The sequence below is a fragment of the Cynocephalus volans genome, chromosome 9 (genome assembly GCF_027409185.1).
Source record: "Cynocephalus volans isolate mCynVol1 chromosome 9, mCynVol1.pri, whole genome shotgun sequence".
In the NCBI taxonomy this organism is placed as follows: Eukaryota; Metazoa; Chordata; class Mammalia; order Dermoptera; family Cynocephalidae; genus Cynocephalus; species Cynocephalus volans.
The window spans coordinates 21,701,230-21,773,318 of NC_084468.1; the positions used below are offsets into that span (position 1 = coordinate 21,701,230).

Genomic DNA, 72,089 nt, shown 5'->3' on the forward strand with positions numbered 1-72,089 from the left:
CTACCTATAGACTTATTTACCTGCACCGATAAATTCCATATATTGTTTGAGCTGGTTTGAGTTCTCTGTTATTTGCCACATAACAATTCCTAACTCATTTCTTTCCTAACCTTGTTCCCACAACTGAGAAGATGCTCTGTGCTTTCAAAACCAGGAAAGAGGGCTGATGGGTAAGTCATAGCATCATTTCCTTCCTAAAACCAAAGTGCAGTTGTAAGGAGATGAAGAGCCAAGTCCTCCTCATGACCCAGGGGCCCTCCTAGTAGAGGGGACCCGAGTGGGGAACTCACTCAAGTCTCTCTCAACATATCAGCTCCATGTTCCAAATTGAAAGCCACATTCAATGAAGTGGTGTCAATTCTAGAAAACTGAATTTATAATGAGAATCTTGCTGTGGAAGCAAATGGTCTTAAAAGGTTTCTTTGGTGCTCAAGGAATTCTCACAAGCAACAAATGGAAAATAAAGAGTTATCTTATATATTTTGTATATAATATAAAATAATTGTTTTCAAAAAATAATTCGTAGAAAATAACTAAGGTCGAAGTTAAACAGGAGTAAATTTCTCTTGACCTTCACATCGTTTCACAAGATTTTGTGGATTCCAGAGGACATCCAGGCTCCCGGGAGATTCTGAGACATCTGAGAACATCTGGCACTTCCCTCAAGCCTACCTCTCCAGCATCCCGTCTCTGACCCACCAGCCTGGGTCAGTGAGTTGGGTGTCCTCAGTTTTGCTCTTGGGGGTGAGTGGGGTGGTGGGAAAAGATACATTTCCATTCCTCATATGGCCGCAAGAGGGAGCTCCCAATGGTCGGCTGTACCTGAAAGGAAACTGCAGTCCTGTCCATGAAGACTGACACAGAAAACTCGATTTAAAAGGAGTCTTCTGATAAACCTCAGCATCTTCTTGCTAACACGCTAAAATCAATTATAGAAGTGCTCAATCACTGAACACTTTTAGTCTATTCAATGTATCCTCTCAGGATCTGAGAAGCATTGTCCTATTAAATCTCAGTCATTTGATTTTGGGCATCTGCTTATCTTGGGAACTGCTCCTACATTTTACAAGGTGAATTTCAGAGCAACAATATTAAAGATTTAGAACGAGGGTAAAGTTAACACTGAGCCTTTGGGCCTCAGAACTGACAATGGAGCCAGAATCACTATTTACCATTCTAAAGCTCTGATCCTCATTTCATAATTGTTTCTGAAGAATGCCACCGTCACCCCCCTTCCCTGCATTTGTCTGAGTCTTTTCAATTCATATTTGAATGAATTCTCTCTCTCTCTTTTTTATTATTATTATCATTTGCCAGGGACTTTGGATCATTATAAGATTGCGGGTAATGACAGACCATAATTAAGCTTAAAACAGATTTTTCTTTTAGGAAAGAGAAGAATCCACTCTAGCTGAGACTCCAGATTGCCTGAGCTGTAATTTGTGGTGCTGTCACAAAGGGGTCCTTTTTCTGCATGGAGCGCCACGATGAGAAAGGAGCCGAAGTTGAGGGCTGTGTGCCTCTCCCCACACACTCCGTGGAGCGAGCAGAATGGACGCTTAAACAGCTAAGTATAGCTTAAAGCTGATTACAGGCCAGATCCTGCTATTGTGCATCATCAGCTGTCATTGTTGAGGCTGCAGTTGCGTTGGGATGTTTCTCCTTGTCACCTGCTCTAAGCTCGTTTCTAGGACAGGAGTGAAACTATGGTGAGCTTCAGGCCCAGGGGTGGAGGAATTCTTCTTCTGGTGTGGTGCCCAACAAAGAGCTTGGCAGGTCTTTGGAAATGGAATATGGGCTGGCTTCAGCCATGATGCCTTTAGCTGGTCTTGCTATGGCTTCCAGATTTATGGATAATCTCTAACAAAGAGGGTGGAAGCTACGGCTCTGTCCTCACTAGCTAGTGAACTAAGCAAGCAGCTTAAATTCCCTGACCTTAGGTTTTTCATCTGTACAATGGCTATATACTCTCCTAGTTCCAATGCAGGCTTGAGGACCAATAAAATGAGATATGTGAGGACCCTGTAAATGCATGTATTCACACACATACACACATTCATATACATACACACACATACACATGTGATATACATAGTAGATCTAGAAACTATCATATATATTATTATAGAGTGTGTGTGTGTGTGTGTGTGTGTGTGTGTGTGTGTGTGTAGTTTCTTGGTAGTAGGATTGGGGTCAGATTATGGAGGATTTATATGCTAATGGGTGAAATCTGGACTTGACTGCCTAATAATAATACTAACAATGAACTTGCAATAGTGCTTACTAAGAGCCAGGCACTGTTCTGAGCTCTTTACAGGTATTAAAGGAGCGGTTCTCGACAGGTGCACCCTTGACATTTGGGCAGGACAACTCTTCATCTCCTTGGGACTGTCTCAAGCATTGTGTGATTGTCAAAGGTTTTGCAGGAACTTCAGCATCCCTGCTGAAGTCATATGACATTCCAACTCACTCTTTTTAAAATACTTAGCTAAAGACCAGTTTCGTAAGTATAGATGTGGTTTGTTCAATACCAACACTGCTGGCCAGAGGTGGCTATGGAGTGCTTGAAATGCAGTTAGTCTGAATTGAGGCATGCTGTAAGTCTGAAATAATACACATTGGATTTTGAAGATTTAGTATGAGAAATGTCTAATTGATATTTTAAAATATTGATTACATGATGAAATGACAATACCTTGGATATATTGTGTTATATCTGTCTCATCTGTTTCTTTCTACTTTTTAAAATGTGGCTGCTGGAGAATGTGAAAGTACACCTGGAGCTTGTGTTTGTGGTTTGTGTTATACAAGGGGTCTTCAAAAAGTTCATGTAAAGATTAGTATTATGTTTTAATTCTATTTTTCCACAAACCTTTTGAAGCACCATCAATCTTTATTGGACAGTGGGCTCTTATGTAGTGTTTTTGAGCCAAAATAGTGTCAGAACTGCTGTGGTGAATACCACTAGGCCAGCCCGACCAATATCTGTATTCTGTTTCTTCTGTACTAACAAAATCCTGATTGTGTTTGGGATGGTCTTGTGTTAAAATGCTCTTATCCTTAGATTCCCATGTAATCCAGTTTTTGCCAAAAAGTATAAATGGAAGTCAACTGGATAGGGTGTCTGGGAAAGCTGTGGTTAACATGAGAAAAAAAGAACTTGGCTGACATGTGTCTTTTGCCCTTTGCTCCCCTCTCCTGCTCCTGCCTGGAATGCAGATACAATGCCTGGAGCTGGAGCAGCCTCTTTGGAACTATGAGGTTGACAGTAACATTACAAGAATGGTGTAAGGAGAAGGAGACTAGTTCCTTGAGTGGCTTCACCAGCCTACCAATGCCTACCAGGGACTCTTCATTACTTGAGCAGAATAGACACCTTTTTTTTCTTGGGCCACTGCAGCTGGGTTTCTTTTACATGGGTTGAATGTGAGCCTAAGTGATCATTATCATTTCATATTGGACTTAATGCAGTGGATGTTTTTGCATTTTCAGTCTGCCCCAAGCATTTGATGTGTTTGGGAAAATGCTGATGTTAAGAGTGGGGAGACTTTGATTCAGAGGAACTGAAGAAGGAGGATCTATGTGTTTAGCACAACTGCTTTTTATTTTTTATCATTTTTAAAAATTTTTAACTTCTCAGTACACATTGTAGTTGATTTTTGTGACCCTTTACCCCGTTCCTCTTTCCCCCCTTCCTCTGTCCCCTCCCCCCCACATCATATCTGGTCACTTGTCTTAACAAGTTCAAAGAATAGTTTAACACAACTGCTTTTTAATAAACTCCTTTTCCACTTAGTCAGCATCAGCATCAGTTACCTGCAACCTAGAGCCCTGGTGGATGCAGCTGGGACTTGGTTAAGGTCCTGTTCCTCCAAAATCTGTTATTAAAATCTGATTCCCCACAGGAAGACACTGAGCCCTTAACTCCACAGCAGGAAATGACCAGTCTGAGAAGAGGCACTTCCTTCCGTTGGACTTCTGTGACAGGCAAAACTGATGACACCTCTTATCTCCACCCACCTCTATCTCCAGAGGCCACTGCAGTGCTGGGCTTACAGTGCACTGATGATCATTGTTTGAGTTGAAGTTGCTGATGAGGAAGTGCACCAGTTCGTTTTCTGTTGCTTATAATAGAATACCTGAAACTGGGTAACTTATAAAGAAACAGAATTTATTTCTTACAGTTTTGGAGGCTGGGAAGTCCAGAGTTGAGGTGGGCATCTGGTGAGGGACTTCTTGGTGGGAAGCCTCTTCAGAATCTCGGGGTAACCAGGGCTTAACGTGGCTAAAATGGCAAGAGTGCTTTAATGAGCTCACTTGCTCTCCTTATGAAGCCCCCTCTACTCCCTGATAACCCATTTACTCATTATTCCATGAAGGATCCATTAATTGGATCATTAATTACTCACGATCCAATCACCTCCTAAAGGCCCCACCTTTCAACACTGCCATGCTGGGAATCAAGCTCCCACATGAGCTTTGGGGGGACAACCATTGAGATCATATTGGGAAGCTAAGGCAAATACCAAACCTGGACAGGGAAACATAACGAGTGAAGAGTTGCTCAAACCTCAATCTTCTGCCTCTAGGTGAAGTGTACTTTCCAGCATGGCCCTCTGCTGTCAGCCCAGGATAGTTTACACAGAGTTCGTCGACCTGGATTCAAATCATGGCACCAATGCTCATTGCTGTGTGATCTTGGCAGATCTGAGCTTTGGTTTCCTCCTCTACAGCACAGGCTTCAAGAGCATGTGAACTGCACAGCCACACGGGCTTCTCTGCACTTAGAAAGGCCCCCTACTTAGTTTCATGCTTTGCTGTTGCCATCTTTAAATTCTTAATAATTTTTTAACCAGTGGCCCTGCATTTCCATTTTGCACTGAGGCCCCCAAATTATGCAGCCAGTCCTGCTCCTCTATAAAACGTGACTATTGTTTACTTCAAAGATTTGTGATGAGAATTAAAGTGGGAAAACATCTCTATGTGCTTAGCCAAGTGCCTGGAAATAGTATGTTCTCAGTAAATGATCACTGTTACCTATCAGCGCAGGTTAATCTCCTCAAAGTATCTTCCCCAGCAGGCTACGCTCCTACCCACTTGCTAACCTCCATATCCTCAGGGCCCAGGTGGGGACAAATTTGACACCCACAGCAGCATCAAGGCAGTGAGAGACCTTGAGCAACCAAGAATCCCCAGAGGTGGAAATTCTTTCCAAATGTAAAGGCACATTGAACTTCCCTATGACTTTGACGCTGCAGATGGAATTTCCTAGAGAACTCTACGATGTGATTAGCCAGAAATGCCACAGGCTTGTTGCAGAAGCTTTGAGCTGCTTCTCTCTTCTAAAGTGCTTACACCTGCCTGCACTGGAAAGAAAGCACTGAGGTGCTTTGGGGATCAGAAAGACTCCTCCTGAATGCTCCTTAAAATCCTCTGGGCCCCACCTCGTATTCCAGCCACTACTGCAGTGACCAGTTCCAGGCAGACTTTGATGAGCTTTGCACAGGTGCAACTAGACACGTTTTCTGGGATCCATAGGGGCACCCTCAGAGGCTGCCCAACCCTGAAGTGAAGGAGAGTAAATGCCTGGGAGGCCACCATTGGCCAATGAGGGACAAAAGCTGATGGGTAGATGCCTCCCTTTCCATCCCCTTGCCAGACAACTTTGAAACACATTGCCTATGGCCACTTAGAAGGTCCTAGTGGGATGAATGGAGCAGCAGCCCCCATAGCACAGGCCAACTTGTTTCCTCCTCCTGATCCCTACTCCAGCCCCCATGGACCCCACTCCTCAAGAGTAAACCCCTTGCAATGAAGCCCTGCTCTCTGGGGAGCCCAGGCTAAGACAATCCCCTTGACTCTCCTAAAATTCATTAATTCATAATATAATATAACCAACCGACACACATTTTTTTAAAAAGTCAATATAATACTATAATTGTATTTTAATGGAGAAGTAAAAGGGAAGTAATCTATTTAAAAAAAAAAAAAAAAAAGCTTTCAATTTGTACTTGTCCCAGCAAAAGTCTACTAGAAAATGCAGGGAGCTGTCTAGATATTGGCACCTTTATCTGGAATCACCAGGAGTATGACTTAGTGGTAAGAACCCTAAACAGAGGGTCAGGGGGCCCGATCGAGTAACCAGCTGTGCCATTAACCTCCTGTGCCATCGAGTCCTTCTGTCTGGGCATTTGTTTACTCAAGGATGAAGTGTGGCACTGAACTGTACGCTCTCTAAGGACTATTCCAGATCTATTTCTATATGGTTTTCTGATCTTCTGACCTTTCCTAGACACTTATTTTTCTGTTCTGACCTCCCCCTAGCTGTTAGATCAACAATTGAAACAATATTATTATTTCATTTATTTAATTTAATGAATGAATAAATTAAATATTATATTTAATATATATTTAGTATTATGGAGGATTCATACCTACCAGGCACTGACAAAAAAACCCAAAGTCCGCACTATTGGAGTTTACATTTGGGGAGGTAGTGGTGGTTAGGAGCAGACAATAAACAAACGAGTAAATATATAGTATGCCAGGTAAGTGATAAGAGGTAGGGGGTTAGGGAATGGGAAGGCAGGAGGCAGGGAAGGTTGCTAAATCAATAAACTCCCTATGATGCTCATCCCCGAGAGTGGCCAATAAGAGGAGCAGCTGCCTTTGAACTGCCTCCCATTTAAAACGTCTGCTGTTCCAGTTCCAAGGACTGCCTAATGAATGACCCTAAAATGCAGTGACTTAAAACAATTGTTTTTTTTTTTTTTTTTTTTCTTTTTTCGTGACCAGCACTCAGCCAGTGAGCGCACTGGCCATTCCTATATGGGATCCGAACCCGCGGCGGGAGAGTCGCCACGCTCCCAGCGCAGCACTCTACCAAGTGCGCCACGGGCTGTTACTTTATTATCTCTCATTGTTTCTGTTGGCCAGGAATTTGGGAAGTGCTCGGCCAGCCGGTTGGTTTTGACTTAGAGTCTTTCACCTATTGTAGTCAGGTGGTGACTGGAGCTGCAGGAGTGGGAGGCTGGAGTCTTGGGGTTTCTCCATGGGGTCTCCCTGTATGGACTGGTTTGGCTTCCCCACAGCATGGAGACCTCAGGGTGGTCAGACTGTTTACATGGTGGCAAAGAGCTCCGGGTGAGTCCCAGCAAACCAGACAGAAGTTGTAACTCCTTTTGTGGTGGGCACTCCCTGGGGAGGCCCCCATGATTCCTGCCCCCAGTGTCTACAGTCTGTGTAATCACCTCCCCATGAGGATAGTGAGAACTGTGACTTGATTGTAACCCATCAACTATGGCAAAGGGGATGGGAAGTCCCTCCCACGGTTATGTTATATGGCAAAGGTGTAAGAATATTTCAGATATAATTAAGGTCCCTAAGCAATTGACTTTCAGTTAATCAAAAGGGAGATGATCTTGAATGGGACTGTTCTAATCGTGTGACCCCCTAAAAGAAAGCCTGGGCCTTCCCTGAAGTGAGAGAATCCAAGAGCAGAGACTCTCTCTCCCCATTGCTTGCTGATTTGGGCTGAATTGTGCCCCCTGCCTCATTCAAATATGGAAGCCCTAACACCCAGTACCTCAGAATGTGACTGTATTGGGAGACAGGACCTTTAAAGAGGTGATTGAGTTAAAAAGAGACCATGAGGGTGAGCCGTAATCCGACCTTATTGGTGTTGCTATAAAAAGAGGAGGAAGAGGCAGCAGGGATGTGCACACAGAGGACAGGCCACGTGACGACACAGAGAGAAGACAGCCATCTGCAAGCCAAGGAGAGAGGCCTCAGAAGAAACCAAACCTGCCAAAACCTTGCTCTCAGATGTGCAGCCTCCAGAACTGTGAGAAAATAAATGTGCTGTGTAAGCCACCCATTCTGTGGTATTTTGTTATGGCAGCTCTAGCAAACAAATATACTCGTCTTTAAAAAGTCAGCTGCCGTGAATTCTACAGCCACAAGGAAGTGAATTTTGCCAAAAGCCCGAGGGAGCTTGGAAGTGGATTCTTCTCTAGCTAAGCCTTCAAATAAGAACACAGCCTAGCCAGCACCTTGACTCCATCCGTGGGAGACCCTGAGTGGGGGGTCCAGCTAAGCTGTGCCTGGACTTCTGGCCCACACAAGGTGTGAGAGAATAAGTGTTGTGATAAGTGTCTGTGGTCATTTGTCGTGCCACATAGAATCCTAGTACATCTTTAATGATCCAGCCTTGGAAGCCACAGCATCACTTCTGCTGCATTATATTGGTTATAAGTGAGCCATGGGCCCACCCAGATTCAAGCACTGGGGTGGGAGGTATTGCTGTGGCCAAATTTGGGAAATATAGCCTGTGACACCTGCACTATTGAATTTTAATTGTGGCTCATATTTGAAACTGCAGCTGGCTTTCTGTGTCTATATCATCTTTATTTACACTGCATGTTTCCTCCAACTGGTCTTCACATAGACTCCTTCCGAGGCCTGTTGGAGCCCCTTTGAAGGATGTCTGCCTGTCCCTTTGAGGAGCCCCCAGAGTACGCCATATTATCAAACAGGCTTTTCCAAACACACCTTCCACATTTGATGACTATTCATTCAGGCGTTTTCACATAATGCCTTAATAGATAGAAACATTTACTTATTTGTATAGATTGTCTTTCATCCCACCTTTGTTCCTGGTGGCTGGTTCCGTTGGTGCAGACTGGGAGCATGAGTGAGATGCACTGATTGGAAGTGTGTGCCTCGGCACCCTGCAAAGTTGGCCCTGAAATAGGCGCATTCAGACAGTTCTCAGGGGTACCTGCTCTGAGAAGTCCCCAGTCTGAACCTGCACCATTGCTGGGGGCCCAGAGCCCTGACCCAGGCTGGAAAACCAGAAGTACCCTTGGCCCTCCATCAGCCATGACACCGTCTGCTGTGCCCCTAGCTAGGAAGGACCTTGGAGGACATTTAGGCCAACTAGATATCTGGTGTTCGGTTCCCTTCTACAACACCCCCACCTAGTGGATCTTCCAGAGTGTTTCTCCAGTGGGGATAATAATAATTCCCTGTTGCCCCAGGGAAGGAAAGGGCAGGTTCTATCCAGAAGAAAGAGTCTCTAAGCTTGAGTCTCTAAGCTGCCTTCCATGACCTCTTTAGCAAGACAGTAGACTTGACAGCCAGGCACTGTCAACAGAGAAGGATTTTCTAAATTCCTTTAGTTTCATTACCATATTGTACCTTGGCTGACTAGATCATAGAGCTTTACCACAAGAGAGGAGCAGGAAGCCATGGTGTGATGCAGAGGAAATGGGGTGTCCATTTCTTCTAGTCCAGGAGACTGTGGGAGGAAGAGGAGAGAGGCCAGGGAGGCAGAGAGGGACCAGCCGAGGCCCTGGAAGTGAAGGGTGTGCTTCAGAGGTCAAGGGGAGGGCCAAGAACTCCGTGGAGCCAGTAACATGCTTCCCTGTGAGTCCCGAGTGGAAGCTCCAAATGTCTAAGAAAAGCAAACCAAGTGGTCTCTTTCAGCATGGCAGATGCAGCACTTCTGGTCACCCGGGATCTCAACGTGTATGTGCCATGCCGAGGAGACCTGCCAGAGTGGCTTGCTGGGGGACAGAGAGGACACAGCAGGTAAGTTCCTAAGCCTGGGGCAAGTGACCAAGATTCCATGATGGATCCTGACCAACAACAGTGATATTTGACATGTATCAAACCCTTACTGAATATGAGGCATTGCTTTTCATTTATTATCTCGTAGTTAAACTTTGAATTAGTCTTTTTAGGTAGGTACTATTATGATCCCCATTTTTCAGATGAGGAAACTAAGGCACCTGACCAAGGTCACTCAGCAAGATAAGATAAGATCAACCAGACCTCAATGGTTACCAAGGTCAGAGACCAAAGCAGGGCAGGGCAGAGGACAGAATGTATCCAGAAGATTCTATATGCATGTGAGGACCTTTCTCTACCCAGCCTCACTGCCACAAGGACCCTGAAACTTCTTCTGAAGGAGAAACTGAAGAAGATGGAAATCTGAGAAACTGAGCAATCAACTCATAACTCATGATTTAACAAGACTATTTAAACTGTTGGATTAGACTGAGTTTACTAGATTGGCCTATGTATGGTTTACTCACTACCCGGTGCGGTGGGGTCCTTAAAATATATTAGGTCAATTAGAGGAAAATATAGAAAGTTAATTCTTTGCACTTTTGAGTGGAGTGCAACTAAATTTATGACTTGACTTCATTTCTTAGCCTGGCCTATCTAAGGCACTATTTGGTCTGAACTTGAAAGTCAGGCAGTTCTGGGTTTGGATCCAGCTGAGCTACTCACTTGCTGTTTTACTCTGAACAACTTACTTAGCCCTTGAGGGCTTCATTTTCTTCACATGAAAAATGATAACAAGTGTATATTGTTTAGAGCAGAGGCCAGCAAACATTTTTTATGAAAGGCTAGAGAGTAAATATTTTAGACTTTGAAGGTCATAGAATGTCTGTTGCAACTCCTCAACTCTGCTGTTGAAGCATAAAAGCAGCCACTGACAATACATAAATGCATGAGTGTGGCCGTGTTCCAATAACACTTTATTTACAAAAGTCGACAGAGAGACAGATTTGTTCTGAAAGCCTTAGTTTGCCAAACTCTGGGCTGAGTATAGGCTACACAATATCAAAGAGATGCCCAAATGCTCTCCCTTAGATTAGACAGAAGTTTATTTCTCTCCCTGTTAACAGTCTGGAGATGAGCCATCTAAGTTGGTGGGGCAGCTCTGCTCCATGTAATCACTCAGGATCCAGGTTTTTTCCATCCTTTGTTCTTCCATGCCTGAGGAACATTCAAGGAATAGCAAGGACAAGGTTGGAGTGGCTGGAGTCATGTGAGCAAGGGGACTAGGTTAGGAGATGAGGTCAGAGAGGCTGTGCATGTGTGTGTGTGTGCGTGCGTGCATGTGCAAATGGGTGTGTGCATGTGTGTAAGAGTGCATGTGTAAGTGTGTCAGAGAAACTGAGAGAATGACAGAGAGAGTAGTTTAGGTTCTGTAGGCCTTTGTAGGGGCTTTGCTTTTGCTCTGTCAATGATGAGAAGCCCTGACTTTTCCCTGAGCCACCTGATCTGACTTACATTTTTACACCCACTCAGTGGAGCACAGCGGGAGGCAGGAAGGCAGCAGGGGAACCAGTGAGGTGGCCACTGCAATAATCAAGGCGAGGACAGTGGTGAATTGGACCAGGGTGGAAATGATCAGATTCTGGACATATATTTAAATGCAACTGTGCTTTTATTTTTTTCTGCTGTAAAAATTCATGACTTTGTTCAGCTTATCAAAAATCAATCCACCAAATAATTATGAATCAGTGTGTAGGCCAGTCACATTTGAGATATGACCAAAGGCCACTGGAAACCACTTAATTTCTTAATATCATTGTGGCAAATAGTTCCGCATGAGCAGGAACTGTGTCTCTTATTAAACACTGAGTACCTGGTGCCAAGCACAGTGCCCAACACACAGCGGGCCTTTAAAAAATACTTGCTGAAGGGATGGAGGGAAGGAGGGAGGGAGGGAGGGAGGGAGGAAGGAAGGAAGGAAGGAATTTCCCTAATAAAACACAAAAATGCAATGAGCACAGAGTCTGCCATAAACTAAACCTTTGTGTTACTTTCACAAGGATGCACCGCTTTCACTTTAGAGTCTTACTATGTAGAGGACAAGAGTATTAAGGCGAGAAGGAGGTGCTGGCACAGGCTGTCACATCCCCGGTTCCAGTGGCCAAAGCCTCCCAGGCTTCCTCCTTGTGCTTCGGTAAATCACAAAGTCATGGGCTTTTACAATCTTGATGACTTGGAATTGAGATGGTTAAAGCTGCAGATTCCAAGGAGATGCCATGTTCATCACCTTCTACTTTAAAGACAAAGCACAGCAGGAAGGTGCCAGGTCCACCAACCCTTGGCCAAGACACATCATCTCTGGGCCTCAGCTTCCTGCCTAATACACAAGGGGGTGAAGCTGGAGGCTGCGAAGGATTCCAGGCCCTCATGAACCATGCATCCTGGGCACCAGAGGGAGTGGCTCGCTGGTGGCACAGGAGAGGGACTCACATCAGTGACCACTGGTGGGTAGCAGGTGCAAGACAACATGGCAGGGAAAGAAAAAGCTGGCCCTTGGGAACCCTCAGTCAGGGACGACCCATCCAGCTTTTCATGTTACCTGCACAGCAAAGCAGACCCCTCACCACTACCATATACATATGCTTTTCTTTGAAAGGGATTACAGAAAAAAAACATGGACTTTGGAGTCACACACATCTGACCAGCACTTGGCACCTACAAAGCTATAGCTTTTTGTGTATTTATGGATTAAAAGGGGAGTGTAGCCCAGTGGACAAAAATAAACCCTCTGACTCTAGATTTTCCTGGGTCCAAATCCGGGCTCCTCTACCTTCTGCTGTGTGATTCCAGACAAGTTCCTTAACCTCTCTGTGCTTCTGTTGATTCATCTGTAAAATGGGGATAATGATTGGACCTGCCTCACAAAATTTGTGAGGACTTGAGATAACAGTTATGAAGCTTTTAGGATAGATAGCATCTGGCACTGGACAAGGGCCTTGTAAGGGTTACATATGGTTATTATTTTCTGTGTCACCTTGGGCAAGTGACATGAGCTATCTGTCTCAGCTGCTTCATCTGTAAAAGAGAAAATAATATTGATCCTGCCCACTGGTTATGAGGATTAGATGCAAAATGTTATAGAAGGTGAGAACTATACAAATAAACAAATTAAATGATAATGGGATCACTCTCCCTGGCTGCACTTCGAGCATCTTGGAGTCAGTGCAGATCTGTGGTTGAAAGTGTAGATTCTACTGTATGAGGGCTGCCAGACTTAGCCAATAATACAGGATGATCTGTTACATTTGAATTTCAGAAAAACAACAATTAGTGGGTTTTTTAGCATAAGTATGTCCCATGAAATATTTGGAAAATCCTTATACTAAAAAAAAAAAAAAAAAATTCATTATTTATCTGAAATTCAAATTTCACTTGGCATCCTGCATTTTATCTGGTAAATCCTATTCTGGAGGTGAATTCGTTGTGTTTGTGTTACAGGTCTCATTTGCTGGGCAAATCTGTGCAAGTTACCTAACTGCTCTGTGTTACATTTTCCTAGCTTTGCCACTCTTTAGCTGTGGGACCCAGGGGAGCCCTCAGCTTCTTTGTGCCTCCATTTCCCCATCTGTAAAATGGGGATATGAGAGTGCCTGCTTCCCAGAACAGTTGTGAGAATAAATGAGGGATGGCATGTAACACCCTTTGCCTCATGCCACACACGCAACGAATGCCAACCATTTGTTCAATCAGCATCCTTTCAGCAAATATTAAATGAGGCCCCCTTTGGGGCCAGGAGTGCTGGGGGAACAGTGGTGACCCAAACAGACACGGCCTCTGGAATGAGTTTCCTCCTGCCATGACCTTCCACCCCACCCACGACTTTAATGGTTAGAGAAAGTGTAAATCGATTTCACATCTTTAATTTCCTAACAGCTCAGCAATCATTTGTTTGAACTCACATATCATTATTATTATTTATTTTTTCACAAAAGTCCCCTTTTTCCTTCCTCCAGGCCATGACTATAAATCATTGTCTATGATTCCATGCTTAGAGCCAGGGCTAGAACCTACTCATTGGAGGGTTTTACTGGGTTATTTATTGCGACAGAATATGCAAATGCATTGGCCATGATCATAGGGGGGAAAGCCACCTCAGCAGTATGTGCAGGACGTAAATGCTGGGAGGGGGGAAGTGTCATTTTTAGTAAGTAGAGCAGATACTCCACTTTGCTGAAAATATGAAATACCAGAAAATTCTCCCGACTGTCTATGTTATTGAAAGAAATGTAAAGTTGACCTGCTTTTTCTTCAGGACCCCAGAATGATATTATATTTCATTGTAGTTGGTGCAATTCAATGTGAAAAGCTGATAAAATAGCAAATAAAAACTAGGAAGGGGTTGTGCAGGGGCAGAGCTTGACCAGACTACATGAACTCTTCCCATCTGCACAGCAGAAGATCCGCTCTCAACGCTGCCAGATTTCTTTCTTCTGGTCTGTTTCATACCAAAAAGATATTTTCCAAGTGGTTAAAAATCTTTTCCTCTGGTCTCTGTGCACAACGTGTGGACAGAGTTAGGAAACAGGGAGCCCGACCCCCCAAGATCCGCTCAAGGATGAAGCATCGCCTTGCCTTGGGTGGTTGACGTCAGAGGGGAGAGGCTTTTCTCCTGCTCCCGATGTGTCCTTCCATGTGGAGAGAGCCACAGGAGCAGTGTACTCTGGGCCTCACTCTCCAGCCCTGTCGAGGAGGGATGTCCTAGTATGGTGGGTGAGTTAGGACTGAGGAACTGGACACGCTAACGCCGGTCTTGCCCCCACCCTTCTGGTCTACTTGCTGAGTACAAACATTTCCTCTGCTCCCCCATGCTGGAAATCTGTGACCAGGTTGGTCAAAATGTCTTTTTTGGGCATCAGTGTTAGGAAACCCACTTGCCTGCAGACAAGAAATCACAGTCTTCAAGGTGCTCTTCTGGCATTTTCCCTATTTCTCAAAAGGTGCAATATTCAGACAGAAAATGGGGGCTTGGGGGCTTGTGACAGGGTTCTATCAAACCCCAGGGGTTTACAAAGATGTCTCTGAGGTATCCTGCATGTTCTTCAGAGCAACTTCATCTTCCTCAGGGTCAGTGCGACCCACAAAACACAGGCTGAAAGACCTTACTGTCACTAAGACGTCTTCTCGGGAGTGGTTAAGGAAGTCAAGGCCATTACGTTCCTCTTCCACATTCAATTCCCAGTAAAGACTCTGCCTATTGCCTTCAAGAAATCTCTCCTGATTTTTTAGCTAAATTGAACATTTTCTCCTTTTGATCTCAATACAGCTGTTTACTCATGAGGCATATATCAACCTGGGCATGAATTGTTTGTGGAAATGGCACCCGTGTACAGTGGGGGCTGGGGGTGGTTGTGGGTGTGGTGTGGTGTATGTGTTGGTTCCCAAACTTTCTCAAATTAATGGATTCATTTGGTAGCAACCTCATTCCTTATTAGCCAATAAAAATGGGGGCGTATTAGTCACACATTACTGCAAAACAAATTACTCGAAAACTCAGCAGCTTAAAACAATAAACGCTTATTATTTCACAGAGTTTCTGTGAATCAGGAATGCAGGAGTGGCTTAGAGGCACCGGGTTTCTCCTGAGGTTGCAGTCAAGGCTCTGGCCAGATCTTCAGTCATCGGAAGGCTTGACTGCAGCTGACAGGTCCACTTCCAAGATGGTTTGCTCACATGGGGCTGGCTGTGGCGGGCGACCTCAGTTCCTCCTGTGTGGGTATCTCAACAGGCTGCTAGAGTATTTCACAACATGGTGGCTGACCTCCCTCAGAGTGAGCAATCCAAGACCTATCTCAGAAGTCACACAGCAACACTTTTGCCACATTCTACTCCTTAGAAGTGAGTCACTAAGCACAGCTCACACTCCAGGGAAGGGAAACCAGGCACACCTCTCGAAAGCAGAGGCATCAAAGAAGTTGCAATCGTATTTTAAAATCACCACACATAACATGGTGCAGGAAGAGAGAAGCAGAGGCAGAAGAATATTAAATACTGAATTTATAATAGCAAGAATAAAATATATTAAAATGTTTAAATATTTGGAGCTTCTTTCCCTTTATTGTTTGCTCAGGAAAACGGATGTGGAGAAATGGGGAAGAGGACCAGGCAACAGAGGCAGTGGTGAGATAAAGGAGAGTTTTGCTGAGGACTGGAGAGAAAGGATGGGGGCTGCTGCTGGCATGAGTTTGGAGAGCAAGAGGTTTGGAGAGACGATTTCAGAAGCAGTGCGCGGACAGTTATGAATAGGCTTTCCTCTTCTTCCGGGGACACTTGCGGATAGAGTCTTTATTAAGATCAGAATTACTTGTATTTATTATCTGGTTTTTGGGCTGTTTCATTAAGTGCTACAGTGTGGTGAGAGTGGATCACATGGCTCCTATTGTTTATTTGGGTTACATTCACATTCCCTGAGAATTTCCACCACAAATGTAAAATAGCAAGAAGTGCTATTTTTAAAGCTTCTTAAATGCTTTTGTATCTTAAGACTTTTGTATTGTCAGTCCCTTGCACAGTGCTGTTCACACAGTAGGTACTCAAATAATAGCTGAAAAGACATAAGTGAAAAGATTATTGAGATTTTCACATGATTTATGAGCCAGGATGCTGCAACCCAAATGGACAGAAAAATGATGTAAACTTGAAATTAAAATATTTTGGAGTTGCAATGTGTCCAGAATTCTTAGATGGGTCAGGAGAAACAAACACAGGAGGCTAGAAGTGAATCACACAGGGGTGAGCAGAGAGTTGAGGCTGGGCCCAAGACAAGTGTCAAGAGAGCTACTTTCTCCCGAGGCCCCAGCCCTACTCTTATTTGCTCTTCAGCTCACAGTCCCCTTGAAAGCAAACAGGGAGATGGCAGAACCGACTGGGCTGGCGACACAACCTGGAATCCCTCAGTCCCACAATTGGAGATGCTGAGAACAGCTCTGTGTCATTCCTGGGAGTGATGGATGGTGCAGGGTGGAGCACAGAGAGCTAGACTTGTTATTCTCTGCCCTAATAATGGAAAAAGAAGAGAACTTAGCTGTTCTTCCTCTCTTGGCTTTTCATGGACTTCCTGGAATAGACACCTGGAGGTGTGTGCAGGAGCTTTGGGGCTCTGTATTAGTCTGTTTCTGTTGCTGATAAGAGAATACCTGAAACTGGGTAATGTATAAGGAAAAAAAGTTTATTTCTCACAATTTGGAGTCTGGGAAGTCCAAGGTCCAGGGAACTCATCTGGTGAGGGCCTTGTTTCTGGTGGTGACTCAACAACTCAGGGTATCACATGGCAATAATGGCTGAGCAAGAAAGAGCTAAGCTTCTCACTCGCTTTCCTGATAAAGCCATCAGAACCATGCCCATGATCACCCATTAAACCATCAACAGATTAATCCATTCACATTGGGCACAGTCCTCCCAATCTAATCACCTCTCAAAGGTTCCACCTTTCAATTCCCATAATAGGATTTCCCATCCTCTTAACACTATTGTAATGGAGATTAAGTTTCCAATACATGAACTTTTGGGGGACACGTCTGACCCATACCAGACTCACATACAGATTCTAGCATGTACTGGGGACTCTGGGGTAACATTTCCATTACTGTTGTATTAGTTCATTTTCTGTCACTTAGAATAACAGAAACTGGGTAATTTATAATAAAACAGCTTACTTCTTACACTTTGGGAGGCTGGGAAGTCCACAGTTCGGGGGTGCCTCTGTTGAAGGCCTTCTTCTGAGTGGGGATTCCTTACAGAGCCCTGTGGCAATGCAGAGTGTCACATGGCAAGAATGGCAAGAGCTCCCTAACATGCTCATTTGCTCTCCTTTTAAAGCTGTAAGTGCCACTCCCATGACAACCCACTAAACCACGAACCCATTGCTCCATGAATAGATTAATCCATTCATGAGAGCATAGTCCTCACGATCCAGTCACTTCTTCAAGGCCCCACCTTTCAACACTGCCATAGCCTGATTTCCCACCGTCTTAACACTGTTACAATGGAGGTCAAGCTTCAGTGAGTTTTGGGGAACATTCAATCCACAGCAATTGTCAGCCACTCTTCCTACGTGGCCTTGGTTCACTGTCTGGCTGAAGGCAGAAGAAGCAGAAGCAGTTCATGTTTAGCAAGAGGCTGCCTACAGCAGTGGCCAGGAGGTGTGGTTTGTCCAAGGCCTTCAGTCTCAGCTCTGCTACCCAATTGTTGGAAAAAGTCACGTGTGCCAATTAACCCCCGGTTAATAAAGGTCTGTCCTGTCTGGGAGGTAGGCACAGAAGCCAATTGCAATGGCAGGTGATCAATGAAGGTGACACATGACTTATACCTCCAATTCTCCACAGATGGTTAATCCCCAATGAGCTCTCTGAGAAGTGGAGAAAAGAAGTGTGCTCGCCCTAGATGGGACTGGTCAACTTACACAGAGCACTTTAGTGCCAACATGAAATGCACTGAGATATTAGGATTGGTCTCTGTCTTAATGAGCTCCTGACTTGCAGGTTTGGAGAAATTTAGTTCTTTTTTACACTTCTCCACAAACAAAAAACAATGACATAATGGTAAAACAATAATGACCCCTCTATCCTGGTCAAAAGTGTGCTTCCCCTGGCCTGCCATGACCTTTTCTTCTATGAACTTATTCATAGGAGAATAAATAGTATTTATTTATTCTCCTCGTATTCCACCCAAATGAACTGGATACGTGTAAATGGTGGTTTGCAGTTAGTATTTATCCTGATCAGCTGGGCATCCATTCTGTCTGGTTGGTACCTGTGGTGGATGCACCTTAAGGTGAACCCCTCTGCACTCCCATGATTCATGTTATTGTATAATTCCCTCCCCTTGAGTGAGGGCAGAATCTGTGACCTGCTTCAAACCAATGGAATAAAGCAAAAGGGATTGGGTATCACTTCTGAAACTCCTGATGACTTTGAAGAAGCCAACAGTTATGTCATCAGAGGACCTATGGACAAGGCCACATGGCAAGGAACTGTGGGCAACCTCTAGAAGCTTAAAGAGGCCCTCAACCAACAGTCAGCAAGAAAGCAGGGACCTTAGTCAAATAATCTTGAGAAAACCAATTCTGCCAACAACCTGGGCGAGCTTACAGGCAGATCTTCCCCTGGGTGCACCTTCAAGTAAGAATGCAGTCTGGCCAACACCTTGATGGCAGCCTTGTCAGACCACCCACACTATGCCTGGGCTCCTCACCCATGGGAACTGTGAGCTAATGAACAGGTTTTGTTTTAGGCCACCACATTTGTGATAAGTTGTTACTTAGCAATAGAAAACCAATACAGTGCCATGCCATACAGTTGTTAAATATTTGGTTATCATCCCGTGATGGTTAATTCTAGGTGTCAATTTGGTTAAAGAATAGTGCAAAACCCGTACATTTCTTTTTAGGTGTGTCCATAAGGATGTTTCCAGAAGAGATTAGCATGTGGGCCTGGGTGGACTGCATGGGAAGGATCTGCCCTCAGTATGTGTAGGCACCATCCAATCCTCTGGGGGACAGGAGAGAACAAAATCAGAGGAAAAGGGCAAATTGCTCTCTCTATCCACTGGAGCTGGGATATGCTCTGCTCTTGTCCGTGGACATAAGAATTCAAGACCCTTCAGCTTTTGGGTTCCAGGACTTACACCAAAGGCACCATCTGCTTCCCTGGTTATGAGGCCTTTGGACTTGGACTGAGCCACACTATCGGCCTCCAGTTTGCAGATGGCTTATAGTGGGACTCCTTAGCCTTCACAATCACGTAAACCAATTCCCCTAATAAGTTCCCTCTCCTATATTTATATACATATCCTATGGGTTCTGCCTCTCTGGGGAACCCTGACTGATACACAACCCTAACTGTTTCATTCATTGTACAGTCACACACTGTTTTATGAAGCAGAATCTTATCTAGATCTTGTATCGTTGACTATAGCTTCATGTAGTTATGACTTTCTTTCTTAACTAGATTGTAAGTCCCATGAGGGCAAGAACTCTGTTCTTGAACTTTTAAAAAAACCTCACAGTGTATCAAAATACTTGGCACACAGGAAGTACACAGCCAAATGTGATTTGGGTTTTTGACCCTTTATTTATCCAACTAAACCACATGGGTCTTAAATTAAGGTACATGCAGCAAGCATGGACTATACACCTACTATGTGCCAGGTTAGACCCCAGATAGGCAGAGAAGTCAGAAGTCCTGCCCTCGAGGAGTTCATGGTTCAGTCCACCCAATGAGTATCTTTTAATTTCACCTCCTTCTTATCATGTAAAATCAGATGATACCCAGAGATTCTTAGCATTCTTTATCAATCCAGCAGGATTCTGATTCCACAGATCAGGTAGAGGTGTAACTGTAACGTTCATCAGTGAATTTTCAGTGACTTTTTAGTTTCCAAATAAAAGCAACAAAAGGTCCCCATGGTGCCCATCTTCCATTTAAACAGGGAGTGAGCCAGAAGATACTGCTGTCCCTCAGCAGCCCATCACGGGCATCCCTCCAACTCTGTGACTCAAGTGGACATATCCACTTTTAGCAGATCAGAGATCAAAGCCATATTAGGTAGGAACTACTTTTTATTCATAGACTTACAGAATATATCGAATTAAGAGGCATATCATTTGTTAACTCTATTTACCAAAAAGAGTTAAGTATATGTACAGACTTAAAATGCACCCACTGCAGCCTGCATACTGCAAAACTTGTTTCCATATACATATAAATTATTCTTATTTTACCTAAGTTATACATTTAAAATACATATAAATGGTACCAAATGGTATATTGGCCTATTTTTATCACAGTTCTTATACATTCCTGATAGTCAAAGGGACTGATAGGGAATGCACCGTTTCCTGCTAGAAAAAAGGTAGATTCTGACACAAAGCAATGGAGTAGAGTAAGATGAGAGTGCCTTGGTTTAGATCTCAGTGGCTTTACAATATAACTCTTATTTAAAATTAGTACTACACTTGGTTCTCTTCATTAATAATTGGGATGCTTTAATTTTCCTGGTCATTCTACACTCTGCTTGCCTGGCTGAGGCAAAGCAAATCATTATCACTTCCTCTTTTTTTCCAGTTTATTTCTACGTTCCCAAAAGAGTTTCCTCCACAGCCATCTGTGCCATTTCCCTTTTCAGTGTCCCCCAAGCCTGGACAGCCTTACTTATCACATCTGCAATTGGATTTTTGCATCCCCCTTCAGGGTGCTGTTGAACAGAATCTTTGGCCACCGCCTAATTAGAGAACTTTCTTCTGAAGCTGCAAACGAGGGGCTGACACCTCTGCAGACGAATCAGGAAGCCTGCTAAAGAGATTTTCTTTAGGTGGCATGCAAATAGACTCCCCTCCTGCAGACCTTCATCTCTCTTTCATTATACCCCCCGGCCAGAGAAATTTCCATCCTGAGTGCTCCTGGCAGCCAAACCTCCAGCATCCCACGCTGATTTCTTTCCTAAAAATACATAGCCTCTCACTCCACAGGGAAGAAAAATGCAACATTGCCATTTCCCGTGGCCCTCGAAAGGCTGAGCAGTTCATCATCATTTGTGTTTGGGTTTTGAATTTTTCCATCATAGATCTCTTCTTGTTTATCTGGTGGACATTGTGACAAGAACCAGATGTGGCTCAATGTTAGCATCCCTCCCATAGCTGTGTGGGGGAAGAAACAACCGTGCCGGCTAGAAGTTCTCTTTAGAACAACAGAAAACTGTCGAAATTTCTGGAAGACTTTCAGGAGTAGCTCCTTGCATGTAATATCAGTTCCATCTTTGCTAATTGTTAAATGGATGGGTAGAGTGAATGGTGTCTATTCAATGTGATTTTCCTTCTGGCTACACATATTTTGCTGCATTTTGTATTTTATCTCAAGGTGCTGCTATATTCAAAATCATGATAAAAATGAAAGTCTTCCTTTGAAAGGGCAGAGCAGAGTGTCATTGAAAGAGAATACAATGCCTGCTGTTCAGAGGGAAAGTTCTAGCTCTGCCATTCACTATTGGATAACCACAGGCAGGCAATCCACTTAGATTTTGTGCCTGTTTTCTTCTCTTTGAAATTAGAAGATAGCTGTCCTCTAGTAAACTGAGGAACTATCATGAACGAATGAGATCAACACAGTGCTCTTCACATCTGAGATTTGTTTTTAGAGTCTTTATAAGGAGTCTGGGGCAAGTCTTCCCTCTCAGGCAGTAGCTTTAAAGCCTACGCAGAGGAATCAGTCCTGGAGGCCAGCCATGGAGATTATAAAGAAACCAGCTGAGCTGTTGACCACCCCATGGGTGATGGGAAGGAAGGAAGAAGCAAGAGGGGCCCCTCCTCTAGCTTATCACCACAGGGAATGGTTCCATGTGTTCTCTGCTTTGGGCTTTTGTCATTGTTGTTTGGTTAGTTTTTTATTTTATGTTATTACTCGGTGAAATCTTCTTGCAGAAATTGTTTAAAACCTCAGGGACTCTTGGGATGGAGCAGTAAGATTAATGAAGCAAAGCTTCCACCACTGCGTGCCAAGAACATCTATGCTCCTTTGGTAAGCTGGCCAGAACAAATAACTCCTCCCACAGCACAGGCACTCTGTAGAGTGCAGGCTCTAGTCTTGTATAAAATGTTCTTAAAAGAAAAAGGAAAGAAAAGCTGATTGCAGCTGTGTGGATTACCTGCCTCTCACACCCCACCCCGTCATCTGTTTTCCATCTTTCTTCCACCCTCTAATGCCCCATCCGGATTCAACAAGTCCCACCAGCCCAAGCCTGGCACCCTGTGATTCCTGGTTTTCCAGAATCTAGATGGTTACCAGAGTAGTGAGTGCAGATGGTTAGCCCCTGACTTCACCCTTAGAGGTACAGCTGGGACATTGGTACTGCTTTGCAGTAGCAGCCCTGTGAGATGTCCCAGTTGCCATCTCTCCAAGCGGCTGGAACCGAGAACATCATTTCCACCTGGCACAAGTGCTGGGACTGTCTAAATGTCTCCTACACTGTGCCAAGAACCCCTTTTTTTGCCCAGGCTTGTCTGAAGAGTTCCATGCCCCAGAAAGAATAGCTTGCCCATCTTCGCAGCCAAAGGAAGGCACAGCTGTCCCACTTTCAGCCTCTGATGCAGAGATCTGGACATTTGCACTCAATTCAAATAAACCAAGGAGGTAAAAGAATGCAGAAGAGTGATCTGTGCTTTAAAAACGAAAACAAACCACTTTTCTCCTGTTTGCTTGGTATTTAACAAAAAAGTTTCAAGCAAGAACACTACTATATGTGGGTGAGTTTGTTCAGTAAAATCCCTGGTTTCCTGGGCTGGAAACCTCCACTTGCTGTCCCAGAATGTACCCAACAGTGCTGATGTGACATCAATACATCATTCTCTGAGTGCTGTTTATTGCCTTGGTCTGCATTACTTAAAATCAGGAAACAACAAACACATTCATATTTGTGGCAAAATATCTACCTACTCACAATGTGGCAAATAATCATCATTAAAAAATAATACAGTACAATGTGATTGTGCTACTTTCGTGGCTAGAAGAGAGGTTGTTGGATTACTCTTTCAGAGCTACCCCTAAAAGCATTCACTTCATAGTCTGCTAACGAAGCAGAACAGCTGCTAGAAGCCTTTCACAAAACCAGACTCCAGAAGCTTCCTTACTGTCCACACCAGAGAGGCCCATTTTGAAATAGGCCACCTGGTACCCTGACTGCCGACCTGGTCTGTGGCATTCAGCTTGTCTGGCTCCAAAGCTGGTCCCTACTGATCAGCCTAAGACACCCATCCTGTACAGAATGACCTCTGCCAACACACAGCCCTGTGTGAGCGTGTGGGCACCGTGGGGGTTCCCTTGCTAAAGTACTGAGAGAGGAAAGAGCATTACTGTCATGAGTGTCCCGGGTTGTGATCTGGTGTCTGCAGCACCTTCAGTAGGGCTGCGCTGGCAGCAGCAATATCAGCCACTCAACAAAGCAGGACAGTTTTATGAGTAGGGAGGTAGGCAGGTGGGCAGGTAGGCAGGCTGGTATTCAATTACTTGAAATATTAAGTTGTCCAGAGGGCAAGGACATGCATAAATCAAAGGGCCACCTCTAGGTTTCAAAGAACATTGAGATCTGTGTAAAATCCTCTTTGACTCCATAAAATCTCACTTCAAAAATTCTACCAAATGCTCATCAGATGGAAATACTTGTTTCACCCCTCTAAAGGACAGAATAAAAAGCACCATTCAGTCTTTGGCCTGTCTGCTGGGTACCCACAAACTCAAAGGATGGATTCGGAGAAGCAGGTGAATCTGGAGAGTATCGAACAAGCAGTAACTGCTCCAGCCACCACCAGGGTCAGCTTTGAATCACAACGAAGAGGGGAATATTCCTTTGTCTCACTCCTGAGCCTACAGCCCATGCTGGGCCTGGACATGCGTTACCAAATATTTTCTTTGTGGCAAAGGAAGCAATGTCAAACATTTGATTGTTAACATACTCATGCCGAGCATCTGTGTGAACCAACGAAATATGTAAGGCTCTGCCATTAAGGAGGGTTCAGGAAGGCTGGGCATTCCTTTCAGGAAACTAGGATGGCTCAAAATAGCATTGCTGAATGTTACATGATTTTTAAACTAATCATCAGCAAATCTTTTCAGCTGACTTTGGCTTTAAGAGTTCCTACCAAAAAAGATTGCTAAATGGAAAGAAAAGGGCCTACAGTATGTTTAGGGTTATTATTATTATTATTATTTCATTATAAGAACTGTCTCATCTTACCCAATTTTCTCCTTCCTCATTAAAACAAAAGAAAAAGCACATTACTTTTCTAGATGGTAAGAGTAAATACTGTACTCTTTTCTCAGAAATTACACTTTAAAAAGTCTTTTTAAATGGTAGATGGGCATGTCATGCAGTTAGCCAATAAATGCAATCCCTGATTAAAATGTGAGTTCTAAAAAGTTTGAAAACTTCTATTTCCTCAGTGCATTTTTAATTTCAGAGCTCTGAACCTGGCTTTTATTTATGTATTTATTTTTTCTTCTTGGTCCTCTCTTGTGAGCTAATGCTACATGTCTTTTAAATTCACCAATCACACCTTCAGAGACTTAAGTCAACAATTATATGTTCAAAAATCTTTGTTTTCCCTTTGAAACTGGATGCAAAAAAGAAATCTCTCCTGTCGGTGGAGACAGCTGTGAATGAACGAGGCGCCTGCACATAAATCTCCTTGAACTTTGTGAATAGCTGCTTCTCTTTATCCCACTGGTAGATCTGGGAGAACGTATAGTCACTCCCCAGGGCCAGGTAGTGATTATCTTTAAAAGAAAAGGGCTGCAGGGTCATGGCCCCCCGTGATGGAAGAGCCTGGATCTCCACAAACTGCTTACTGTTCCACCTCATGACCCTGGAGTCCCCGATGAAGCGGGTGAGGGACAGGTAAAGCGTGTTCTGCATTCGGAAGCTCTTCACAGCCAGCACGTCCTCCATGTTGGGAATGTCACCATGGGGGACAAATTTCTTGGAGCTTTTGTTCCACTGGAGGATGATGGGGACCTGGGAGCGGCTGGACAGGATTAGATGTGACTTTCCATCTATGTCAACAAACTCTGCGTCTGTGTCCCTGAACCACTCGTGCAGAGACTGGTAAGAGTAGAATCCTTTGCTGTTCCACTTATAAACCGTTGACAGGCCAGCTTTAGAGCTGTCTGCAATGACAAAGAACGTCTCGTCGTCAATCTGAAACAGCTCGATGTCATTGGGCTTGGAAATGCGAGAGACTTCTATGTCTTGGAATTTGACAAACTTGGTCCAGCTCTCATCATATTTGTAAATGTGAGAGCCACCGAAGAGCTGGGCTACCACCACAAAGACCTGGTCATCAATGAGGATGGCCTTACAGCCCACGATGGACTGACCTGTGCTCCAAAAGAAAGGAAAGGAGATTAGTGTGGCTACCGTTAAAAATGCACCTCCATAGTGAAGTTGAAAGCCTCGTGTCCTGCTGGTGGGAATGTGAAATGGTGCAGCCACTATGGAAAACAGTAGAATTACCGTATGATCCAGCAATTCCACTTCTTGGTATATACCCAAAAGAATTGAAAGCAGAGACTAGAAGAGATATCTGTACACCCAATGCTAAAGACCAAATGTTTGTGTCCCCCCAGAATCCATATTTTAAAACCTAATCTCCAATGTGATGGTATTTGCATGTGGGGTCTTTGGGAGGTGTAGTGGATTGAATTATGTCCCCCCAAAACTCACTTGAAGCTTGAATTGTGTCCCCCAAGTTTTATGTATTAGAAATTTGGCCCCTACTGTGGCTGTTAAGAGGGTAGGAAATCCTATTATGGTAATTAAAAGGTAGAGCCTCAAAGAGGCAATTAGATTGTAGGACCATGCCTTAGTGAATGGATTAATAATGGTAATGAGGGGCGTGGTTCTGAGGGCTTTAAAACAGAGTGAATGAGGAGCTTAGTCTCTGTTCTCTCTGCTTCTGCCATCTTGCGATGTGAGACCCCTGGGTCACTGTCACCACCACCAGATGTGTTCCTTGGACTTTGGACTACCAAGCCTCCAAAACCGTAAGCAATAAATTTAGTTTTTCTTATAAATCACCCAGTTCTGTGTATTTTGTTATAAGCAACAAAAACAGACTAGCACAGGAGGTTATTTGGTCATGAGGGTGGAGCCCTCATGAGTGGGATTAGTGCCCTCACAAAGAGACCTCAGAGAGGTCCCTCTGCCCTTCCACCATGAGAGGACACACCAAAAAGACAGCCAGCTATGAAGTGGGCCCTTGCCAGACGTGGAATCTGCTGGTATCTTGATCTCAGACTTTCTAGGTTTCAGAACTGTGAGAAATAAATTTCTATTGTTTATAAGCCACCCAGTCTATGGTATTCTGTTACAGCAGCCCAAACAGACTAAGACACCCACATTCATAGCAGCATTATTCACAACAGCCAAAAAGTAGAAGCAACCCAAGAGCTCATCAGTGAATGAATGAATAAACAAAATGTGATACATACATTCCATGTAATATTATTCAGCCTTAAAAAGGAAGGAAGTCCTGCCATATGCTACAGCATGGATAGAAATAAGCCAGTCACGAAAAGATGAAAAGAGACAAATACAGCATGATTTCACTTAGATGAGGTCCCTAAAGTAGTCAGATGTATGGAGACAGAAAGTAAAGGGACAGTGGCAGAGGCCGGGGGAGGGGAATGAGAACTTGCTGTTTAATGGGTACAGAGTTTCAGTTTTTCAAGATGAAAAGAGCACTGGAGATTGTCTGTACAACCATGTATCTATCACTAATGAACAGTAGGCTAAAAATTGGTTAAGACGGTAAATTTTATGTTATGTGTATTTTACCATAATTAAAAATTTTTTAAAAAAATCTTTTAAAAATGTGCCTCCATAGAAATGGGTAAGTATGTGAGGTCTTCAGGGTCTGTGCAATCTTCAGAGTCTGGCATACAATTCAGAAAAGTCACTAAGACGCTAAATGAACTATCTTCATGCTATTCAAAAAAAGTATATAATCAGCTTGAGTTAGCCATTCGGCAATGTATACATATTTCAAAATACGTTGTATGCAATAAATATATACAATTTTTGCCAATTAAAAAATTTTTTTATTTTATATCCTTTTTAAAAAAGAGTATTTCCTGACTCTATATGGCAGAATGAGGCAATTACATGGGCTCCTTCTCTTGGGGGGTAAGGGGAGGTAAAAAAGTGGGAGTCAGGTCACAGAAGCGGGAGAAAAAAAATCTCCAAGGTCTTCAAAGAACTTTGGACTCTTCTGATTTCCAGAGCCAAAGGAAGATGAGTGGAGGCAGAATAGAGTAGTGTCTAAACCTTAAGATCAGGTGGCTGAGGTCCAAAACCCAGCCCTGCACCTCGTAAGCTTTCTGGACCTGTGCCCGTTACCCCAACCCTCTGTGCTAAAGTTTCTCATCAATAAAATGAGATTGATGATGTTACCAGTGCTGACCTTACAGGGTGACTGCAAAGACTAAACGAGATAATTCAAGTCAAGCATTTTTAGTTCAGAGCTACTGGCTGGTTAACAATTAGTACTATCATTATTGGATAATTGAAGCAATTGTCTCGATCATCAAAAGACCTTGCCCCTCGGTGCTTGCCCAGGCACTGCATAAATACCTACAGAACGAACAACAGTCTGCATGATCTAGCTCTGGCGTCACAAAACTAGAACTTTGCAGGGAAAGGGGACCATTTTCAGTGGTGACTGTCCTCTCTGGGTCACCTTCTAGCATCCTCTCCCACTGCCCCAGACCCTCCCCAAATTGCCCATTCTAGAAGACTAAGCAACAAGCAAGAGGACCGACCACCCACATCTAAAAGACTACTGACTCTTGATCTAGATCATTCAATTACAAGTTATTTCTTTCCCTTAATTTTCTAGGTAATTTGGACCAAAGTGAATTCGGTCTGTAAACTACCGGGATAATTACCCAATTTCCGTCCTGAGGATTAACTTTAGGGGCAGGCAGTGATTGGTTTTCAGAGTGGTATTTGCTTTTCTTTTTCACTGCTTTGACCTCCCTGCAAAAACCTGATCCCTTTCCTTTCTATAAAACAAATGATTGCATTTTTGTTTCTGAAGATAAAAGTGTTAAATGTTCACCAAAGCAAATTTTGAAAATAGTAATAGGTAAAACTTATAAAGTATGTACTAATGATCAGGCACTGCTCTCAGTACTTAATATATACTTACTCATTTGATCCTTACAACAACCATATAAAGCAGGTACTACTCTTATCATCATTATTCTCATTTTACAAAGGGTGAAGCTGAGCCACAGAAAGATTAAGCAATTTGTACAAAGTCACACTGCTAGTATGTGGTAGACCCTGGGATTCAAATCCAGGGAGTTTGGCTTTAGTCTACTGTCCACCACCAAAGTACCAAAAATCACAAAGAAGAAAACAAAAACCATTTGTACTGCAAACATAAAAAAAAATCTTGATATATTTCTTTAATATTTAAGCTGTACGCATATTCAAATATGCTTCTTTAAAGATAATCAGGGCTTATACTACAGATACACTTCTTATAAACTACATTTTTTTTCATGTGACCCCTATGTTGTGAACATTTTCCCATGTTATTGAATCTTCTACAACTTGATTTTTTTAAACATCACATAGAATTCTATTGCATAGATGCACCACATTTTATTTAACTAATCCCCCACTGTTGGACATGGCAGTTATTTCTAGCTTTTCATTATTATTAAATAACATGTTTCTCTTAACATATTGTTAAACAACACATTTTGAAACCAACTGGCAGTGTTGCTTAATGTAAGAATTACTGGTGCAAATGTGTACATTTTTAAGGATTTTGGGTTTAAACTGCCAAACTGCTCTGCAAAAGTTGCATGGATCTCCATCCTGCCAACACTGATTGAGAGTGCATGCTCCTCATCCCTTCCTGAGTGGCCTGGCTGTGGAGGCCCCAAATGCCCAGAAGCATCCTAGAGGTCTTCCTGTCACAGATGAGGGGCCGCAAGACAGAGAAAGAATTCCTTTCTTGGAGATGCTTCATAATGCCTCTGTCCAGGTAAACACTTTTAGTCTACGGAATTATTGGTAGCAGCAGAAATCATTGTGTGCGTGTGCGTGCATGGGCGCATGTGCGTGTTTTAGTGTAGGAAGAGGAATTACCAGTTGGAACATACTCAGCATGTGGAAATCAAAAGGCAAACAAAATAAATCAAAACTGGGAGACCTGAAAACAAACATGAAGAGAACAAGAAGTAAGGAGCAAACGTTGGGGTGAACATGACCATGGGTCTCTCTCTCCTTGGAGACAGATGGACAGATGGAGCTGTCCCTTCCACACCATGGTTACCAGAGCTGCGAAGGAGTAAGCAAGTGCCCTTCTGGTTCCTGAGAGCCCCAGTCTTGCTGGGCTTGGATTGAAGAACTCCTGCCTAGCCCTTGCCGACTCTGGGATCACCCCATGGCCAAACAAGATGACCAATGACTCATGTGCGGCCCAGTGAGGGAAGAACAGTCCATGTTTACCTCATTCTTATTCAAGGCAAGTGGTTCCCAGGGCTATGCCCTTCCTTACCCACATGTGCTGTAGGGCTTTCTTTCTCCCCAGCTCAATTCCAGCTACCAAGAGACACGCCTTTCTCCACCCAGCTATTATAATAGATCCACACTATTCTGTAACCACACCCTTGCCCTGCTTCCCTTGGGCCAGTCTCTGCTAGTCCCTGTGTTCCCTAGGCTTACAAAAGTTGTGCAGAGGTTTTAATTAAAGCCAAAAAGTTAGTGCCTGGGAGGGAAGAGGAGGGCTGCTCTTATTTTACCCCCAACTGATAAAGTGAACATTTGTGGCCAGGCACCATACTGCTGTGCACGTTACCCCACTAAATCACTACGATATCCCTGAGTCCAGCAGCATGCCCATCCCACTGTACAGATGAAATGGAAATTCTCAAATTCCCATGTTACACATGAAAGGGGTTCATGCAAACTAAATAACTTGGCCAAGGTCACCAGCTAGTAAGAGCTGGAGCCTGGCTTTTCCAAAACCAGTCTGATGTTGGAGCTCATAAGTGGAACTGCCACACTGTTGTATCTCATTTCTTGGGCTTGGCTGTGAAAAGAGATCCAGGTGGGCTTCATGTTGGGGCTACCCAGCTCTGGGAAGATTCAGCCTTGGAGACTGGGTGCTGAGGAGTCCCTGGAAACAAGCAAGGCCCAGCCCGGGCTGTGTCACTGCACACCCACTTGGATTGCACTGAGCACTTCCCACCACCTCTGGACACTTGCCTGGATTCTGGATTCTTGCCTAACTTCTTAACTAGTCACTCTGCTTCTGCCTTTGTCCTTTGTCCCCTGCTCCCCTTTCCCACCCAGCAAAGGCTCCTCTCAAACCAGTAGCTGGATGCAACCCAGCCCTCTGTGCAGGGCACCTGCATCCCCCTGCGCAGCCCTGTTGCCTCTGCACAAACACTCCGTGGCCCTGCAGAGCACTCAGAGCCAAAGCCCATGTCCATCCGAAGACCTGCGAGGCCCCCCATGAGCAGCGCTTCTGACTTCTCTGACTCGTCAACTGCAGCTCCTTCCCTGGCTCATTTGCTTGTGCCAAACCAGCCCCCTGGATGCTCCTCACACAGGGAAGAAACCCTCCCACCTCTGGACCTTTGCACCTGCTGTTCCCTCTGCCTGGGATGCTCTTCCTCCTTGGGGACAAACCCCTCATGTCCGACAGGTCCTACTCAAATAGCATTTTCTTGATGAGGCCTTTACTGGACCCTCTACCCACAATTTCAATCCTTCCATAACCAGTACTCCAAATCTTTCCTCAGCTTGTTTCTCATTAGCACACTGCTGTCTGATAAGTTTTTTTATAAATTACAGTTATTTGTCTTTCTTATTGTCTCTCTCTCTCTCTCCCAATAGAATGTAAACTCCTTGAGGGCAGTTTTTTTCTGGTTTGTTCACTGCTATGTCCTCAGCACCTAGCACACACCTGGCTCAGAGCAAGTGCTCAGGAAATCTTTATGAGTGAACAAATGAGTAAATGAATGAATGAGTGAGTGAACTTGGGGATGTCACCCACTGCAGTGCATTGGTGGAGCAGGTGGAGGGGAATTCAGTCCCTCCCTCCCAAAGTCAATCTGGGAGAAGGAAGGGGTAAGGTGCAGCCATGACAGATCCCGGGCTGTGCCCCTGAACAAACAGCAGCTGACTCAGCCTGAGCCTGGATTTCCTCATTTGTTGTGAGAAGGAAGCCAGCATCCAGAAGGGCTTGCTTGCTGCTCAGCACTCAGCAAATCCTCCTAACTCCCCATTTCACAGAGGAGGAAACCAAGCCTCAGAAGCCATAGGCACTTGCTCATACACGGCTGAGTCAGGAACACAACCCACGTTCCTCGGGTTTCAAAACCTGAGCTCTTTATAGTCCATATGCCACCTGTCTCTTGAGAAGAGGGCTTTTGTCCTCTACCTATGGAAGGCAACCCCGAGTCATAGCTTAAGGGGCTGTCGTGGGCTCCCAGTTGCTGGCCCACGGAGCACATGGGCACTGCAACTCCTCATACAGAGCAAAGCTGCCCTTGCTGCCACCTCCTGTGCTGCAGAGGTAAGGGCGAAGGCAGAGGGGACAGCTCTTTCATCCCTCCTCTGTCTGCCATGTCAGGAAAAAGCGGGAAGCATAAAGCACTTGGACACCAAGTCCTCTCTCATCTCCTTCTTCCCTGAATACTTGTATGGACTGGGTTGAAGGTCCTGAGGCTTCCCCTGCAGGTTCACCTGCACCGCTCTGTGCTGAGGCTGCACTTCTGAGAGCGGCTCTCAGGAAGGTGAGCTCAGTACTTGGTGGCCAGATGGGTGACAGCAACGCAGGCTCATCTGAAACGCATCTTCTGAGCATCTGGATGCGCGTGTCTGGCAGACCTCTCGGTGCTGTGAGATTAGCTCATTAGCAGCTCTTCTCCCCAGGGGTGAAACGACACTCTCCCTGCCTCCCTACATCCCTGCACCTGCTGTGAAGCCACTTGGCGCCTGAGAGATTCCTAGGAGCCTTCTAACCCAGAGATTCTACCTAGATGCACTTCTCACTGCAACAGTCAAACACTGCTCTAACGCCACATCAGGAGCCTCCAAAGGAAATCCTCTCACAGAGTGATAATTAGGCTTTTGTGGCACTGTTTATAGTTAGTATTCTCATCAGTTGCATGTTGATAAATGAGAAACCTTTGAAAGATTATTTTTACTTTGTCCACTTTTTTAAAAAGCAAGTAGACAGTCCTTTTTTAGTAGCACTAAGACGCTGGGACCACATGACATGGAAAGAAGCATTAACCAAATCATAACCCAAAGGCCTGAATTTAGGGATCCTTTAGCTTTATTTTGTATGTACTTATAAAACAAAAGCAGTGATCACCAGGACGTGGCCAGGAAGCACTGGGAACAAGCTATAGAGCGTGTGTGTGTCCGTCTGTGTGTCTGTTTGTGTGCATGTTAACATGTTAGTTAACTGTTTAACAAAAGTCAAAGGTATCATTTAATGCTAAAAAGCTGGTGCAGTCGTAAGCTGCCATAACCACTCAGGACCAAAGGATTCCTGGCACGGCTTCTCACCAGTACTAGCAAATGCCCCCACCACCTCCAACCCATCACACTCTCCCTTTTCAGAAGGATCACCACCTAAGGTTTCTGCCTTCACCAATAATCGGCCATGCCAAGAACAAAACTGGAGAAATGTCAAGGGTGGACTGGAATGTGTTCCCCAACCCTAACTGGTTAGACGGCCAAGTTCTCCCTCCATATGGCAGAGACTGTTTCTTGTCTTGTGGGCTTTAGGCAGTGCTGAAATTAGGTCAATACATCTGATCAAAACCACAACACACCTGTGATATTGTCATAGCTCCGGAAATTCATTTCGATGTGGTCCCACTCCAGCACCATGCAGTTCTCCATGCTGGGCTGAGCGATGGCCACGTACACATCGTTCTTGGAGTTGAATGTATCCACCGAAACCGACTGGTAGGGCAAGGTCTGATGAACGACAAAATCTGGGAATGGGTGTTTAAAAAAAAAGTTCATAAAATCTCTTGTGGAAATTATCAACCACCGTTACCCCTCTATCCTTTTTATCATCAGTCCTAAAAAAAAAATGGGAGGGAGAAAGAAGACAGGAGAGAAGCAACACAAACACTGTAGCATATTTTACTCTGGGAGATTCCAGAAGGGTTCTGGCTTGCACAGGATTGTCAGACTGAACGCACAGCTTCTAATAGATGAACGGCTAAAGGATTTCAACATTGCAGACAAATTGGGTGAGACCTGGCTTTCATAAAGACAAGACAGAAAGGATGCCCCAGAGCAACATTCTCAAAACTGTCATGCAAATTACTCTGTGACAAGGGGTGCCCTGGTCCCATTCGTTTGAGAACTACTGTCCTGCTGGGCTTCTCAGAAGAGTCCCTGCAGGAAAGAAGCCTGTTTAGATTTGTTTGATGTGGAGCTTCTCAAACTCACCTGCCGGTGGGACCCTTTTATCACCTGTTGGTATAATCCCCAGCTTGGCATTACCCCTGTTGGGAAACGCTGCAGGTTCAGAACTCACATTACACTCCCCAAAGGGCACTCTGAACATCTGGAAACAAAATAAAAACCTCTGCTTCGGTCTCAGAGGTGTATAAAGCCCACGGCGGGGTGGGGTGAGGGGGCAGAAGACCTAAGTATGCTCATGGTTATTGGACTTGGTGCAGTGGTACGTAATAGCTGTGCCTCGGATCTGGACAGCCAGCAGGAACAGGAGATCTACTGGGGTTTCGAGCCCCATGGAACCCTCCTACCTGAGCACGTGTCTGCTCCTACATTTCGTGGTAAGTTAGTGCTCCTTATCCGTGGTGCTCCCCTGCGCTACAACGGACTCACTCTATTAAATCTTGGTAGGGAAGTTACAATCACTAAGGAACAGAGTACACGCCCTCAGAAGCAGGGATATTTCATGCATGGGGTAGCTTGAGAATCCAGTGAAGAAAGAGTTTCTACAAAAAAAACAAAAAAACCCATACACTAACAAGGCGTGAAAAATAAAGTTTACGGTATTTCTTTGGCCAGAGATGCTTCAGTGCACACTGCAGAATTCTTGATAGGCCAAATGTGTCTTAGTTCCCCCATCATGTAGTGTGATTCATACTGAGCTGGGCACAAAGTGAGCGCTCAATATATGTTAGCTTTTGGAAGTGCCCCCTCCCCATTCTGGGTGCACAGTAGGTACATAATAAATGCTAACTGGCTTAAGGAGTGCAGGTGGGCTGTGGGGGAGGGGTGGGGGCTGAATGAGGCCTACAGGTGCAGGGAGAGAGGGAGGCAGGCTGTGTCACCCGGAGCAGGAGGGGACTGAGGGAGGGTGGGCACAAGGGGCTCTAGTAGACAGGGTACCCCCTCCCCCAAGTCGAGAGCAGAGATTCCAGGTGAAGAGCTGGAGATCTGAGTCAAAACTGACCAGGCTTTGTATTCCTGTCCTACCACTCTTAGCTATGCGACCTTGGGGAAGAAAATCAGGCCTCAGGCTCCTCGTCAGAAAGATGAGGGAACCATCTGTTTCATAATGCTGCTGTAGAGACTAAATATGAGAGTACACGTAAGTATACAGTATAGTGCCTCATCTACAATGATCAGCCAATAGTTTCATACATGCAACAGTAATAGTATTATTTTGCCTGCTTGAAGACTTAGGGAAGAGTCACAAAGGCTCTACCCCTAGCCCCACCCCTCCACCCACCACCCTAAAAAAATACGTGTTGCTTGATCAAAGAGTAAAAACAGAAAAAAATGACCATTCATTCTCATTGGCGCTGGCAGAACCAGTGGAGAAGCCAGAAAGTACTTGCTGACACAAGGCTTTGCTGGTTCCTGAGTCCACGTGTATATAAACGGAGAAAGAAGGAAATTGTAGTAGCTATCGTTTGTTTGCTCTCTTTTCTGTGGATTTAAAAGGACTCAGAGAAATACAGCTGCGTTCTTTTCATTACAACTGAGATGGCTATAAACCCTTCTCCTCTATCTTTGGTTGCCTGCATCTAACCAAGTCTGTTGAAGGTTCTAAACACTCCTGGGATGCCCATAACTCACTCGTCCCCTGTCCCATCTGCCTCCCCACTGCGCTGTTCATTCTCAGAAACATGAGCATTCGCTTAAAAATGCAGGCTGTTGAAAGTTCAGACCAAAAAGTTTCCATTTTCATTGTAGAATTCCAGGATGGAAGAGCTGCCTCAATCATCTAGCCTTTAGCAGTCCTATTTTAATTTATTTTCCCCAAACAGTGGTTACTGACTATCTGGTATAACACAGACTGTTAAATCTTTTGAATTACACACCTAATTCTTAGGAGGACCCCACTCCTGATCCCCCCAAAAAAGGAGGAGAAGGAGGAAGAAAAGGAAGAGAAAAAAAGAAGAAAAGGGCAAAAACAAAATGATGATTGATGCATTTGTGTTTATGTGTATCAGAGAAGGTGACAGGCGGGAGGAATTTAAATATCTTCCCCCACCTGCATTTTAATGTACCTTTCACAAATGACAAAAGCACGTTCGTGGTGCAAAGATCTCAAAGAATAAATATATTGATATGACATCAATTTACTAGTGTTAAAATATTAACGGCACTCTGCTAAAAGAGCTGCCACTTCCATTCACACTGGATTAAGTTCATGATGTCAGTGGGACTCTTACAATTTAGGTCTTTCTCTCACTGGAATCAACAGATTTTAACATAGCTATTTATAGCACTTGCAGAAAATAAATTATACATGATGCTGATCCTATTGGGAGAGAAACTGCACGTTAATGCATTATTTCTCTTTGCATTTTCATCAGCCCTGAAATAGGGAAGCTAACAGGACAATTAGGATGCAAAATTCAGTCCCTCTAAGGAATTTAGTGAATTATCCTCCTAACACAGGGAATCATCAGTAGTAACAGGGATTTTTGAGCCGGTTAAAAACAGACTGGAAGGAGAGGGTGATGGAAGGAATGTGATTAATCTAAGAGCTGAAACAGCCCAATGGTGGCTTTGTGGTATTAATTACACCCCTTTGTCAAGGAATGGAATGGTAACAGTATCTTCCTCTCTCTGGGAAAACAGGGTGAGACATCTAACTTAGAAATTTACTCCTTTCCTGAAAATCTGAGCTAAGAGAAAAACAATGTACTAGGAATACGTGCTGCCTTCCAGATCTTGAGTAAGGATACGATAAACGTAGCATGAGCTCTCGAATTCGGCTTTCCATCTTCCTTCCATCCTCACTCATTTCCTTCCCAGCCTTTAACAAAGCACCAGAAGCTGCCAGGGCTTGATCTGAGCAGAAGATAGGAACCTGAAACACTCACGATTGATTGACCTAGCTCTTACACGGCAGGGATGACATTTGGAGGCAGGTCACAACTTTGTTGCACCATTTTCCTCAATAGAAGAAACTAAGAACAAGAGCTAACTCATTCATGTGTCTTTAAGAAATAAAATAAAAGCAAAGACAGAATCATTATCTCCCTCTTACCAGAAAGCCTTGTGCCCACTTTCTACATTTTAGCAGGAAGTTTGTTAGCCAAGACAAACATATATAAGACGGACAAAGCCCTAAAATGTGTTGGGGGCCCATGCTGCCCATGGGTTTTGGGTTTAGGACAGGCTCAGTTCCAAACCACTTCCATGCCAGTAACAGTTCTCAGAGCCCAGACCCTTTTTATAACCATCTGCAGAGCCCTAAGGTCAGAAATCATGCTTTCTTATATTAATTATCCCCTATTCCCAAGGCCTTCTGTAGCCCAGGTAACTTCTCTCAGAGATTGACAAAGTTTTCACACACCATAGCCAGATGGGAACAGAACAACAGAAAAGTTGCTAACTTCACCTTGGGGGTTAGAGAACTCTCCAGAAAAATTGGAGAAGAGGCAGAGAGGAGCCAGCCCAGTGAGTTTTGGTTTAGCATTTAATACCAAATGGACTCAAATGCCACCTTTTGGTGCCGATGTCATTGACTATGACCTCTGATTTATTGCACTGGTCCTAAAATATAATAGATAACCTCTTAGTGGCCTCATCTAGCTAACGGGTACCTGCCAATTACACAGTTGAATAAGCCCCGATTCAGTGAGGAAAGACAAGGGCATTTCCATGAAATTTCAGGTTTTCTATCAGAATAGAACTTGTACGGTACCTTATTTACAAAGATATCTAGAAATAATTTTTACTTTGTGCATTTTTGTTTGTTTGGAAGGCGGTAGCAGGAACTGGCCTAAATGTGATCATTTGCTCTTGGAGTTTTTGTGTCTTTTGTGTTTCTGTAGCTATTTTCTGAATTCTCATTCCTGCTGCTTCTCTTGGCATGCCTTGAGGCTTTGTAGATATCAACTCTCAGCCTAAATGTTTATTTTTATAAGTCTGGTAAGCAGACTTTAAAATCTTGCTTTACAAGCTGTAAAAATTCCCCCTCAGCCTTTCATATGGAGATGCTCACCTGCTCTCCACATGTTGTAAAGGTTGAGATGGTTAGTATTTTAATTTTATCTTATAACCTGAAAAATGTATGAACTGAAACCTTGAGGCAGGCCTTGAAAACAAAATCAAACTTTCTTTACATTTTCCCTCAATATGAGTTTTTTGTTTGTTTTTGGTCAACTAGTTGTTAACATATTTACTATTTTGCCATTGATTATAATTGACCTAGTTATCTCTTCTTACATGAAACTATGAAAGTAATTGACAGATTTTAAAGGCTCATATTGATTAGTTACATTTCCAATAAACTCCATCTTATGGAATCAAAAGCTCAATGCCGAGTAACACAGACCTCTGTGCACTGGCTTTCTGTTAAACCTAGACTGATGTGAAAATGCTCTCATGCCAAACTCATGAATTTATACTTTGACCTTAAAAGAGAGAGAGAGTGAGCCCTTAGAGAAATTTGAATTTTGTAAAGAATCGAAACTAAAGCCAGCGCAGTTAATAAAAATCCTTGCAAACTGTGTTAAGATATTTTCCTTACCAGATTGATTCATTTCTTTTAGAGTGCTTAAACTTTTTCTAATATTAACTTCTACAGTCACTTTTCCCCCTTCCTTGATGACTGTGTAAAAGAAAAAGGGATTATTCTAAATATCCGTCTTTGAAGATATAGACTCTGAATACCTGTAGTTGTGCATTCGTAGTCAAAGCTGGTCACATCATTTAGCTTCTTTTCTTGATATTCCGGTGGACCAATACACAGCACATCGGAAACAGTGGAATTTGTCATCTTCAGCCACAGATACAACCACTTAGCTTTGCAATCACATTCAAATTTATTACCCCTTAAATCTCTAAAAAACAAAACAAAAAACACACACATACACAGAGAAATGACATGTTTTGGTAGTAACATGAAACTCCAGAATTACTAACATCCTGATATATATAAAACCCCCTAAAAATGGAATTTTAAAAATATTTTGTGCTTAATACATCCTATTTTTTGTGCTTATCATTGACTTTATTTAATGCTCCACAGTGGTCATAATGATTTTAACTGTGTAACATATAGACAGCTCTCAGAGACGACATATCATCATCTCTCCAAACTCTCTTGAAACTGTCACCAGCTCTTGAAACTGTCACCAGGCCATGCTAGGAATGGGGGAGGGGTGATATAAGAGCATCTCTTAATACAAGTTCTAGTAAACAAAAACAGGACATTGAAGGCAGGCAGTTTTCACAAACACAATTGAAACTTTAAGATCTCATTAAACCACATCCAGGACGAAGTGACAAACACTTAAAGATAAAGCAGGTGGATATGCTACCTAAGGGAAGGGGAACCTCCCGCCCTGCAAGCCTAATTTACCATTGCCTAATGGTACTAAGTATATTATAAAATGGCAAAATCTAGAGTAATACAAACTATACATTGTTTCTCAGTATGCACTACTTTGCTATAGATTTTTAGCTACAGCATAAAAGAAATGCAGTAAAGGAGGAGAGGGGATTGAAAGACCTGATTAACAGGGGCACAATGACCAGTACATATAAACTTAATTTCATTACTTACAGTTCAATCAGAGAGTCTAAATCGCTGAAGACATCCCTTGGTAGTGCTCTTATGTGGTTATTGGCCAAAGAACTAGAAGCAGAAAGTCACATTTTAATGTGGTTATTATCTTCATGCTGTGCCACTCTGAAGTCCCTTTAAATAAAGCTAATGACCTCAAACAGAGCTCCAAGCCTCTTCATCACAATGTGGTTCAATTTCTGGCTTTGATCTTTAAAACTGAGATAAATAAATGAGTTTAGTTATACAAAGATAACATTACAGATATTGGATTGTAATGTAAGTTGTTCTTGTTTTTTGTTATTAAAGCATTTATTAAGCTCTTTAAGTACACTTGTTAAACCTCAGATAGCATCCCATGTTTCATGGAATAAAAGCCAATGTCCCTTTGATAGCGTGCAAGACCTTCCACTGTCTAGTTACCTCTACTCCTGCTTACCTATGAGATGGCATCACCCACTACTCAGACCCAGCTGCACTGGCCTCCTCACTGTTCCTCAAACAGGTGAGGCATGCTCCCACCTCCAGGCCTCTGAGCCTGTTCATCTGCCTGACGTCCATGCTCTTCCCCCAGACGTCCACACGGCTCACCCCATCACCTCCTTTAGGTCTGTGCTCAGCTATCACCACCTTCCCTGACCTTTGCAATACCCTTTCTTGCTGTGTTGATCATTGCACATTATATATTACAATTATCTCTTTGTTAATTACTATGTATCTTCCTTATACAGAAGCAACATGAGGACAGAGATCATTGTTTATCCACGGCTCTATCCCCAGTTCCTAGAACAATGCTTGGTACTCAGTAAATCTTTGTTGAATTCATGAACTAAGCACCAAAGTGAGAGAGATAAAGGAAGATGCAGTCTTATACTGAGAAGTTCCCTGATGGTTCATTCCAAGTGAATTCTGTTACTTGTGCTTCTAAGGAAAGATTCAATAAATAGTCTTTTACATAAAGACACTCAGCTTTAATCCTTAAAGTTAATATAACATCTTAATGAACCAGAATGTTTAGGGAATGATTGATTATGATCAATTTCATGCTCTCATTAACAAAGGTTGACCAGAAATCATTTTGTATTTTTGTTCTTAGTGCTGAAGATCTTTCTAAGATATCCTAGTCCACTCCCCACATCCAGGAAGTAGACTGGCATGAACAGCATCAAGTCCTTCTCTGATGAGTCAGGATTTGGCAGTGCCCTGTCATCATCCTGCTGAAGGATGCACGACCATGGTGCAAGGTTGTTGATTAGAAAGATACTGGGTGTAGGAACAAGGTACATCAAGTCTATGATGTCCTCAGGCTACGCACTCCAATGTGGTCATCCAAGAAACTGATGCTTACTTTGGTTTCCCTTTACACATATGAGTACTAACAGCAATATACATAAATGATAAATATGTAGGCAATTCACACCAACCTCTTTTGTAGCATCATAATAATCACTCCAGAAAGATGAATTAAAGAAATGGGTGCTCCTCCTTAGTCAGGTAGCTGGGCAGAGTAGAAAGCTTTAAGCTCATTTGCCACCCAAACATTCTTGCTTCAAGATACCAACTGAATATGGGGAGACCCACAATTTCTGAATAACACTCCTTCCCATCTAGGTAACCACAAATGGATTAAAATACAATTTCATAAGGGCCACGAAAAATGTTTACGTTGTGTAATGATAAAACAACAAAAATATTTTTAAAATTTTTTAAAAAATACGATTTCGTGTACTATTTTACCTTTCTTTTTTGAAATGATTTATTTGTACATTTTTGAATGTGTTGGAAAATAGGCTGAATATGTAATCAGACTGAACAAACTCTGGAAATAGTTTTTGAAAAATTAAAAAGGAGGTGTTCTGATTTTTTCCTGGTTGATGGTCACTTTTTCTGGAAAGTAAAATACAAAAATGTTTTAGCTAATTAAAGTTTGATTATTTAGCTAAAATTGTAGCTAATTGAAAGTTACTGCATTGAAGTGATAAGAATATATGGAGTGGTTAAAGACAAAAAAAGCATAATGTTTAGCATTTGTTTCAAGTGCTCAATTTAGATTTCAGAAAGCAGAATTCTTTAGGTGGGTTTTTCACCCACTCACATCCAGTGCTTACCATCTCCCTTCCTACATCATTTTGTCTACAAATTCATGGCATTTACTTTATTTCTAAAACTATTTAACAGCTCCCTGTCCCTTGGGTTTTATAGGACTGCTGGAAAACAAATGTCCTAGATTTACTTACAGATTGGCACAGCTCCTTCAATGCTTTGAAACCTGATCTGTGTCTCTCTCTATATGAATGTGAGCCTGCAGGTGTTGGAAAAGTTCTTAGAAGATAAAAATCAGATAATTTAAATAAGCAAATTCCAGATAGAGACTTCCTTAAGCACAGAAGTGAACTTCAGAGAGGAGATGATGTCTTCTCTTGGCTTAGAGGTTTAAAAAAAGAGAGGGAGAACGATCAGTCCATTCTTTCAATAATGTATTAAATGCTTTGATTACTAAATACACCTCCAGTCTAGAGAAATCAACTTTAAAAGTCACTTGACTTGCCCAGAAATAGCATACACATGGAAAATCCAGCTCAGTAAGGAGCCCATCGGTCAGCAAGAGAATCAGAATACATGTCCTGCAGGCTTAGCTCTGTGCTGGAACTGGAGGAAAGCAGAGCTCAGGGAAGATGCTCAAGGGTCCTGCCCTCAGAGTTTTCTACACTGTTGGGGAGATAAAGTTAACACCCATGAAATATCACTAATAAGTATGGCCAGTGAAGACAATAGAGCGCTGGCTGTATGGAGCCAACAGGAGGGGTGAAGAGTGAGATCGGGAATGGCTTCATGGGGGAGACAACTTAATTTGGACTTTGAGGAAAAGGCAGATTCCAGGAGACCAAGAGCAAAAGAAACAGCATTGAGGGCAAGGGAAAGGATGCAAGGAAAAGCCCAGCCATGGGACGAGTTGATTGTGCATGGGGTGCACTGAGAGCCTAATGATCAAAGACACTCAGGGAAATGAGGCTGGAGAGTCGGGACACGGGGCCATGCAGACTTGACTGCAAGGTGGTCACACTCTCTGGGATGAGCCTGGTTCTTCTGTAATGCATCCAATACACTCTGGACCCACATGGAGGACTCCCTTGTTCCCTCTGGGTTTCTGTTTTCTGTGTGTCATGCAGAAAAGGAGGTGCCTCCTTCACATGCACACGTGTTAACATGTGAAATAACAAACGCACAAGCATGAACACACGAACACTTACTCATACAATATATAAGTCCATGTACCTGTGGGCACACGTGCACAAAGATACACAAATATACATGCACAGGACCTGCATGTTCACACCCTCTGACTGATGGAAGAACAGTAGCCTGTAGGGCAAAGGAAAGTTGCCATATGGGCTAACTCTTCATTTGCCCAGATCCTTTGCACAAAAACAAAGCCCTTCATTCCTGACTTCTGGGAACCAGATTTAACTGACCCCAGCTGTTCCTCTCCAGACAACCACAGCTGTCTTCTTAGCAGATCCTGTCTGGCCACTCAAACTGCCAAGGCTCCTTGTCAGTCCATGGAGAAAATCGAGACTTTTTAATGTGTGCAGGGAAGGAACGGTGTTGTTGTTGTTGCCGATGATGATGATGATAATGCCAACCACACCTTGAGCATTTACCACAGGTAGTGGGCTGGATGCTTTGCAGGCACACATTATGTACAGCAATCCTATGAAGTCAGTATAATCATCCCTATTTCAAGGATGAGAAAACTAAGGCTCAGAAAAGCTAAGTAATAGTTATAAGTGATGGCCTTGAGATTTGAACCCAAGCCCACGTAACTCCAAACTCATAATCTTATCCCCTACAGAAATGTCAAGATTTGGCATCTAGGCTGAATCTAAAAAAAATTAAGAGTCTGACACTGTCCAGATCAATTGTGCTGATCCAGATGTTGGACCTCCCACGTGCTCTCCCCCATCTCCTTACTCTACAGGCTTTAGCTCAGGCAGCACTTCTGCTTGGTAGCAATCCAGAATTATGGGTTTACTGAACCTATTGACAGACACCTTTCCCAATATCAGGGCTTGCTGTGAATGGTAATCTCGTTAGATGACTATATCCACACTATCAGTCAGGGTCCACACACTGAAGAAACTACCACCCCTGCCCAATACCACCATTTGAAACCTTCCAATTTTCCCAATTTTCTTTTGACTGCAGACAGGTTGGCTATGGAGATGAGACATGTTATTTTACTCAAACACAAAATATCTGTCATGCAAGGCGGACCTGGTTCCCGGTTAACAAATTACTCCTACCAGGACAATGACTATTTTTGCATTTTCATAAACACAGCCACTATTTTTTCCAGTTTTATAAATTTGCTAAATGTGTGTATTTGCTTCATTCTGAGATGCCAATTCAAATCAATTTGTTTATTTTTTCCTCCAGAAATCTATTAAAGAACCAGAGATCTTAGCTGAAGCCGCAGATTAATCCAACATAAAAGAAAAACCAATTTGCATTCAAATGAGAGGAACCGTGAAAATATGTCTATTCCACTTGGTCCTAATTCTGACCGTACACTCAACAGAGTCGTTATGCCTTGGTTGCCAAATCTGTAAAATGGGGACTCACAGATTATCATGAAAGATAAAGAGGAGAGGGTTCCCCAAGCACCCAGCCCTGTGCCTGGCACTAAGGAGGTACAACACCCATGTTAGTTTCCTTCCCATTTCCCCATCAAGTGACACAGGTTCCTCACAACTGAGTCCTCCTGATTCCACATGCAGTCCTGTGGCCCACAACAGAGATTCAAGATGATGGAGAAGATAATAAAGCCAAGCATGCATGTAATCACAGTGAAGGGTGTCTGGCCGACAATATGGAAACCTCTTGTGCAGCCTGGAAACTAGTTTCCTTTGGGGAATGCTACAATATGGAAATAACACTTAATGAAGAGAAAGGCACCAGGAAGTGAATCTTACTCCACACATTAAAAGACTTGCAACACTTTTTACAGGACTTACAGGTGAGTCAGGTCACGGAGGCCACGAAAGGCATTTCTTGAAATGGTTTCTATTTTGTTCCCTTCGATGAACCTAAGGAGAAACGTTGTATAATTAAACTGAGTTTTCTCTGCTTAATATCTCTAAAAAATGCTATTGGTATGCTTTCAGAGTAAAATCTAAAAGCATTCATGAATTATAGAAGTTCATCTCTGAAGACTGGGTCAGCTACACCAGAGTCCACATGGGAGCAGGGTGGGTGTGCAAGAATACATGCACGTGACTGTGTTCTGCACTCCTTCCAGAAGCAGCATGGAAGTCTTCAAATTCAGAGTTGACAGCATGGGTAAAAACACTTTGGGGGAAAAACAGAAAAATGCTCTATACAAAGGCAAGAAATTCTCATATCTCTGCAAGACTGGAATGCTTCCAGACAGTTTCCCTACTTAATCCCTCTTACATTTCACAGTGTCTGGCTGTTCATACTTTTGTTGATGTCATTGTCCCTTGAAGGGAGCCCATTGTTTTACATCTCCATATTAAAGTTTTTGCTGAGGGAGGGTTCCATTAAGCTTGGCTTTCAGCAACCTTGAGTCATCATGTTCCACATGGTCTAATCTCTGAGCAAATGAGTGACAAGGCAGGAATACTCTCAAGATCTCTAGGCCACTAGGAAGTAGGAAGTAGTATAACAAAGTTGAATAGGGGTTAACTTCTTTGTGTTAAGATGGCATAGTGCTTGTGCAGAGGATCTTGCAATAACAACATCCTTTAAAGTCTTTGTGGAAAAGATGTGATGTGAATGCACTATGACTATTCCCTGGGGCCACAGAGGACTAAATTTTAGTTTAAGGCATTTGCGTTAAGTCAAATATAACAGGGTCTTCGATGAGACGGTCCCAGGCAGAGGCTTTGCAACACATCACCATTAATAAAACAGTTTCTGATTGCCCTAAACACTTTCTGATGTCTGGTTTTTCTTTTGTTTGTTTTTTTGTTTTTTGAAAAATCAGGTGTCTCTTCAGTAATAGATTTCAGCATAAACTGATAAGCTAACTTCCTCCCCAGTAACCTTGACAGTAAGGTGAACTGCCCATAAGATAAAACTCACAGCTTTACACCTTGCTACCTTCATTAGCGGTTTATGTGCTTTGATAGACCCTGGTTGGATTTAGCTTGTAGTCATCCCTCTCTTTCCACATATGTACTTCCTCAGAGTATTACGAGAGCACACATGTTATATATATTCTGGAGAAAGAATTCCTCCGGAGACACCTTTCTTCAAGACACAAAATCAGCAGAGAGGTTTCTTATACCCAGGATGTGCCAAGAACTCCAACATCTACCTGTCGAACTCCATTAAGAAAACAGAGATAAGGTTTTAAAAATCCTTTTGAATGCTAAGAAAGGACATCCCATCTGATAGCAGGATTAACATAATCACAAAGTTACTGAAGACAAGGAAGAAAGAACTTAAGGGGGAGAAAAAGACATGAAAGAAAAGGCAGGCATCAGAAGGAGGGCAATGCTCATTGCTAGGGGGGAAAAATCTGCATATCCAAAAAGGGAAAAATAACCTTTTTTTTTTTTTAAGGAGAAAAGAAAATTAGACCCTCAGCAGCAACTCACAAGAGATACTGCAAATGGGATGTAGGGCAGCTGATAAAAACATGAAATTGTACCCCCAAACAGGGAGACTTTATTTAAAAATAAGTAACCCTCAGAACCCTTCAGATCTATTTCTGGCTCATCAGCAAATCCATGCCTAGTTATGGAAGGTAAAAATAACCAACGATTTTTCCAATTGTGCTTACTACGTGACAAATTAAATGTCAGCAGAGGATGAATGAGAATCTTTCCTTCTTTGTTTCCTTTCCTCTTTGTCTCCAACCTCCTCCTTCCCCAGCATGTTTATAAGCAAAGAAACTATAAAAGGTCAGTGCTGAAAAGAGAATGGGGTTTTCCGCATTTTCTCCACCCCTAAACCCTCGCAGAGATGCTGTACCAGCAAGGAAAGCAATCCAGCAATTCTACTGAAATACCAAATGCTCAGCAAATAGACAAAGCACAAAACTTACAAGTATTCAAGATGAAAAAGTCCAGCAAAAGCATCATCCCGGATAGCTGTGAATGAGTTAGAATTCAGCAATCTGAAAATAAGGGACAGAGATATAAAACTTGAGTTACATGGTGAAGCCATTTCTGTTTCTTTTGCTATGTTCTAATCTGTGGGCAAAATGGGCTCTTTTCAGCCTAAGAACCCATTGGGTCCTCAACCTGACTCTCACAGACTGCTGATGGAGACAATGGCAAGTGGATTCCTTTCGTCCAGATTTTCTTATTTTTTTAAAGAAAGATGACCAGTAAGGGGATCTTAACCCTTGACTTGGGGTTGTCAGCACCACGCTCTCCCAATTGAGCTAACCGGCCATCCCTATATAGGGATCCGAACCCATGGCCTTGGTGTTATCAGCACCACACTCTCCCAAGTGAGCCATGGGCCAGCCCCATCCAGATTTTCTGACCATCCCTAATACTCTACCTCTTTCTGCCCCGTGGGTCTCAGTAAATATGACCTGATAACTGTTATTTTAAAACATTCTAATGCTCAACACAACTAAACAGCCAGTGAATGCTTTATGATGCACAAGCAATGATGGAGTTAAAGATCTAAAAGGATCCAATCCAACTCTATTTTTAGAAAAATTTAAGCCCAGAGATGTTAAGTGACTTGACCAAAGTCACACAGCTGAGACAAAAGAAAATTCTTTCTACTATACTATACATTCCCATGATACTGTTGATTGGATAACCCCCAACCTCATGGAGGCTTAATCCTCACTGTTAACTGTTGAGGGTGGGAAATCCTATTATGGTAATTGAAAGGTGGGGCCATGAGAAGTGATGAGATTGTAGGACGATGCTGTAGTGAATGGAGTAATAATGGTGGTTAGGGGCATGGTTCTGAGGGCTTTAAAAGGGGAGTGCATGAGGAACTACCTCTCACTCTCTCTCTTTCCCCCACCGTTTTCTGCCATGTGAGATCCCTGGGTCACTGTCACCACCACAAAACCCTCATCAGATGTGTTCCCTGGACTTTGGACTTCCCAGCCTCAGGAATTGTAAGCAATAAATTTCATTTTCTTACAAATTACCCAGCTCCAAGTATTTTGTTATAAGCAACAGAGATTGACTAATACACATGAGAAATAATTTTAAAAGTTTAAGAAATCTTGAAAAACTCTTTATCACTATGTTGTTTTCTGTGAGCTACCACTTAAGCCTATTTGGCAAAAGAATACCTAAAATTCTATTTCTATCATATGGAAAGTATATCTTAATAGCTGCAATTCTACGAGAAGTCAGATTTTAAAATGTTAAGTTTAATGTTATATGCAGGCATACAACACTTTACGAACAAAAATATCAGTAGTAAGTTTATTTAGGATGAGTAGTGATCTCCTATACTCCATTTCTCCATATTTTTCTATAGCACATTGTTTGTTTTCATTTCAATCTCACCTCAAATTTTAAAAACTAATGTAGATAAAGAAAATGAGCTATGTACTCATGACTTTGCCTGTCACTGATTTGCTTCTGAAAACTGCTTTTTAGATATTTCTTTTCATCAGCAAACATTCACTGACCTGGGTTACAAGGCACGACATGGGCACTTATCACAGTGACTCAGGCATTGCTCACCAAGAGGAGCTGGATGAATAGTAGTTATGAGTGTGGGCTCTGGGCCCTGGGTTAGAATCCTGGCTGCATGATTTGGGGCAAATTATTTAACTTCCCTGAGCCTCAGTTTCCTCATCTGTCAAATGGGGAAATAAGAATACCCTCCTCATGAGGATGATATAATGGTTAAATAAAATCATGCACATAAATGCACAGTGTGCTGCCTGATTCTTTAAGTACTCAGTAAACTAGAAATAACTTTTATTTCTAGAATAACATTAAGATTTTAAAATGTAAGTTTTCTTTTAAAGTGAGGTACTTGGCAAACAGTTCATGTAGGTGAAGTTTCGGTCATGGTTCAATGTAATCACCTCCGCAGTTGCTGGGTTGAAATCTATGGTAGAGTCCATGAGGAAAACATGTACCAAACTAAGAACAGGAAACTGAGCAAGAAGCCTTAGTACTTTGTTGGGGACATTACAGGGCATGTTAACAGTATGAGCCAGCACGGTTTACTCAGGGAGCTGGGGTATTTTAGGAAGGACTGATAGCAAAGAGTCAGAGACCACTCTTCAAGGACCACACCACAGGGACCCCCATGTTGTAGAGAGAACTTCTTGTACTCACAGCAGCTGCAGGGAAGGCAGATGGGAAAACATTCGGTCCTTGATTTCCGAAAACGTTCCATTGACCAGGCTCCTACAGGCAAAAGATGAACAGGCAAAAGCAAGGCCAAAGGTTTCTTTGAGAAGTGCCGGGCAGGGTGGGCAACTGTTCCCATCTGCCATCTGCACTTCACACCTTCCCTCTCAGGAGCTGGACAGGTGTTCCCGGGAAGAGGAACAGGAAAGGTCAAGCCTTTTTCCAATGAACTGGATCAATATGAAAACTAGTCTGGATAATAGAAACCTCTGCCATCAGTCTGGTTCCTTTCACAGACATTATCTCAGTCCTTTTACATCAATCCCCTCACTTCCTTCTCTTAACTTCACCAGGCCCCGCTAAAAGTAGGTAATTACTTCACCTCTGTGCATGATTCTGCTGGTGTAGACACAGTGTTAATGTTGGCCAACGAAACTCCCAGGTAGGATTAAGCATTCCCCTTGGGAACACATCTCTGAAAGACACTCAGGGCACTTCTGATTAAACGCACCATGAAAGCCTTGGGGGAAAACTCAGAGACACTTGAACTAGCCTGTGCAGTGGAAACAATGCCATCTGCCAGATAAAACGATCAACTTAGGGGGCGTGAGATTTGGCTCTGTTTCTGCCCCCAGGTCCCCTATCCTTTCTGGCCACAGCAGGACCTCAATGCATTATTTCAGAATTATTTCACTTAACATGCAGATCAACTAATCAGCTGCTGGTCTAAAGGATCCAATAAGGGTAATTCTAATTTCTGGAACCCTCCATGTCACCCGATTTGGCAATAATAAGAATCAAAAAGGTCCTCTTCCTGATGCCCACACTCTCCTGACTTTCTATAACTGCAAACAGGAACCCCTCATCTCTGGGTCCAGGCCCTGGAGACTTGCCTCGGGCGGGAGGCAGGGGGATGTTGTACAGGAGAAAGTGCCCTGAGCACAAGCAACGTCACCCCCAGGATTCCCTGCCTCTACAGTGGAGTGGGCACCCGGGCAGCTTGGCCTGGAACAAGGGAGTCATCTCAGCAGGAAACATGTCCTAGCAATAAAGACACAGCGCATAGCCCTTTCCACAGCCATTATGACAACTGGTCATTTGGCTTGAGTGGCTGTGTGAGGGAGGGCAAGTTGAAAGCGTCTCTTAGCAGGTGGATAAATCATGTGAAGCCCTTTCTTGTCAGTTCCTCCAGCCTGAAAAAGCAGCCATCGATGCGTGTGGTGGGGAGAGGGGGCAAAAAGCCCTCCTGAACTCGGGGCAAGAAAGAGTCAGGCTGACTTCCAGCACTTGGCCACTGAGCTGGGCACCCCACATACCGCGAGGCTCTGCCGAGCCCTGGGTGCCCCCTCTTGTAGGCCACGTGGCGCGATCCCTCCACTTCCAGAGGCTGCATGCCTTTACCCAGGCTCTTCCCAACCCGCAGTGTGGAGAGGTCGGGAGGAGGCGGCCATGGTGTGAACCTCCGCCCCAGACCTGAGGTGGGGCGGTGAGGCCTCACCCCTTCCCAGTTTGCACTCAATCCAGTCATGTTCAGCTGTTCCTGTGCATGCTCTTACACAATCACCACTACCCCCCCGCCCCCAAACACACCCTCTCAAACTTTAATGCACCCCAGAATCCCCTGGGGACGCCAAATGCAGACTCCGGGGCTCCACTCCAGAGACCCTGATTCAGAGCGGCCCGGATTCTGCATTGGCACAAGCTTCCCCAGGTGGGTTTGATGCAGGTGACCCGTGGGCCACACTCTGAGAAACACTGCCACGGGGACCTGCCTGGGTTCCCAGACTCTGGGGCTCGGGTTCCCTCCAACCTCCCCGAGGCCGAGTCTCCACCCACGTCCCGTACCGCGCTCCCACCCAAACACAAAGAGGGGGGCCCGGGAGTGGGGTCAGGGTCACGGCGCCCGAGCGCAGGATGGGGCGGGGCGGGGGCTGCAAGGGTCCCACTCACAGGGAGCTGATGTCGCCCGGCACGATCCTGGGCACCCAGGAAGAGCCCACGCAGATGATGGACTCCTTGGTACAGCTGCAAGTGGCGGGGCAGCGCGCCAGCCGCCTCACCTGCGCGCTCGGCGGGACCAGGCACGCGGCGCTCAGCAGCAGCAGCAGCAGCAGCCGCCCCAGCGCCCCGCCGCCGCCTCCCCGCAGCGCCATGCCGGGTCCGCGGTCCGCGCCCCGGCCCCGACCCCCGCCGCCGCGCCGCGCGCTGCTCCGCCGCTGCCGGCGAGGACGAGGGCGCCGCGGCTGTGGGAGGCCGAGCCGCAGCCGAGCAGCATGCTGGCCGCCACCCCCACCCGGCGCCCCCCCACCGGAGCCCGGGCTGCTGGGCGGCCGCCGCACTCGCGCCCGCCTGACATCAGCACTCGCGCCCGCAGCCCCGCGCTGGCCAATGAATAATGCACGCGGGGACCCGCCCCGGCCGGCCCCCACCCGCCACCCCTCCCGGCCCCGCCCCGGGCGCTGGGACAGAAGGAAAAGTTGGGGGACCTTGGGGGAGGGGCCGGCCGGGACGGAGACCCCCTTGGGGACCTGGCTGAGCGGTGCCGGACCAGATGCCTGCAGTCCCTCCACGGGCTGGAAATAGTTTGGGGAAAGCACGGGGCTGCTTCTCGCGGGGCCGAAATGTAAGAGGGGAAAAGGACAGTAGGGGCAGAGGGACCTGGCTTGATTACTGGGGAGGGAGAGTCTGTCCTGGGTGATTGGAAGAGTCCAGACCTTTTGAGCAGCCTTTATTAATTGCAAAGAGAGGAAATGAAGTGAATGCTGGCATTGGGTTCAGTCAGAATGGCTTTGCATGTCTTTTGCCTTGGGGCAGCGGGGTCTGGCTCCCATGTCCATAGCACCCTGGGGTTACTGAAGCCAGCCACCCTTCCATGCCGAAGGAATGCAGTAGACCACCCTGCTACAGCACTGTGCAGTTCCTGCTACTGCGGGCCCTGCCTACTGCTTGCTGAATAGCTAAAAGGCCTGCGAAAGTTTTCCCTCAGTCAGCACACCCTCTGACCACCCCACCCACCCCAATTAAACGACAGGGGATTAAAAACTGTTAGTAGAGACTGAGGGTGTGATCCATTCTAGGAGATTACATTTAATCTCCTAACCCTTTGAGGCAGGTCCTATTAATATCCTTAATTTACTGGTGAGGAAACCCAAGCCCAGAAAGCATCAGTAACTGGCTGGTGGTGTAGTGAATGGCCAGGCAGGATGGGGATAGGAGCCCGGGATGGGGTGTGGTGACCGGCCTACTGAGCCCCTCTTCTGCTCCTGAAATTTGACACAATGATCTTGAATCTTAACACAAGGTAGTGTGCAGCAGGGGAAATCTAAGAAAATGACCAGAACGCAACCAAAATAAGACCTCAAACCTCACAGAGTGCGGAGTCAAGGGCACCAGCATCAGGCTACAAACCAAGGAAAACCATTTCATGTGTTAAGATATACCCAGAGAAGGCGGTACCCAAGCTGAGAAGTCATTACTGCAGGAATCATCAAGATTGCTTCTTCAACAATCATGTTTAGCACTATCCATAAGGCATATTCCAAGCTGGCCACTGTGGGAGGGGACAGAGGAACAGGGAGCTTGAAGTGTAGCTGGGCAGATAGTCCTAAAGGACTAACTCCACAAGGCTACGTGGGGGTCACAGACTGATCAAAAGAGGTTCAGGAATTGAAAGCAAGCTTGTAGGCAACTTTCTGGAGGGAGTTAGACATTCGTTGCAGGTCACCATTTTGGGTCAATGCACCTAGCATTGACCCAAACCAGTCTACATTTATCATCATGTAATTCACACATCTACCCTGAGAAGTGGGCCTTTCCATTTTGTGGATGGGAAAATTGAGCTTAGCGTTGTTTTTGTCTTGACCTTGGTCTGTATCATTCCCAGATACAGACAGGAAGTCTGTCCTCCAGAACTGGCTGCTGTATCTAACCCCTACTGCTGTGTCTAACCCCCACTGCTGTGTGGGCATGCATTCTGCAAATGCTTTACTCAACAAGGCCTAGTGCTAGTGGCTGACGACACTGGCCACAGTCTGAAGAGGGTGACAGACACATGGACCCACAATCATAGGTGTGTGTGCTGTGTGCCTTGCTGAAAGACATCTGCCTTAAGAGGGATGGGCTACTGCTTTATAAAGAGGAGGGAGTCAGGCTTCTCAAATGATTCCTGATGATCCAGGAAAAGAAAATCTGTTTCTCACCTGCGTTGGAGTGGAACGAAGGGCAGGGTGGGGTGGGTAAACTCTGTCCCTAGAACTAGACAGGTCTGGGTTTACAGCCCAGCCTGCCACTTACCACTGTGTGATCATGAGCAAGTTAGGATCTTTCTAAGCCTCAATTTCCTCACCTGTTAAACGGAAGATCATTGTATCCATCTTTGGGGGTTAAGTGTAATCAAGAATGTAAAGCATTTAATGCCACACAGAAGGCACTGGCTGTCTGATCAGAGTAGTACCTGACCGTGTGGGTGGGTCAAGTCTCAGGTAAACCCTAGGACTGTAAGGAAGTGAGGGGTGGGGGAGGGGAGACTGTGAAAGGAGATGTGTTTTTCTGACCTTGATGCCTCTATTTTAATCAAGGTCAGGAGCATGGTCTAGTGCAGTGGTTCTCAATTAGGGGTAATACAGGGGACACTTGGCCATGTCTGGAGACATTTGGGGTTGTTACAGTGGAGTGGGTACTACTAGCATCTAACGGGTAGAGGCCAGGCATGCTGCTAAACATCTTGCAGTGCACAACAAAGAATGATCCAGTCCAAAATGTCACCAGAGCTGAGGTTGAGAAAGCCTGGTCTAGTGTCCTGGAAAGACTCTTGGCATGAAGAATTCCAGAGCAGAGTCTAGTCCTGGCTTCACCACTCACGAGTAAACCTTCTCGGTCATGTTGTCACTCCTGTCTCCAGCTTCTATTTTCTCATCCATAAAATAAATGTGACATATCATCACTATTACTATCCTTCCTGTCCCCTAGGGTTAGCTTCAGCCCATCCTCTCCAACTTGAAAAACTAGAAAGTTCCTGATAAGAAGAGTGCAGAGAGAAGACTTGAGTAGCGTAGCTGGCAGAGGTGGTATTTGTGCCAGCTCGGTTAGAGACACTAAGTGAGTGCTTGTAAATTATAAGGCGCAGTTTATAAATTGAGATATAAAAATGGAAATGTGGATTGGTTTGGTTCCAAGATCTTCAGCAGTTAAAAGAAAAAAATAAAAAAAGCTTAATAGACAATCAGAGAGACACAGTCTTTTTCCAGGAAATAGCAAGAGTTTTTGAAAATGTAAAAATCCTTGTTCAGATGTACACTTACTCAAGCTGTGTCTCCGTGACACAAATACACATTCCTACAGTGCATGAAATGGTGTGGCCTGGAGTGGCCTTCCCTGAAGTCTCAAACTGGTTCTCCTTTATATTATTACATGTGTCGGCAGCTCAAAACAGGGCTCATTCATGCACTCTCGTACAAATGAACACGCAATCACAAGTTGTGATAGAGCCCATGAAGGAAGAGAAGGGAGCCCTAAGTTGGTGGGGGACAGAGAGAGCTGAAAGCCTCTGTGAGACCTTAGCTGAGAGCTTTGCGATGAGAAGGAACCAGGTAAGGGAAGGCGGGCTAAGGGCAGAGGCCGAGGCTAAGGGAGGGGCAGTGTGGGCAGAAAGTGCAGCGCGTGCAAAGGCACTGGGACCAGAAAGAGGTGAGTGCTTGTAAGGATCTGGACAAAGGCCAGTGTGCCACAGCATAGAGGATGTGGGGGACGGAGAGAAGAGATGTCTGAAAGGTAGGAAGGACCTTGTAGGCCAAGGCCCAGAGCCTTATCATGTCATTTTGAATACCAGAGGGAGCCGCCAAAGGGCTTTAACCAGAGAAGTAACATGATATATTTTTGCTTCAAAACAGTTCTTTCTGACTGCTCAGTAGAGAATGAGTTGAACTCGTCCTGGAGAGAGATGCTGGCAGCTGGGATTTGAATGATAGCAGAGAAGGTGGAGAAGAGTGAATGTGGATTCAAGACACATCTTAAAAGAAGGATCAACAAGACTTGCTGTTGGGTTGGTTTGAGCGGGCAAGTCAGAAGCAATGGCTGACTTTCATTCCTTCTGACTTGAAGAGGTGAATCAGGTTCCCGACTTGTGATACCCATGAGTTTATGAGAAAGGAAATGATTGGAAGCCAGAAACGGCATTTACAATTGATCGGCAGCCAACCACAAGAGTGGCATTTTGGGGTGATGTGGTCAAGGAGAGATTCGCAAACCTTATGGGAAAAAATGGACAAGGCTTTTTTTTTTTTTAAACCCCAATTTGTAGTCATTCAAACCAAGTGACTCCCAGATTTTGGTTAGAGCCAGTGGGTAGACGGAGATGCCATTTCTTAAAATAAGAAAGCCAAGAACAAGAGAGGGTTTGGCTGGGAGAGAAGTATCAAGAGTTTGATATTGGGGATGTTGCATTTGAAATGTCCACGAGGCATCTACATGCAGATGTTGAGTTGCCAACTAGAAGACAGTCGGGATGGTGAGGAGGAAGTGGGTGAGGGAGTCAATGGGAGATCTTCATACTCTTGTAAAAACCTTAGTTCTCTCTCAGTAAGTCCTCAGTGTAATGTTGGTTGATTGAACGAATGAGTGATATTTTAGAAATAGAAGCTTTAGAGAGAAAATACCTCTTAGGTGCCATCAGCAAGGAATAATAGAAATCTTACAGGACAGAGCAAATATAAGAATACTACAGTTTGGGGATCCATATTTTAGACGAAAAACAATCTTCAAATTCTAAACCAAACTAAATCTTGTAAGAATTTCAGAGACGTCATCATGCTGCTAATGCCCCTCCCCCATCTTCCAACCAAACTCCACCCCCACGCCCCACCTGGTCTTCTCACTAGAACCATAGTCTTTGGAAAGCCCTCACTAACAGCTAATACTTCCAACTCTGATGCTTGCTGTAACAACTGAAGAAAAATTATTCACCCAAACCTCAAAGGCACTTGGTTTAAATGACTTCAAACTGGGGTTTAAAAAAAAAGGCCTTGTCCATTTTCTTCCACAAGGTTTGCGAATCTCTCCTTGACCGCATCACCCCGAAATGTCACTCTTGTAGTTGGCTGCTGATCAATTGTAAATGCCATTTCTGGCTTCCAATCATTTCCTTTCTCATAAACTTGTGGGTATCACACGTCGGGAACCTGATTCACCTCTTGAATTCAGTCATGATCTTGAAGGGCTGCCTGTGGATATCTTACTCAGTTTCCTATATCAGTCAAAAGGCCCTGAAGACCCCGGCAATGGTTTCTGGTGACCTTTGTAACACCTGTGGAGTTTTTGTTACCTGGCATCAGCTGCCCCTTCTCATGACAGGACAACAGGACACGCTTTTGCTTTGGGAGGAGTCACTACTCCTCAATGTTCAAACGCATGTGGCTCACTTGATGAATACCTTCATCTCCCATTGCACATGTCATCTAGACTAGAGCATTCCAGAACATTCCATTCTCCCAGCCACAGTGCCTGGTTTTGAGATGAACACACCACTCAACTGAAGCAATCGTGGCTAATAAAATTCCTTGACAGGGCTTTTTTTGGAAATATTGGGGCACAGTCTCTGTCTTCCACTGGCCTAGGAGCTGTGTTGATGTGAGCCTTTTTTTGCTTAACTAGTCTGAATCTGGGTTTTGGTCCATTGTAACACAAAGAATCCTAACTAATCCATTTAGCTGTCACTACCAGCAGAGGCAACTTGCAGTGACTAAGAGATAAAACCAAGAAACAGTAAAACTCAAAGTCAGTCCCCAGCGTTGTCTCTCCATGAGCTTTTCTCTTCTCTCCCCAATTTTGTGATATCCTTTTCCTCCCCTTTAAGGAAATTTTGAAATTCTGCATCCCTCCCTCTTTTTCTCTTATAGGGGATTTTTCCCCTGATCAGAGTTTTATCTATTTTATCTGTTTTCTCAAGGAACCAAATTAGGCCTTTGTTAATTTTTTTCTACTATATCTTGGTTTTCTATTTTATTATTATATACTGTTATCTTTATAATCTGTTTTCTTCTACTTATTCTGAAATTGTGCACTTTGTTAAAAAGATTAATTAGCTAGAGTTACTTTATTATACAAGTCACCTTGAGTCACTTTACGCTTTATTTATGTTTATAAGACAAAATGCTTTTAGCTACGTTCCTACTTCTAGAAGAACATGCCCAATCTTCCAGCTGGGTTGTGGGGATTAGAAGTACACCTGGGAGGTCATAGACATTGGGTCTATGAGTAAAGTCAAGCTCTTAAAACAAGCACAATTTTCTATATAACAAATTTTCACAGTCTCAATTTTACAAGTCAGCTAAATTATTTTATGGAAAAATCTCTTTGTTCTTCTTAGTGAAAAAAACCTAGCAAAAATTCTATTTTAGGAGAACAAGTTATGAAGTGAGTAGAGATTTAACTTAAATTTAGAAAAATGGGTCTATAAATATCCTCTAAGCCCTTCTCTTATCCATACATCATAGTTAATCCAATGCTATGGAAGACTGTGGCCTCTGGCCCCAACTTAATTGTAATCAAGGCTAAATTAAATATATTTGGGGCTTCTGATTTTCTTGGTCTACAGCATCTGAGTCGTTCTGTGATTTTTATGCCCTCTATTTAACCTACCCCAACCCACATCAAAGTATGTTTTGAGGGAAGTATCTGAAATGCATCCACATTTGGTCCCAACGACTGCTTATTTATTGCGCTACCTTTTCTAGAGACATTTGCATTTGTTTATTTTATTTTTTATTTTTTAAAAGATGACCGGTAAGGGGATCTTAACCCTTGACTTGGTGTTGTCAGCACCACGCTCAGCCAGTGAGCAAACCAGCCATCCCTATATGGGATCCGAACCCGGGGCCTTGGTGTTATCAGCACCGCACTCTCCCGAGTGAGCCACGGGGCCGGTCCTGAGACATTTGCATTTGAACATAGCTCAGACTTGAACTAAACACCATGAAGGGAATTTCAGACAGTTCCTGAAATCAGAAAATGGGCTGAGGTTTCCACTGCTACCCAGAGGCCTGGCTATGGGTCTCTCCTCTTCCATCTGTCTAATAGGAAGAGTTGCTCAGAAGAAAAGTAGGCAGACCTTGTCTTCAAAGCCCTTCCCATGTCTCCCTTTCCTGAGCTCCTCAGAATCTAGTCCTCAGAGAAGTTGGTGTAGCGGAGAAGCATGGAATGTGTTGTTGAAGGGCCTGATTTGCATCCAAGTTCCACCATTGATCTCCAAGGCCTTGATTTCCTCTTCTGTAAAGGAGAGGATGATGCACACTACCTTCGATTGCAAAAAGGATGAAATCAGTTGAATAATGTGAAAATTCTTTATGAGCAGTACAAGTTCATTTATTAAGTAGTTAAGTTAGTCTTTTATTGAGAGCCACAAATCACTATTGATATAGACGTAAATATGAATAGATATAGGTGTAGGTAGATAAATATAGGTATTTCTCCTCAAGAAGCTTAAAATGTACCCAAGGAAATAAGACTCTTCTATGTCAAAAGAGCCTGCTAGTACTTCAGAAGTGTTTAGTTCTTTCCCAACACTTTTTTTCCCCACAGCCCCAAGAGACAGGATCTGTGCATTTATCTGAATGCTGGAAGGCTTAATTGTTCAACTAATATTTCCTGAGTGGCTCCTAGGGGCCAGGCACTGTGCTGAACTCTGAGAATCCAGTAGAGGACAAGGCGACTCTGCTGTCTTCAGCCCGCCCTGCACATGCAGCAAATCCAGGTGGGCATCTCACCCTCTTGGATCAGCAGCCCCCAGGCAACTGGGCAGAGTCCCAGGAGCCCAGACAGTGGGCCCACTGGTGGAGGCTCTAGCACACTTGCCCACCATTGCCACTTAAACTGGTGCAAACCCAGACTTGCCCCTGCCCTGAAATAAATTTCCATCCCTTAAACAAACCTCGTGACTTTTTGTTCTTGATCGTTATGATAATATTGGAGCTTAGAATTTATGTGACTCCTGAAGACTGCTAACTCAGTAGAAGAGTGGGTGATCCATCACTTAAGGAAGGGCAAGTGGGTGTGTCCACTGGCCCAAATGCTGACATGCAGGAGCAGTCATCTCAAGGAGAGGACAGTCATAAATCCCAAGTTTGTCCTCATCAGGCCATTTGAGCTCATGTCACACAAAAGCTTGCCCTCTGTTATTTATGAGTGTAATATTCTGGGAGGGTTTCTATCTCAAGCATCCCTGTGTTGGGATACTTACCTTTCCTGGAAAGAAAAGTGAATTATCCCTGAAAGGTACTGTGTTAGTCCATTTCTATTGCTTATAACAAAATACTTGGAACTAGGTGATTTATAAGAAAACAAAATTTATTGCTTACAGTTTCAGAGGCTAGGAAGTCCGAAGTCCAGGAAACACATCTAGTGGGGGTCTTTTTGATGGTGGCTTTACTGCAATGCAGGGGTCTCACATGGCGGACAATAGCAGAGCAGAGAGAGAGACACTCTCACATGCTCTCCTTTTAAAGCCCTCAGGAACATGCCGCTGACCACCATTATGAATCCATTCACTATGGCATGGTCCTCCAATCCAATCACCCCTTCAAGGCCCCACCTCTCAATTACCATAATAGGATTTCCTACCCTCAACAGTTACAGTGGGAATTAAGCTTCTAATATATGAACTTTAGGGAACAGATTCAATCAATCCACAGCAGGCGCTATGATAGTACCTGACGTTCCTATAGCAGTTTCATAGTTGACAAGACCTTCTCACACCCATTAACCCAATTGCAGCTCATGATAACCGTGGAGCAGAAGTAGTTTTCAGAGGAAAAAACAGGCTTGGATAGGTTAAATGGCTTACCTAAGATCAGGCAGCCAAGGGCAAAGTGTCAAAGTCGTAGTGGACAGAGTTTCCTAGTCTGTGAACAATGCCATTGGAGAGTATCAGGGCAAGGGGAAAAGGATCTGTGCCTTCCACAAGGTTCTAGAAGGCAGAAGCCCTGCCATTCCTTCCTCCATATTACCCCAAGCTATTTGAAGGCATCTCTTTGATGTTGGAATATTGTCCAAAAGCAATGTTACATATGGCCATTCTTGTAAGCCATCAGAAGGTGGTTCTCAGTGACTTTCAGGCACACATGAACTAGAAGATAACCCCGCCCAAGTACCCCAGCAGGCACCAACTCAGTGCAAAAGGAAGAATGACAGAAAGCAAGCCCTCTGCAAATTCCCCCTTGTTCTAAATGAGACCTGTCTTGAGGCAAGAATCCCGGGAGCCAAAGAGAGCCGCTGAAGATGGACAAGGGCAGAGAGAGGAAAAGACACGGTTGCCCTTGGAGATCAGGGATAATCCTGGAGCCCCCAGACAAGAAAAGGGCCAGCTGAGAAAACTACCCCCAGTCACCCTCTGTCCCCTCCCCAATCCAGTGGGAGCTGCAGCAGTTCCCTCGGGGGTATAATCCAAGACAGCACCATTTATTTTTATCTTTTATCCTCTGAGAGGAATAATAGGATTCATCAATAATGTCTTGTTTTTAGACCCGTTTGGGAAATCAAAGTTTGTCATGAGAATAGCATTCTCTGATCGATTTTGCTGTAATATTTTGGACAATGTAATTACATTACAGCTGGATTCCTCTGAAAAAACAAAGGACTGTTCGTGTTCTTTCTGGTATACGGGCAGGCGACTGGACAAAGGTTCTGATGGCCATAGTATGGTCAAAATTGGTGCTGTCCTATCAGTTCAATATTCTGTGCTTCTTGACCTGCCATAAATGTGTACCATTCCTGAAAAATGAGGTCTGTCTTCCTTCTGGCTCTTTCTAGGCTCTCTTGGAATGCTGGTCCGCAGTGGTGTGCTGTTTGGGATCTTTGGGAAGCAGAAGCTGAGCTGGAATTGAAAACGTAAAAGCCTTATAACAGGGAGTAACACGTTGTATTAGTCCACTTCTGTTGCCTATAACAAAATACACAGAACTGGGTGATTTACAAAGAAAGCAAAATTTATTTACTTACAGTTTCTGAGGCTGGAGTCCAAAGTCCATCTGGTGGTGGTGACAGTGACCCAGGGGTCTCACATTGCAAGATGGTGGAAGCAGAGAAAGCACAGAGAGAGCAAGAGAGACGGACTCTCCTCTTCTTTTAAAGCCCTCCAAATCCTGCCCTGGACCACCATTTTTAATCCATTCACTACTGCATGGTCCTACAATCTAATCACCTCTTCAAGGTTCCACCTTTCAATACCATAATAGGATTTCCCACCCTCTTAACAGTCACAATGAGGGCTAAGTTTCTAATACATAAAACTTGGGGGACACAATTCAAGATTCAGGGAGTTTTGGGGGGACATAATCCAATCCATTACATACCTATAAAGAAAAAGGAGAGTAGTAGGCCAAGGCAGGGGGAGCCATCAGACTGCAGGGCAGACCAGACAAGGTGTCTGGCAGCCAGCAGGGAGCTCCGAAGCAGGGACTGCCTGTGAGAGGAGTCCTGCATTGGGCAGAGATGGCTGGGCCCTTGTACCACTGCCTTACTCACTGCCTTGCTCAGTCACAGTCCCAGGGCTCCTTGAGAGAAGAGTGACCTCGGCTTGTCTGCTGAGGAGGACTGGAGGAGCTAACAGCTGGAGACTGTCAGCTAAACACATGCCTTGCCACTGGCAGCCAGTCCTTCCATGAGGAGGGATCTGAGCTGTGATGGGGTCTGCTGCAACTGGTGAACATGAGCTGAGAGGATCTCAGTAGAGGCTGTTACAGATGTCCAGGCCTTTCTGGACCGAAAAGAATACTAGTAGTGATTTCTCCCCAGAAATTCACTGCTTAACAGAAGTTGGTAACTGCCACTAACTGTTCATTCTCTCATAATTCGTTAATTCAGTAAACATCTATTGAGCTCCTTGAATATGGTAAAGCCCAGGTAAGAGTTGAGGCCACAGAGATTCCTGAGGCTTAAGCCCTGCCCTCAGAGAGCTTGCACTTCAGCCACAGATAAACACAGTGTACAAATAACTAAAGAAATGCAAGAAGTCATGGGACAATTGCTACTGAAAAGAAAGATATCTGGGCTCAATTGATTTACAAAAACTGAGAGGAAGTTGTTAAAAGTCGTTACAGAGAATCTTCAGGTCTTTCTGGACCGAAGAGACTATTAGCAGAGATATTTGTCTTACAGATTGACTGTTTCCCAGGAGTTCATGACACAGGGCCATAAAGGCAGGAAAGGAGTGATCTCTTCTGATTCGCGAGGCCAGAACCAGCTTCCCAGGGCCACTATCACTGGAGCTGGGCCATGAAAGATGGGCAGAATCTAAACAGAAATATACGAGGAGAGGGAAGGATCTGTTCAGGCCTCACCTAGCTTCTGGTAGTTCCTTGGCTTGTTTTCGCATGGCGTTCTCCCTGTGTGCATGTTTCTCTCTTCATAAGATGTTCTGTTTAGACTGATACCCCTCACACTGGGTTGTGGCCTGACCCTACCCCAGTACAACCTCATCTTCACTAATTACATTTAGGACATCCCTATTTTTGAATGAAGCCACACACTGAGGTACTGGGGGCCAGGATTTCAACATATGAATTTGGGGGGGAACACAAATCAACCCATAACACTATGTGTTATTCTCTTTATTTTTTACTTGCTGAGAGAATTATTGTGGATATTAAATCAACTTTGCAATTTCATTAATTTAAGTACTGTGCAGTCTGAATCAATATTACTGGGTCTATACAAGTGTAGGTATTTTTCTGTTATGGAAATTTTATTTATTTTTGTTATATATATATACAACATTTGACCTTAAAATGATTTCTTAAGGGCCAGCCCGTGGCTCACTTGGGAGAGTGTGGTGCTGATAACACCAAAGCCACAGGTTTGGATCCCTATATAGGGATGGCCAGTTAGCTCACTTGGAAGAGTGTGGTGCTAACAAGTCAAGGGTTAAGATCCCCTTACTGGTCATCTTTTAAAAAAAAAATGATTTTTTATTTATCGTTAATAATAAAAGCTTAAAAAATGGTTTTGTCAGCACCCTTTAGCCAAAACCCATGATCACACTGGTAGTCAAAGAAAATTGGCTATACTGAGTCAAAGCAATTTGAACATGTGATGGAGGACTGTGGATTATATCAGGCAGAGGATGTTTGAAAGGATTTATTATCAGATTGGGTCTTGTGTTTGGTAGTTTTGGTGAGTGTTCCAGGAAGCCAGGCTTTGGTCTGGATTGGTTGCTCTCAGGTCATGAGTATAATTCTCTGGGAATCCTAAAAGTTCTTATCTAGAAGGCAGAAAAAAGTGAGTGGAGCTAAAACTAACTGGTAAAGCAGCAGCAGTAGTCATAATGGGGAGAGGAAGGGGATGTCTGATCATTTCTGTGGTTTGGAGGTGAGCTCCAGAACATAGAGTATCAATTTGAGTAACTTTCGGTAGAAAAGAAGACATGTTTGACATCCTCAAAGAGGAAAAATGCTAATGTGTTTTATAGGAGAGGGTGGAAGCTTTTTGTATTAATGACCCACAAATCCCTAAAAGCCTTTTTTACTTTTCACAGTTATCCTTTCCACTTTTAGACTTCAAGCACTAGCTAGGGAAGAGGAAAAAATCCCATCATACTGCAGTGTTTTATTAAAGAGCAAACAATATCCAATTTCTCTCCATTATTTTCCATTCCAACACACGTTTTCATAGCACTCCATAGGGTATAGTGACTTGACAATCATTTGTATCTCATTTAAACCTTCTCCCTTATCATTCATTATCTCTTATCACAAAATGAAGAAAGTTAAGTACAGGGAGCACAGAGTTTTGTAAACTATGTAGCTCATTGTGGAATATACTAAAAAGCATATGTACTTCACAGGGCCTGGTTTTCCAAAGACTTGCAGTTTCAAATATTGACCTTGCAAGGACAGGAAATTTTCTTCAGGCTATAAGTCTCTGTTGCAAGATAAGGATTGTGGCACAGCAGGTTGCTGGCTCCAGCAACTGATTGTTGGTAAAGATACTGAGAAATTGCTGTTAAGAAGGAATGTGTGCTAAGATCAAGCTTGTGTTGATAGGACCATTTAATTGTCTACTGGAATGTCATCCGCTTGTTTCACTGAAAGTTACCAGCCTATATTGTTAAACTATAACCCCACCTATGTCTCTTCCTGTAACTTCCTGGTCTGGAAAATAAATGCAGGATGAAAACCCCAGTTTGGCTTTAATTTCCCAAGGAAGGGATGCCTCTTGCTTGAGGGTGCCTGAGAAGTTAACCTCTTCGGGGCTTCTCACTGCTCGAAAGAAATGGGCTTTGAGTAATCCTTTGTGTCTCTGTCACCCAGGGGAAGTGGGGTGACAAATCCGTGGGGGTCAAAGCAACACAAAGCAACAGCTCATAATAATGGAATCACTCAAGTTGGGAGGCTTAATCTGTACTCGCATTGGGCACTGTAGAAACTTTTAAGTTTAGCACACTGGAAGGCAAGTATAATTACTCAATTTTACAAAGAGGACATCAAATTTTACAAAAACAAAACAAAAACCCTCATAAGCTATAACAGTATTCCTTTTTATGACATGGAATAGGTGCAGTATGTTAAACTAAAACAGATCAGTGGTTAGAGATGGAGGATTTGGGTACAAATGGACACAAGGGTGTTCTTTGGGGGCAGTGGATGTTCTCTACCTTCACTGTGGTGGTGTAAACCTGGCTGCTTTCTGTTCATGCCCCAAAACTTTATGTGATACAGTATGTGATACAGAATTTAAGAGCTGAGAGCCAGAACATCAGGTAGAGGAAATTTCTAAGCAGCAAGACATTCAGCCAGCTGCATGGCTATTTGTGACAGCCTATCCTGAGTTATGGCGGAGAAGGCATGACGTAAAGCCAGAATTTATAATTCAAAAGAAAGCAGAGGGTAAAAACTTGGAAAACTCCCATAAAGAGTGAGAAAGTCTGTTTAAGAAGGGAAACAAAGGGTGCAGCCCAAGGGATCATTGGCTAAGATCAGGACAGAGAGAGGGATTATCAAGAGCATGGAAAAAAGACCTTGAAGGTATTTCACAGAACTTTGAGGCTGCCCCTTCCATCACAGGCCCAGGAGCCTAGAGAGACAGAATGGTTTCAGAGAACAGGCCCAAGCTACCCTCCATAGATTGGCTGCCCAGGGCTACCTTGGGATGCTGCTTCCCACACCCTGGCTGCCCTGGCTGCAGCTAAATTGGCCCTGGAGGCTGCTGGACCTGCAGCTTCAGAAGATACAGGCTGAAGTCTTGGCAGTGTCCATGTTGTGTTAGGTTTGCAGGCTGGCAGAATGCCAGAGCTGTGGAAGCTTGGGAGACTCCACCCCAATTTCAAAGTTTGTGTGGAAAAGCCTGGGGATGCAGGAAGAGATCTGTCACAGGGGCAGAGCTGCTGTGGAGAGCCTTTGCTAGAGCAATGCTGAGCAGAAATGTGGGGTTGGAGTTGCATCAGAGAACCCCCATCAGGGCCATACCTACTGGAGTCATGGGAGCAGGACCACCATGGAGACTTGTAGAGCTACCAGACACCAGCCTGGAAGAGCTGAACTGAGACCAGGAAAGCTGTAGGAGTTGGGCTGCCCAAGGACTTGGGGACCCAACCCCTGCACCAGCCTGCAGAGGATGCAACATATGAAATGAATGGAAATTATTTGACAGCTTTGACGTTTGGTGCCTGCCCTGCTGGGTTTTGGACATGCTTAGGACCTGTTACCCTTTTCCTCTGGCCTACTTCTCCCTTTTTGAACAGGAATATGTGCTCTATGCTTGTCCCACCATTGTGTCTTGGCAGTAGATAACTTGTTTTGATTTCACGGTGGGACTTTGGACTTTTGAGCTGGCTTTTTCCTAACTTCAGACTGGGTTCCACACAGAGTCTGAGGAGGCACAAGTCCTCCCTAGCCCTGCATTTCTTCCAGAGAAGGATCCCAAGGTGGTATGAAAAGTCTCGTTTCATGCTCATACAGTGCATTAGTCCATTTCTGTTGCTTCTAACAAAATACCTGAAAGTTGGTAATTTATGAAGAAAGAAAATTTATTCCCTAGTTTTGGAGGGTGGGAATGCCAAAGTCTATGAAACACATCTGGTCAGGACCTTCTTTGGTGGTGACTCCAAAGGTGTCACGTAGTGTCAAGAGTGGCTTCAGAGGAGGACATGGTGGCTGAGTGAGGGAACAGACACCAGTGATGCCCTAACTGAGCCACTTGGGTCTGGAAGTGAGGGGCCCATTCCTGGAAGAATTCTAGAGCACATAAGGGGCTCCAGCATCATAGCTCCTGTCATGTCTGGTCGCTGACCCTTGGAAACTTAGGCTCCTGGCTCTCAGGTTTTTAAGTGGACTGTGAGGGCTCAGGAAGGCCCCTCCCCCACCGGGACAGCTGCCAAAGGGGGGTGGATGTGAGACCAGTTCATTCTCTGATGTTGAAATGGAAGTGGCCCTATCATGAGGTTTGTGTATGAATCCAGGTATGCATGTCTCTGTTGAGACTGGATGTCAAATAAGTATTTTGTGGTGCTCTCCTGTGTAACAGGTCATGTTCTAGGTCTGCAGTGAACAAAATAGACAGAATACTTATCAAGGAGTGGAGCTCATTTCAGGAATTAAAATGTCTCCATGTTATAAAATACAAATATCCTTATATTTCACAATGATGATGAGAGACTAGGCATTGCTTTGAAGTGGTAGAAGTGATTGACACATTAACACATGGGACAGTGACAACTGATTATCTACAGTGGAGTAATGAATTTCCTCCTATCAATTCCATGTACTATGGTTAACTTATTGAAGGTTTACATGTGAAGGAGAAACTACAACACTCTTAGAAGCTGCAGCAAGTGTTTTAATAACTTCTGCTAAATGAAATTATAAGAGGCCATTGTTTCAGATGAGGTTCTAGCACCAGGTTCCAAAAGACCAGCTTTAAAATCAAAATGGAGTCACCCCCTGGTGAGTTGCACATCACCAAATCTAAACTAAGTCGTGCTCTGACCTCCTGAGAAATCAGGGGAAAGAAGTAACAGCCAATTTCCCAAACAGGTCAGTTTAATCTTCAACAGGTATAAGAATGAAGTTCCCTCTGCTGTAATTCCTACACAAAAAGGATAGCCAGAAGTAACGTGATGTTAAATCATCAATTATTTTTCTATTGTTCTGTCTCCCTGTCCCCACCTTACAATGAAAGTAACTTTGAAATGACCAGCCCATCTTTTATTCTTTGTTTCTGCTTTCTTTAGCTTTTTCTGTTCACGAAACTAACCTCTTCTACTTGGCTCATTGGAACTTATTGTTTTTCATGGAATGACCTGTTGCTTGATTGTAGAATCACAATGAGATTTTAAACTAAATTTGTTGTAATTTTGTCCTTTGACACTTCAGAATACATAGAGTTTTCTTATAGAATAAAAAACAGTATGCCACAAAGTAAGAGATTGAGAAATTCAATTCTATTTAGATTAATACCTTGTTAAAAGGTAGAATAAAGGCAGTACAAAGATAAATCACTATCAAAGAGAAAATATTTGTGGTACCTACAATGAAAAAGGTTAGTGCCCAGAGTATATAAAGAAATCATGAGAAACCAATAAACATACAAATGAATTAAAAGAAAATAACCAATAAATATTTTGTAGGAGACAAAAGGCTGTATATGAAAAATACCCAATCTCATTGGTAATTAATAAAAAGCAATATAAAAAAGCATAAGGAAATCCTATTGCATGTACACCGATAGGCAAAAATTAATAAATGAGGCAATTTCAGTGTTGCCAATCTTGTGGAATAAATTCTCACATGCAGAGATGGTGGGTCTATTCACACTCTCATTGGCATTTCCTGCAAGTTTGAAATTACACATAATCTACAACCCAGTAATTTCTCTCCAGTGGGTTGAGAATTTGTTATATGTGGGCATTTGGAAACAAACATGAATTTTACGAGTAGCATTTTCACAAGAGCAAAAAATAAACTTGAAACATCCCAAATGTTATAAGCACTGGAATGGGTGGGTAAGTTGGGTGACCTACAGTTTCCAACACCAGCATGTGTGAAGCAGACTGAGGCAGAAAAAACAATAATGACCATGTTCAGGGTAATTCTATTAATATCCTTTCGTGGAAAGGTTAAAAGAGGCAAAGTTAAACAAAACACTTCCTAATGATACATAATAGATGGTAAAGACAAAAAGAATATAAAATTTCTGATAGTGTCACATCTGGAGATAGGAGGGAAATGAGGTCAGGACAGATACACTAGGAGCATAATGTCTGCTCAGTCTATTCATTAGTGTGTACCCAGTCTGCAGAGTTTATATGACATTAATATTTAAACTTTAAACATTCTATGTAATCTTTTCTAATATGATAAACCTCACTAAAAAAATCTAAAGAATTATTTCCATGTGAAAAAATGTAGTTTAGAAATATTTATTTTACCATATTATCTGACTACCTCCCCAGTTTTGCTATCAGTCTTAGTTTGGAAGGAGGTTCAAGCCTTTTGTAGTGGGTCCATTTAAATTTCTCTCTTAATCATTTGCACAGGTTTGGATAGCAAAAGATTGTGAACCAGCCAGTGTCTGTTTAGAGATAACTGGTTACATAAACATATATTATTAACTTTTACAAAAATTAAGGAAGTCACCTATTGGTAATGAAGAGAGCTTCAGGACTGATGTAAAATTGAACAAAAAAGCAAAGCATGTATCATTGTGTAAACCAGAGGGCATAACAGAGTTGTAGAAACAATAATTACGTGAATTAGAACTTCAGAGAGGGAGACTTCTAGAGCAGAGTTTTTTTTTTTTTTTTTTTAAAGATGACTGGTAAGGGGATCTTAACCCTTGACTTGGTGTTGTCAGCACCACGTTCAGCCAGTGAGCGAACCGGCCATCCCTATATGGGATCCGAACCCGGGGCCTTGGTGTTATCAGCACCGCACTCTCCCGAGTGAGCCACGGGCCGGCCCTAGAGCAGAGTTTTTGCTAATTCTCAGCAGGGACTGATGACTACACTTGGCCCACATGGGGGACAGAGAAACTTGGGAAGTAATGGTTGGTCACTCAGGGCTGGTGCTGGTGTGAGAGATGACACAACACGAGAAGCACTGGCATGGTCAGTGTTTTCCACAGGACATTCTCCATGTTCTGGGGATGAACATGGAGGATTGAGGAGCCAGGCCAAGTGTTTCTAAAAGTCAGAGCGAAATCTGTCTGAATCTCAAAGTACTTGGGAGATAATGTTTCCCCAGAAGGACGAGTCCTGTTGATTGGTCCCTCAAGATTTTTGCCACATTTTAAATCTACAGGGTGTGGGTGCTGAGCAGCAAGCTGAAACCTCCAAAGGTCACAAGTGGATTTGCCACAGTCTTTCATGGTTACCAGTGACCCACTAGAATTTCCACCCAAATTCCTGAAGGGCCTTCCCTGAGGAAGACAGAAGAAGCAGAGATAGATGAGCCTCATTGCAACTGTGTGTGGGTAACTGGACTCAGAGGGGGACAGAGAGGGAAGAGAGAAGGGGACAGAAGCCATCACTGAAGGTGTAACAGCCAAGGATTTTCCAAAATGGGTATGCTCATTTGAGCTTGAGCATCAATCCATACATTAAAGAACCTCAGTTAGATCAGCAAACTCCAACTGGGAATGCAAAAGAAGAGAAAATCATGCTAAAGTCCATCATAGTTAAATTGCTAAAGTGAAGCAAATAAAGCAGTCAAATTTCTTTTCTAAGGCAAATTCACACCCTTTATGTCATTATTAAACAATATCAAAATATCCTAAAACTACTTATTCCTCATAAGAAGATGAGAAAATAATAACAAACCTAAGATTCACAGGAGAACGGATATACTAAACACAAAAGAATGAAATCAAATTATCAGGAGAGGGGGAAATGACACAATTGACAGACTAGTAAACCTGAAAGATGTTTATTTGAATAATAAAAACCCAACAAAAACCATTCATTCACTTTCAGTGTTTATTTAAATTTGACTCAAAAATACACAAATGTGGGAGTGAAGAAAACATAAATGTAGATTCTGAAGAAACTACAAAAATAAGAATAATTATTAAAATACACATTTCATAAATAAGTTTGATACTTTAATGAAAAATAAAATTTTCTGGCCAAGTATAAATGCTAAAACATTGTTAAGCCCTCACCCCTGCCTGGCCTGCCACTAAGAGCCCCCCCTCAATTGGCCTGCCCTCCCACTAAGATCACCCCTGGTCTTTCTTGGCCTTTCTGAGGGCTGCCCTGGCCAGGCCTGCTAAGGGCCCCACTGCCACTAAGGGCAGGCCTGGCCAGGCCTACAGAAGAGGACCAGTGGCCTGATCTGCCTCAGGGCCCCTGTTTTAGTCCATTTTGTATTGCTGTAACAGAATACTTGGAACTGGGTAATTTATAAAGAAAATGAAATTTACTGCTTACAGTTTCTGAGGCTAGGAAGTACAAAGTCCATCTGGCGGTGGCAACAGTGACCCAGGGGTCTCACATTGCAAGATGGTGGAAGCAGAGAGATGAAAACTCTCATGTGCTCTTATTTTAAAGCTCTCAGAATCACACCCCTGACCACCATTTTTAATCCATTCACTATGGCATGGTCCACCCCTGGCCCCCCAAAATTCATGTCCTTTTCACATGTAAATACATTCATTTCATCCCCACAGTCTTGTTTCAACTCGAGAGTCCAAAGTTCAAAGTCCCATCTGTGAAATCAATACAAGTTATCTACTTCCAAGATACAGTGGTGGGACAAACATAGGGTACATATTCCCAATCCAAACAGGAGCAATAGGCCAAAAGAAAGGGGTATCGGGTCCTAAGCAAGTCCAAAATCCAGCCGGGCAGGCATTAAATCTCAAAGATGGTGAATCATGTACCTTTTTTTTTTTTTTTTTTTTTTTTTTTTTTAAAAGATGACCGGTAAGGGGATCTTAACCCTTGACTTGGTGTTGTCAGCACCACGCTCAGCCAGTGAGCGAACCGGCCATCCCTGTATGGGATCTGAACCCGGGGCCTTGGTGTTATCAGCACCACACTCTCCCGAGTGAGCCACAGGCCGGACCGGTGAATCATGTACCTTGAGTCCATGTTCCAAATCCACTACATGCTGGTGTGAGGGTTGGGTCCCCAAGACCTTGAGCAGCTCTGCTCCTATGGCTTTCCTTGTTGCAGGCCACACTTCAGCTCTCCCAGGCTGTTGTTCCACTCTATACATCCACAGGTCTGGGGTCTCCATGGCAGTCCTGCTGTCATGGCTCCTATAGACATGGTGCTGATGGGGTTTCTCTGCTGCAACTCCAACCCCACATTTCCACTTGGCATTGCTCCAGCAAAGCCTGTTGGTGACATTGCCCCTGTGACAGATCTCTTCCTGGGCCCGCAGAATTTTCCATACATCCTTTGAGATGGATGGAAGGCTCCCAAGCCTTCTGAGCTCTGGAATTCTGTGGGCCTGCAGACCTAACACCATGTGGATTCCACCAATGCTTCTGGCTTGTGTTTTTCAAAGCTGTGTGTCCAGCCACACCTGGAGGCAATTTAGCCACAGCTGGAACAGCCAAAGCAGCTGGGGTGCTGGTGCTAGAAGCAGTTTCCCAAGGTGGCCCTGAGCAGTGAGCCCATGGAAGGCTCCTCAAGCCAGTTCCCCAAGACCATTTTGTCTCCCTAGATCTTTGGGCCTGAAATGGAAGAGTTGGTCCCAGAGGCTTCTGCAATGCCCTCAGGGCCTTTTCCTCCTTCTTCTGATAATCCCATTCTTTTGTGTTAATCTTCTTAGTACCACTGAATTTTCCTTCTGAAAATGCTCTCTGCATCTCTACCACATGGCCAAGCTGCAAATTTCACAAATCTTTACACTCTGCTTCCCTTTTAAATTCTGGCTTTATGTCATGACTTTGCAGCCATAACTCAGAGTAGGCTGCTACAAATAGCCATGCAGCTTCCTTAATGGTTTGCTGCTTAGAAATTTCTTCAACCAAATACTCTGGTTCACAACTGTTAAGTTCCAACTTGCACAGAGTCCTAGGGCATGGACACAATGCATGCAAGTTCTTTGCCAGTTCACAGCCAGGGTGATCTTTACCCCAGTTTCCAATAAACTCCTTATTTCTGAGACCTCCTTCAAATGGTCTTTACAATCCATATTTCCATAAGCAATCTGCTCACCACCATTTAACCAGTCTCTAATTCACAACTTTCCCTCACCTTTTTATCCTCTTCTGAGTCCTCCAAAGTCCTGCAAACTCCCCTCAATACCCAGTTCCAAAGCTGTTTCCACATTTTCAAGTGTCTATTATAAGCAACAGCAATTTTCTGTGTTAGTCCATTTTGTGTGGCTAATACAGAATCCACAGCCAGGCCTACAATTCAGGGACCCCCCTGATGCTAATGGCCCCCTTCAGCTAAGAGACTGCCAGGCCTGCCCCAAGTGCTTCCTTGGCCTGACCTGGCACTTAGGGGTCCCCTGGCTGGCCTGGCACTAAGAGCCCCACTGGCCTTGCCTGCCCCTATGAACCCCTGGCCTGGTTTGCCTCTAGGGACCTCCTAGAGTGGCCTGGCCTGTTCCTAGGACCCCCTAGAGTGGCTTGGCCTGTTCCTAGGGCCCCCTGGCCTAGCCTGGCCT

The 72,089-nt window shown here is 43.9% G+C and overlaps 1 protein-coding gene across 1 annotated transcript; it reads right to left on the reverse strand.

Moving 5' to 3' along the window:
• Positions 1-20,212: 20,212 nt before the first annotated feature.
• On the reverse strand, positions 20,213-50,636 carry LGI2 (leucine rich repeat LGI family member 2). Its single transcript, XM_063108294.1, has 8 exons — positions 50,434-50,636; positions 48,469-48,540; positions 46,239-46,310; positions 44,182-44,253; positions 39,167-39,238; positions 38,272-38,441; positions 32,982-33,146; positions 20,213-25,490 (listed from the first exon to the last, which is right to left on the reverse strand). The coding sequence occupies exons 1-8, from the start codon at positions 50,634-50,636 to the stop codon at positions 24,673-24,675; spliced, it is 1,644 nt and encodes a 547-aa protein (XP_062964364.1). The 3' UTR covers positions 20,213-24,672.
• Between the last annotated feature and the right edge of the window lie 21,453 nt (positions 50,637-72,089).

Coding starts and splice junctions, on each gene's coding strand:
- LGI2 (XM_063108294.1), bottom strand. CDS start 50,636: ATGGCGCTGCGGGGAGGCGGCGGCGGGGCGCTGGGGCGGCTGCTGCTG. Junction 46,311..48,468: donor CTGCCTTCCCTGCAGCTGCT/GTGAGTACAAGA, acceptor CCTTATTTTCAG/ATTGCTGAATTCTAACTCAT. Junction 44,254..46,238: donor CTTTTTCATCTTGAATACTT/GTAAGTTTTGTG, acceptor GTTTCTCCTTAG/GTTCATCGAAGGGAACAAAA.